Source organism: Brachypodium distachyon, chromosome 4 (assembly GCF_000005505.3).
Source record: "Brachypodium distachyon strain Bd21 chromosome 4, Brachypodium_distachyon_v3.0, whole genome shotgun sequence".
Classification (NCBI taxonomy): Eukaryota; Viridiplantae; Streptophyta; class Magnoliopsida; order Poales; family Poaceae; genus Brachypodium; species Brachypodium distachyon.
In genome coordinates this window covers 37,078,474-37,134,562 of record NC_016134.3, presented here as the reverse complement: position 1 = coordinate 37,134,562, position 56,089 = coordinate 37,078,474, and the positions used below count along the sequence as shown (strand labels likewise).

The 56,089-nt window shown below is 47.5% G+C and overlaps 4 protein-coding genes and 1 long non-coding RNA gene across 10 annotated transcripts; 1 reads left to right on the top strand and 4 right to left on the bottom strand.

The window, feature by feature from the left end:
• Positions 1 to 2,507: 2,507 nt before the first annotated feature.
• Positions 2,508 to 6,216, bottom strand: LOC100834052 (probable GTP diphosphokinase RSH3, chloroplastic). Its single transcript, XM_003578142.4, has 6 exons — positions 5,123 to 6,216; positions 4,831 to 5,016; positions 4,011 to 4,471; positions 3,630 to 3,788; positions 3,200 to 3,551; positions 2,508 to 3,105 (listed from the first exon to the last, which is right to left on the bottom strand). The coding sequence occupies exons 1-6, from the start codon at positions 5,786 to 5,788 to the stop codon at positions 2,803 to 2,805; spliced, it is 2,127 nt and encodes a 708-aa protein (XP_003578190.1). The 5' UTR covers positions 5,789 to 6,216; the 3' UTR covers positions 2,508 to 2,802.
• A 16,162-nt stretch (positions 6,217 to 22,378) lies between these two features.
• On the bottom strand, positions 22,379 to 27,362 carry LOC100845014 (protein GAMETE EXPRESSED 1). Of its 4 annotated transcripts, none has more exons than XM_010239917.3 (7): positions 26,648 to 27,362; positions 26,422 to 26,529; positions 24,429 to 25,532; positions 24,188 to 24,314; positions 23,914 to 24,100; positions 22,960 to 23,116; positions 22,379 to 22,867 (listed from the first exon to the last, which is right to left on the bottom strand). In XM_010239917.3, exons 3-7 carry the CDS (start codon positions 25,493 to 25,495, stop codon positions 22,573 to 22,575), a joined length of 1,833 nt encoding a protein of 610 aa, XP_010238219.1. In that variant the 5' UTR covers positions 25,496 to 25,532; positions 26,422 to 26,529; positions 26,648 to 27,362; the 3' UTR covers positions 22,379 to 22,572. The 4 variants fall into 4 exon arrangements, with proteins under 4 accessions (XP_010238219.1, XP_014758374.1, XP_003576576.2 ...); XM_014902888.2 differs by having other exon boundaries at positions 26,688 to 27,362; XM_003576528.4 differs by lacking the exons at positions 26,422 to 26,529; positions 26,648 to 27,362 and adding an exon at positions 25,643 to 26,218.
• Positions 27,363 to 27,519: 157 nt separating this feature from the next.
• LOC100833741 (thiol protease aleurain) lies at positions 27,520 to 31,606 on the bottom strand. Its single transcript, XM_003578141.4, has 8 exons — positions 31,319 to 31,606; positions 31,103 to 31,224; positions 30,900 to 31,018; positions 30,187 to 30,260; positions 28,502 to 28,766; positions 28,275 to 28,406; positions 27,988 to 28,123; positions 27,520 to 27,905 (listed from the first exon to the last, which is right to left on the bottom strand). Exons 1-8 carry the CDS (start codon positions 31,519 to 31,521, stop codon positions 27,865 to 27,867), a joined length of 1,092 nt encoding a protein of 363 aa, XP_003578189.1. The 5' UTR covers positions 31,522 to 31,606; the 3' UTR covers positions 27,520 to 27,864.
• Positions 31,607 to 38,421: 6,815 nt separating this feature from the next.
• On the bottom strand, positions 38,422 to 51,449 carry LOC106866856. Of its 3 annotated transcripts, XR_002960285.1 has the most exons (6): positions 45,259 to 51,449; positions 45,084 to 45,161; positions 43,166 to 43,376; positions 42,923 to 43,066; positions 38,680 to 38,762; positions 38,422 to 38,605 (listed from the first exon to the last, which is right to left on the bottom strand). It is a non-coding gene; the product is annotated as an uncharacterized LOC106866856 (long non-coding RNA). The 3 variants fall into 3 exon arrangements; XR_002960284.1 differs by having other exon boundaries at positions 38,422 to 38,762; positions 45,259 to 51,448; XR_002960286.1 differs by lacking the exon at positions 42,923 to 43,066 and having other exon boundaries at positions 38,422 to 38,762; positions 45,259 to 51,448.
• On the top strand, positions 42,191 to 44,891 carry LOC100833438 (serine/threonine-protein kinase RIPK). Its single transcript, XM_003578140.4, has 4 exons — positions 42,191 to 42,616; positions 42,703 to 42,838; positions 43,189 to 43,325; positions 43,902 to 44,891. Exons 1-4 carry the CDS (start codon positions 42,191 to 42,193, stop codon positions 44,595 to 44,597), a joined length of 1,395 nt encoding a protein of 464 aa, XP_003578188.1. The 3' UTR covers positions 44,598 to 44,891.
• Positions 51,450 to 56,089: the final 4,640 nt, after the last annotated feature.

Genomic DNA, 56,089 nt, shown 5'->3' with positions numbered 1-56,089 from the left:
GGTAGAATCCAAAAATACCCCTATCCTGCTCCCAGCCCAGTCAGTATTTTCTGGATTTATTGAGACGTGTTGGTATGCTCAAGTGCAAGCCATCGCACACGCCTATGTCCGCGACTGAACGTCTGTCCGCTGATGTTGGCGAGCTCCTTTCTTCTGAGGATGCTACTGACTACCGGAGTCTTGTTGGAGGGTTACACTATCTTACCATCACTCGACCTGATCTCTCTTATGCGGTCAATCCCGTATGCCAGTATCTTCATGCTCCTCGAGACTCCCATTGGACAGCTATCAAATGCATCTTGCGCTATGTCCGTCACACAGCTTCCTATGGACTTCATCTTCGCTCCAGCTCGCCTGATCATCTTTCCGCTTTTTCGGATGCTGACTGGGCTGGGAGTCCTAATGATCAGCGATCCACCGGGAGATATGTTGTGTTTCTTGGCACAAATTTGATTGCATGGAGTGCTCGCAAGCAAGCTACTGTTTGTCGAAGTAGCACTGAAACTGAGTATAAAGCTATTGCCAATGCTATTGCCGAACTTATTTGGGTACAATCCCTACTCAAGGAGCTAGGAATTTCTCTAGGAAGACCTCCTACATTATGGTGTGACAACATTGGTGCCACCTATTTGTCATCTAATCCCGTGTTCAATGCACGCACGAAGCATATTGAGGTTGACTATCATATTGTGAGGGAACGTGTCGCACAGAAGCTACTCCAGATCAAGTTTATCTCCTCTAAAGATCAGCTTGCAGACATCTTCTGCCTTTGCCATTATTCGAGGCTTGTCGGCGCAATCTTAACTTGCTAGACACGGTTAAGATTGAGTGAGGGTGTTAGAGTTTATATTGTAGCTATGTGTATATCTACCGTATCCTATACGGTCTCTGTATCTTGTACCCTGTACATGCCTATATATAATGCAAAGTCAGGCCACGCCCTAATGCGTTGAGCTTGCCCTCAAATCTCTCTCTAACCCTAAGCTTTACAAATATAAATATAAATCAAGTTTTTTCTGGAAAAAAAAATGACACCAACATTTTTCTGCGGCGTATTATAGATCAAAATGTAGAAAGGCACAAAATCTAAAATACATCACTAGTCCATGAACTCGGCAAAAATGAACACTTCAGTCCATGAACTCGCAAAACACACGCTTAAACCCCTAAACTAGAACTATTATGTCACTTTAGTCAAAAACGGTTCGGCGAGATTTAAACATGCCACGCTGACCGCCACGTCGGCTTCGGGCCCAGTTACATACTTTAAGACCAGGCCAGGTTACATGTCTACGTGAAGCATGTATACATATGAAAGGCCCATTTAGCCTTTACCCCGTACGCATCGTAGTGTACGTACATGTCCCCGCAATAAAACAGAGCAGTTTAATTTGTTTTCTGTTGTTAAAAAAGAAGAAGAAACCATTCCGGCACCATAATTTTTCAATGGCTCCAGGTTCTACACTGGCCTAACGTGGTTGACGAATCGTAGCTTCGCAGAAGGCTATGAGAAGAATCCCAGACTGAACAGTCTGTAGTCTACGAAGTGCAGCAACATGAATACGTACAGTTCAAACTCCGTATTGCAAGGAAGGTCAAAACTTCGTATTTGCAACACGTGCCACGGGTACGTACGTATTCGTAGATACATCCACGTAAGGGAAGTTTCTCACGATTGAATCCAAAACCTAACCCCGGATCTTTATCAGCTCCCTCCCTCCTCGATCACTTCCCTATCCACATCAGAGAGGCCAGGCCCACGTGGCCCCGACTCGACACCGCAAGTGGCAGCCCAAGTGGCACAATTGACGACCCGGACCGTCCCTATCGGCGTAAAGAAGACGTACGTAGCCAGGTCCGGAGAAGCGAAGCTAAGTTAAATTAACACGTTCACGCTTCCATCAGGCATCAACTGTAGTCGGCTACATGAGCCGACGAGTGCTTTCTTATCTTTGCTGACTAGTAGTCTAGTACTCGCCGTGTCCTACGTACCTGGTAGCTAAGAATATCGGATCTGTTCAGACTGACGAAGGTTAAATCTGCCTTCAACCTTGGCGAACGCGATTAAATTAAGCAGGAGCACTACTTGGCCAATACATACCAGTGTACGATCTAAATCCAATTTTGGTCCAGATTTAATGTACTACTCTCTTTGTAAGACGCTTTTTGGCAAGTACTCACCCAAATACACACGTTGCCTGCCGTGCCTGGAGTTTCAAGAAAACGTCAACGTGCCACCATGGCACGAAACCCCCAGTGAACCCTACAAAACACGCTCTCCCACGGCCCAAGATTCATCACCCTCGAAGAAGATTCCACGGAAACATACACTTCACCGCAAACGGACACAGCAGGACTCGTGTACACGACGAGCCACCGCCACCGCCACCGGCCGGGCCAAACAATCTGACGTCACTGCTCCTCTCAGAATTCAGGTTGCAGGTTCTCAAACCGCACACCTGGCATGGCATTCCGTCACAAGATCTTTCTCTCGGTACAATTTTACAAGAGGACAAGGGGAGTAGATGAGTAGATCCTGTCAACAGTTTCCTCCTCCCCACAGATTCGGGGAGAAGCCGAATCAAATTTGTAACGGCTTTTGTACATTGTTCTGGTAGCAACAGCTAGACAGCTAGCACACATTGCAGCCTCTGCAGCTGGGGCTGGTGTTCTTCCTACAGCTCTCATGGCTGCCAAGAATTAGACTACGTACGTATGTATATACAATGAATCGAATGGGTTGAACAACAGCATTTTACAATAGTCGTACAAACGGGTTGTTAAATTTCGTGGTGAGTACCGTCAGCGTCTTGATCCTCCACGGCTGCCCCGAGTGGCGGCAAGGGCGAAGCCACCGCAGTCGTACATGCGCTGAATCTCTTCCCGGTACTCGGTCAGCGACTTGTCAGGAAGGGCCGGTGTCAGCTCCACCACATCCCCCATGCCGAGAGGCCTTCTCAGATTGCTTATAGGCTCGTGATTGACCTTCGGTCGAAGGTCTTCTTTCATGGGCACGCTGTAGGGGCTCCATCTTGGACTGTTGGCGCCCACTCGGTCCATGAGATCCATTACAGTTGAGCCCGCTGGGAATTCTTGCACAGACATCTGGAATCAGGATGAATGCATTGTCAGGTAACTGGAACTGAAGATGGTCATTAGCTACTAATTCATGTGGGCTTAAACCAAAGACTGGTCTCACCTTGTCATGTTCGAGTAAAATAACAAATAAGGGTCCTTCGTGGTTGCATTGGCGGGTGTATGAGTAAGCGCACTCCTCAGAATGCAACGGAAATGGGCAGGGCGGCCTGATCGCATCGCTGTTTACTTGACACGACGAATGTTCCTTGTTCATTGCTTCACATTGCCACGTAAGCACCCATCTTGCCCATTCCACCATCTGAAGTACAAAGGAGTGCCGGCACGAACCTTCCTTGTACCTCCAATGTGCAGCAAATCCATACTCAGCCTGTAGATGCATCTCCTTTGTGCGGATCTGGACTTCAAAAGGGTGAACGCCTTCACTCAAGACAACAGTGTGCAATGAACGATACCTGTAGCAAGCAAATCAGCACAAAGTCTGGCAAGGGGCCGAAGATTCAATGGACATGTTGAACTTTAACTATGCATACCCATTTAACTTTGGACGTGATATGTAGTCTTTAAATCTTCCAGTAACTTGGGGCCAGAGTTTATGAACAACCTCAAGTGCTTGGTAGCAGTCTTCCTCCTTGTCAACCACAAGACGCAGGCCATGAATGTCATGGACTTCATCCATTGTTAAATTCTTCCTGATGATGTGCCAAAACCAATTAGCAAAGATACAGAAAACAATGGTTCATCATCAAACTTTGTAATCATATACTCCCCTCCGTCCCATATTAAGTGACTTTAATTTGTCCAAATATGTATGTATGCATGCCTAAAAAGTGTCCAGATACATGTAATAGAAAGTCATTTAATATGGGATGGAGGGAGTATAATTCAAACAAAAGAAAAGCTATTAAACATACTTCAGCATCTTGGAGTAAACACTGTAGAGGTTTTTGTGTCTTCCAGAAAGATTGCGATATGAGACTCCTGCCTCCCTCAAACCTTCATCTAGTGTATCCACAGCAGACGTGATTAGCGCTTCATCAAAGGTTTCTGTAAGTTTTGATGACAACTCCGTGTACTCCTCTGGATTCAAATGCTTGAAGCAAAGATTTTCTAGTTGGTCCTTCCAGCTAGCAATCCCCAATCGATTGGCCAAAGGCACAAAGATCTCCATAGTCTCCTTAGCAAATCGTTGTTGTTTGACCAAAGGCAAAGCTTCTAAAGTCTTCATGTTATGCACACGATCCGCTAGCTTTATTAGCACAGCCCGCGCATCGGCCATTGCAAGAAGCATTGTATGCAAGCGATCTGCTTCAGCAGTTCTGCTTGCTGTGTTGTTATCACGAGCAAGCTTGCTTAAGTGGCTCAACTTTGAAACCTGAACAGAATTGACAGAACTATCAGCTCCCAGGAAGCAGATGACCATAGAGGTAGCATAGATATCTAACATTAGATTGAAAGAGCGACTTCTATTATATACTAACTGATAAGAACATACAGTAGAAGTTAATTTCACAAAAATAATACTATCACAGAAGTTAAATTTTATTAAGGAACATGATGATTGACTTAAATAGAGTGAGTATGCTGCAGGCTATCATAATTGGGATCACAATAATTGTAGTTGATCAGCCAACGGCTTCATGATGCAAAAGAACATCGATGTCTGAACTACCAAACCCATTATCCGAATCCTCAAAAACAATGATCGAAATCCAAGAGAAAAGGGACACGTACCCCTTCCACGAGATCCGCCACACCAGCCCCGAACATGTGGAAGATGTGATCATAGTCCACGAATGAATCATCAATGGTGTCGTGCAGAAGCCCAGCAGAGACGACCGTCGAGTTCGCCCCGATCTTGGCCAGTAGCACGGCCGTCTCCACGCAATGTTGCAAGAATGGATCACCGCTCGCCCGCGTCTAATCACAGAACCAAAGCACAAACCAAACAACATTCAGTGACTAATGCAAAAATTACTAGTATTGAATAAGAAACTAGTAATGGTGTTGGGCCATGGGGTTTCACCTGACCGTGGTGAGCCTTCTCGGCCTCGAAGAAGGCCCTCACGACGAGTTCCTCATGAAAGATGCGGTGGCGAGCCTGGGCACCGGCGAGGAGCTCGCGGGCGTAGGGCTCGCAGGCGGGGCTCGCCTCCGGGAGGTTTTCGTCGAGCTCGAACGCGAGCTCGCCGCCACCTAGCTCAGGCCGCGGACTGGTGGCGGGGACATAGTCGATGCAGGAGCCCAGCGCGTTGCGCACAAAGCCAGAGAAAAGGCGCTCGCGCTCGCGGCCGGTGAGCCAAGAGGCCGGCGGGCTCCGGGACGCCGGAGAGGACGACGGCCCCTGGAACACCGACACGGGGCTGTGGTGGTGGTGGTGGTGAAGGTCACGCCGCTTGAGCGGCGAGGACGAGTGGGAGTAGCTGCCACCGAAGCTCAGGTCGTCGGATCCGTCGTGCCACAGCGCGCCGAGCTCGTCGTGCGCCGGGGCACGGGGCGGCGCAGCCGCTGCGGCCGGGGAGGAGAAGAGGCAGGACAGGCCGCCGGCGACGGCAGACGGGCGGTGGGAGGTTCCCGGCGGCGGGGGCGTCGCGGTGGTGCACGGCGACGAGCCACGGCAGCTCGGATCAAACTCGGAAGAGTAGACCGCGCCCGGCGGGCTGGTGTACAGGGAAATCGCCGACAAAGACATGGTCGCCAGGATCCGAGACGCCACCGACGAGCTCTAAACGCCCGAACTCACAACCTCTTCTTACCTACCGACAAAATTGGATAGCTGTTGGGAGCGGAAACCTCGAGCCGGCACCGGAGTTCGAAGGGGCGCGGCGGAACACGAATTTGATGTACGAATTTGATCTCGCGAGGTGGAGTCGACGAATTTGGGGGCCAATAAACAAATAAATTGAATAACTAAACTACTTCAGCGGTGGACACGGCTCAGATTGGGGGAAATCGAGGCTGCAGAAGAACGATTGGAAGCCAAAATTGAGGCCTATCCTTCGATGAACAAGCAAGAAGAGCGAATTGGGGAAACCGCTTTGCCGTCTCGTGTTTATTCTGGGTTGCTTCTTCTGCCGTGTTCGTGGTATGTGGATTTTAGTGCGTGAAGTGAAAGAATCCGGGGCCCTCTTTGCTAATTATAGGAAGGCGGCAGCGGCAGGCCTCTGAATGTCCAAACTGCCCCCTTGATAGGAACCTAGCATCATTTACATGTACGATAATCCAGGCTATTTTCCTGACATGCCGGGTCCACTTTTCAGGATGATACGGTAAGTGAGTCGATATCGGTTAAGTTGAGAGCGTATTTCGGTAACGTTCGTTTTCGAAAGATCGATATGGTTGACTAGAGGGGGCTGAATCGAAGACTAACAAATTTTAAATTTTTTTCTTGAAAGATAGAGACACTTAATCCTAGGGCTTTCTAGATTCTCTAAAAAATGCAACCCTAGTATAAACTGCAATAGCCGAAACACTAGCCGAAGCAAAGTACAGGCAATAAAATAAAGCAAGTAAGTAAAGGGGCAAATATGATACCGTACGGGGAGACGAAGATTTCACCGGAGTTCCAGTTATTGGATCGGTGTACGTCTCCGTTTGGAGCAGTGCTCAACCACAAAGGGAGAGATGCCACGAAAGCTCACTCTATTCTTCAACTCACTACACCACAAAGGTGGGATGAGCTCTCACAACACCACAAAGGCTAAGTGAGTTCCACTAATGGCTTCCTTAAAGGCGAATGCCGAACCTTTACAAACAAGGAGAAAGGCACGAATCCACAACTAAATTGGAAGTTCCTTACCAAATTCTCAAACACTTCTTCACAAGATTGGAGTGCTTGAAGAGACGCCTTCGGCTAGGGATCCCAAAATCTCAAGAGTAACAAAATCCACCAAGGAAAACGAGGGAAATCAACTTTTGATTTGGCAAAACTCAGATCGAGCTCTTCTCAACCTTTCCTCAAAGTATTAGCTAGGGGGAAGGATTAGGGAGAGAGATCTCGAGATTTGAAACTTTGGAGGTGAAGAACGCTTGCAGGAATGGAGTAACGAACCGTTGGGGACGAATACCCTCTTTTATAGGATCCTCGATTTCTGCCCGTTATGTGCAATTTCTGCACAGGGCGGTACTACCGCTAGCTCAAGCGGTACTACCGCTAGCTCAAGCGGTACTACCGCGAGCGGTAGTGCAGCCTCGGTACCGTGCCAGTGCCGATATATGTCAGTAGCGTTTTGCTACCTCATAGCACTGGTGTGGTACCGGGGCGGTACTACCGCGACCGGTACTACCGACCTGGATAGGAAAAATAGGCAAAACCTTTTGGTTCAAGAATAGGTTTTAGCTAATCTTCGCTGGTGGGATTGAGGCTATCTGGTGGGTGCAATTTGGTGGTTGTGTGTACGTGAAATTGATTCACCCAAGCCTTCCCAGATGGACTCCCTCTTTATAGTACGGATTTTCTTACGACTCAATATAAATAAAAAACCATAAATCCTTCTATGCTTCTTTCCTTTGAGGGCAACAAACCGCTTTACTTGATTCTATATAATTTTAGAAAACACTTAGCATACGGTTAGTCCACATATTAAGTTGTCATTAACACCAAAACTCATTAGGGATCTAAATGCCCTTTCAATCTCTCCCTTTTTGGTGCTTGATGACAACACAAAGATTTGCAAATAAAGGTATAACAATAAGGCTTAATAAAGATATGCAATTGGCTTAACACTTAGCAAATAAAATATAGGCGGGCTCCCCCTAGCTCTATGCACTATTTAGATTTTGCTTTTGGAATGCAAAGTGCATATATGCTAGGATCAACACTCCACCTAGATTTTATAAGCTAAAACTTAATTGCAAAGGATTAAAGATATTTCAAAGAGAGCTTCAAAAAGATATGTAAGGGATGATTCATACAAGATATAGAACACATCTATAAGGACTCAAATAAACAACATCTCCACACAAGATTAGTAAGAGCAAGCCACAAATATAGCAACACACAACACAAACTAGTGACTAGCAAATACCAACCATGCATAAAGGTTTACCAAGTCTCACACAAATACCACGAGGGGTATTTAACACACACATTAAGTCTCTTACAAAGTCACAAGTAGTTCAAATATGAGCAATAAAACCATGCAAATCCCCGCACCACTCTAACTCCTATAACTACTCTCCCCCTTTGGCATCAAAGACACCAAAAAGGGAAGAACGTCCCAAGGAGCACACAAAGCATGGAGCCCGGGGATCACTCGTCGCTGCTGCCCTCTTCATCTTCATCTTCATCTTCACTGGATGCTGAAGGGGTGGTCGCAAAGGTCAAGCGCTCTTCCCACTTTGCAGTGCTCTCGGAGCGCCATTCATCCTCGGGAGTAGTCCCAGCCTCACGCCCTGAGCTCGTGAAGGAAATGTCCAATTTCTCACAAATGGCCTTCTGGGTGCGGCGAATCTCCTTGCTAGTAGAGTGGAGCTCATACAACATGTGCTCATGGTCTTTATGGATGCAAAATAGCTGACCAAGCTTGCGATGAAGTGCAACCATCCAACTCTCTTTCTTGCTCTTCTTTTTCTTCTTCTTCTCGGCCATCTTGCCTTTGCCTTTGCCTTTGGCTTTGCTACGGGTCTGGACCACATAGTCCTCATCCTCGGTCTCATCATCAGCAGGCTCCTCTTCAACAATCTCATCATCATCTCCATACCGTGACTTGGCATGTTCCTTGACCAACAGCTTCCTAGCAGTATGAATGGTAAGTCTGAAAGTAGGTGGCAAGACAATCTTGGAGAGGATCAAAGCCATCACATTGGGAGCAAAGGTAGGAGTCCTTTTTTGAATAGTCACAGCAAACATCTCATGCCAAAGGAAATTCATTACGTTCAGCTTCTCATTGGAATCCTTCTTCTGATGTGTCATGATGAGCAAATCAACCATGTAGCCATGAATCTGATCCAAGTTGCCACTACGGCAAGCAATGGTGTTCCAATACACCCGGTGCATGATATCATAAGTGGGCAAGAGAGCTTTGGACTTGCCAGCCTCGGTTCTTCCCGAAATGTACAGGTGGGCCATGTCATCCTTGGTCACACAGTGCCAGTGCGAGAGACAATCCAACCACGGTTGCGGTAACCTAGAATGGCACCAAACTCATCCCAAGAGCAGTTGTAGATGCAATCATTTGACATCCAAGTGATGGTCCAATCGTCATCCTCATGAAAGTGCACGGTGGCAAAGAACTGAGCAACAAGGTATGGATCAAAGTCTTACTTGAATTGCATGATAGGAAGCAAGCCAAGGTTCTCACAAATCTGATAAGCCTCATCAAAGTATCGCTTATCTCTCATATGATCCACATCAATGTGATGTTGCACCACAAGGTTGATCTCTCCACCTTTCCTATACTTCTCATTGAAGATCTGTTGTTGAAAGTCCGTATAAAAGTTCCTTCATATCCCGATACCGGTGTTGACTTCCACATCCTCAGGATAAGGGTTCTTGTTTCTTTCCACCACAAAATCTTGAGGGTGCCATTTATCAATCCTCTTAGGGGCAAGTGGTGGTGGAGGGGTTGGATCTCTGCGAGTGTGAGGACGCTCATAATCTTCATTGATAATCTGCTGCCTTTGAGGCTTGGTAAGCCCCCTACTGGAGACTTTCTTGGTTCCTTTCCTCCCTCCGCGACTAGAACTAGCACCTATGACAGAAATAGGGTACGAGAGAACAGATAAGCATACACAAGTTCATGAAAAAAACAGTAATTAGATATGTGGTGGAAGCAATATTGAAGCGAGATTCAGTCCAGGCCGGTAGTGCCGCCTGACACAGGGCGGTAGTACCGCCAGCGGCAGTGCCGCTGCGGTACCGCCTCGTGCCCGAAGGCATGAACCTGCCTAGGGTTAGGGACTCAATCCACAGATCGGGGCAAATCTCACCCCAATAGTACATCAACGACACATCTAAAGCACAAATGCTACTCCAAAACTAGGATTCATCCACTTGACAAGATACATTCTCAACCCAACACCTAGGGATTCAAAAATTGAGCCCTAGAACGTGAGAAAACAAGAAAAGTACCGGTCATCTTGGATGAGAGGACGAAGGAGAACGAATTCCTTGAAGCAGATCTGAGAAGGACCGATACTACCGGTAGATCCAAGCTTGAGCTTCGGGAGGCCTCCAATGGGGGAACACCAGGAAGTTAGGGTTTGGGGTCGGGCGGAGTGGGGAAGAAAACTCCTCACTCGGCCGGCCCCACCCTTTTTAAGTGGCTGTGTCGGGCGGTACTGACCCGGTACCGGACCGGTAGTATCGCCACCGGTACTACCGCTCTGAGAAGAGCGGCAGTGCTGCCCTGGAACTGCAGGCACTCCTAGATATGAAATGATACTTGTGTATGGAGTAGAATAGAATGGTTCCTTAGATAAGAGACAGGTTTTAGGTTGGAGCACACACAAAGGGTGATACATTTGGATGTATATATACACTCACTCTTGAAAGATCCAAAACTAAATGCCAAGAGTTGAGTGCTCTCCAAAATAAACATATATAGAGTCATAACTAAGGACTTATAAGATTTGCAATGAATTGAAAAGACCCAATTGAAAAGAACCAACCTCACAAAAGTGAGGGCGGTGGCCTAGGCCACTATATTTAAGTATGTATGAGCTTGACACCGCGAATATAGATTCTTGGGCTCAAGACTCAAAACTCACATTGAAGCTCAATGTATGAAATTAATGTTAGCATAGTAAGGGTAGCATTGGCCCATGAATTGAGCAATGCTCCCCCTACATCCATGCGCACATCCAAATTAGACAAATGTTAACCGTGGGTATGGGTGCAAGTTCATCAAACCACAACACTAGAATTTAGGATATTTAGCTCATGCCTTAACTCCCGAAATCTTGCTTCATCAAGTGGCTTTGTGAAAATATCCGCTAGTTGCATACCGGTGGCAACATAAAAGAGATCAATATCACCACGGGCCACGTGCTCTCGAATGAAATGATGACGAATCTCAATATGTTTCGTCTTGCTATGTTGCACGGGGTTGTGGGCTATCTTAATTGCACTCTCGTTGTCACATAAAAGAGGCACACTTTCACAAGTGATTCCATAGTCCAACAATGTTTGCCTTATCCATAATAATTGTGCACAACAACTTGCGGCGGCAATATACTCGGCTTCCGTCGTGAAGAGAGACACACAATTTTGCTTCTTAGAAGACCAACTCACCAAGGACCTACCAAGAAATTGGCATGTCCCGGAAATTGACTTCCTATCCACTTTGTCTCCCGCCCAATCCGAGTCCAAATATCTCATGAGCTTGAAACTTGATCCTTTAGGATACCATAAACTAAAGTTTGGGGTATGAACCAAATATCTAAAGATTCTTTTGACCGTCACTAAGTGGTTTTCTTTTGGTGCGGATTGATATCTTGCACAAATACCCACACTTAACATAATATCCGGTCTAGATGCACAAAGGTAAAGCAAGAAACCAATCATAAAACAATATACCTTTTGATCCATATATTTACCATTAGGATCTAGATCAAGAGAGCTTGATGTAGGCATTGGGGTCTTGGCACTCTTGGCATCGTGCATTTTGAATCTCTTTAGCATGTCTTGGGTGTATTTGGCTTGATTAATAAAGATTTCTCCTCTCAATTGCTTGATTTCAAATCCAAGGAAGAACTCCAATTTACCCATCATAGACATCTCAAACTTTTCGGTCATTAGCTTAGCAAATTGATCATTGAATACACCATTAGTAGAACCAAATATGATGTTATCAACATATAGTTGGCATATAAACAAATCACCACCAACCATCTTAGTAAAAAGAGTGGGGGTCAATAACACCAATTTCAAAGCCACGATCTACTAGTAGCTCCTTTAGGTGCTCATACCAAGCTCGAAGTGCTTGTTTGAGGCCATAAAGGGCTTTATCAAGTTTGTACACGTGGTTAGGAAATTGAGGGTCTTCAAACCCCGGTGGTTGTTTGACATATACCAACTCATTTAGTGGACCATTTAGAAATGCACTTTTCACATCCATTTGTTGCAAACTAATGTTATGATGCGATGCATATGAAAGTAAGATACGAATAGATTCAAGGCGAGCAACGGGGGCGAAAGTTTCACCGTAGTCAATACTCTCGACTTGGGAGAAACCTTGAGCCACCAATCTTGCCTTGTTCCCTGTCACTTGTCCAAGTGCATCTTGTTTGTTCTTGAATATCCATTTAGTGCCAATGACATTCTTGCAATCTTTTGGTCTTTCCACCAATGACCATACTCTATTGCGCTCGAAGTTATTCAACTCTTCATGCATGGCATTAAGCCAATCCGGATCCTCGAGTGCTTCTTGTATCTTTTGGGGCTCAACACAAGAGACAAAAACATGATGTTCACAAAAGTTAGCTAATTGTCTACAAGTAGTTACCCCTTTTCTCACACTTCCTAGGACATTGTCCAAGGTATGTTCTTGACGTTGAAGACGTGAGGCAATCTTCATGGCTCGACGTTCCATAGCTTCTTGAGATAGATCTTGAGGCTCAATGGAAGCTTGAACATCTTGAAAATCGTGATCTTGAACATCATTTGGTGAAGAATCACTAATATCAACATTAGCTTGATCTTGTCCTTGATCAACTTGTTCATCAACATGAGGGACTTGTTCTTGTTCTTGACTAGCTTGTGGATCTTGTGGAGATGAGGGCTCCACTTGAGTAGAGCATTGTCCTTCTCCTTTTTCCATACGGGAATCCTCAACGGGCATAATTTGACCTATGCCCATTCTTCGTATGGCTTGGGGAGGAATTTCATCATCTACATCCACAACATCAACTTGCCCCACATGGGAGCCATTATTCTCATCAAACTCCACATTACAAGATTCTTCAACACATCCGGTGGATTTGTTGTAGACTCTATAAGTGTGAGAGTTTGATCCATAGCCAACAAATATGCCCTCATAAGTTTTAGGCTCAAATTTAGATAAACGAACACCTTTCTTAAGCACGAAACACTTACAACCGAATACCCGAAAGTACTTGAGGTTGGGCTTGCGCCCCGTGAGAATTTCATAAGGTGTCTTGTTTATCTTGCGGAGATAGAGGCGATTAGTAGCATGGCATGCGGTGTTGATTGCTTCGGCCCAAAAGTTGTATAGAGACTTGAACTCCGCCAACATTGTCCTTGCCGCATCCATGAGAGTTCTATTCTTCCTCTCCGCTACACTATTTTGTTGAGGGGTATACGCAGCGGAATATTGTCTTTTTGATACCCTCATCACTCAAAAACTCAATCAAGGTGTAATTATTGAACTCGGAGCCATTGTCACTCCTAATAGCCATAATCTTTGCATTGTATTGGCGTTGGGCTTCATTGGCAAAGTCGATGACGGTTTGTTGGGTCTCACTCTTGTGCTTGAAGAAATATACCCAAGTGTACCTAGAATAGTCATCAATAATAACCAAACAATATTTTTTACCACCAAGACTATCATATGTGGGAGGACCGAAGAGATCCATATGAAGAAGCTCCAAAGGCCTCGTTGAAGTGATAATTGTCTTGTCGTGATGTGCCTTCTCATGTAACTTCCCTTCAATACAAGCACTACACATACGGTCTTTATTAAATGAAACATTGGTTAGTCCTAGCACATGCTCACCTTTAAGGAGGCTTTGCGAAGATCTCATATTGACATGGGCTAGACGGCGATGCCATAACCAACCCACATCAACTTTAGCCATTAGACATGTTTCTTCTCTAGTGGGTTTCTTACCGAAATTTACCGCATAGAGACCATTTTCCACATATCAAACAAATGCTACTTTAAGAGTCTTGCTCCACAAAAGGGTCACACTAGTTGTGCCAAAGAAGGAATAAAAACCCATAAGTGCAAGTTAAAGTACCGAAAGCAAATTGTATGAAAGGGACTCAACAAGCATGACATTCTCAATGGATGTATCCGAAGAGATGACAACCTTGCCTAGTCCCAATACCGTTGATTGTGAAGAATCTCCAAATGTAACCTGCTTGGACCTTGATGTACTCATTTTGTCGTCCACAAGCAGTTCTTTGCTCCCGTTCATATGATTAGTGCATCCACTATCCACTATCCATGAAGATCCACCGGAAGCAACCTCCTACAAGTTTAAGCTTTGGTTTTAGGTACCCATCTTTGAATGGGTCCTTTAGCGTTAGCAACAAGGGTCTTAGGAACCCAAATAGACCAATGAACATATTCATAAGGAGAACCAACAAATTTGGCATAAACATGCCCATCATTAGTACGACAAAGAACATATGAGGGATTCAAATCCCCGGCACTATTATCATAGGTGGCTTTGCCACCTTTCTTGTTGTTTGGCTTCTCCTTGGCCACATCCCCTTCCTTCACAAAATAAGCATTAGTGTGGGGACGTGCCTTCGCCTTCTTTTTGTTGTTGCTCTTCTCATTGGGGTTGTACCCAATTCCTTCCAATCCAAAAGCCTTTCTATGATCATTCAAAAGATCATGGAGGTTCTTCTCGCCTTGAAAGCAAGTGGCTAGGCCCTTCTCGAGTTGAGCCTTCAACCTAGCATTCTACTCAATCATAGATGTATGCTTACAACAATGGTTAGTTGAAACATCTTTATCATTAGAAATTAATTCCTTAACAAGAAAATATAGAAGATGATCACAAGATTCTTTGAGAGACTTGTACTCACTTGTCAAGGACTTGTGATCCTTTCCAAGTTTTTCAAAGTCCTCAAGGAGGTTCCTAAGACCATTCTCAACTTCACATATCCTACCCAAGTACTCATTAGCAAGGGAAATAGCATTATCATAGGAATCTTTAACTTTGGCAAGTTCTTAGTAAGTGACTCCTCAATTGCTTCCCTATTTGCTTGTTCTTCCTCAAGAGCTTCATTAAGCTCCGCAATCTCATGAGCGGCAATGCACTCAATTCTTACCTTTTCATCCATGAGCTCATCATGTTCTTCAATGGTAGCTTGAGCTTCACCTAGTTTTTCTAAGAGGTCCTCAAACCTCTTTTTGGTCTCACCTTCCAAGCTTGCCATGAAGATCTCGAACTCATTCATGCTATGCTTAACAACACTACTCTCCTCCACACAATCAAATAGAGATAAACTCTTAGGAATGACATGTTTGGTGGGAGGAGTGATTACCGAAAAAGTCTTGGCCATAAGGCACTTGGGTGAGCGGTTCTTGTTCTCATTGGGAGAGTCGAAGAGAGATGGAAGTGAAGAAGCAATGGCAATGTTCGCCCTCTCCGTGGATTCTTCATCATCATCATCTTCGTCACCCGAAGTATATTCTTCTTGAACAAGAAGCATTCTTGGTTGCCTCTTCTTCGTTGGCTTCTTGTTGAAGGAGGGCTTGGCTTCCCTTTGAGGATGAGACGACCACCATTCTCCTCCCTCCTCTCATAGATACAATCTGCAATGAAATGGTCATTATTACCACAATTATAACATTTACGAGATTTTTGACCTTTGGGCTTGGAGCTTGAAGCTCCCTTGTTGTAGTAGTTGTTAGGGTTGAAGGAGTTTGACTTGACAAACTTCTTGTTCTTCCAAAAAGCTTGAGCCGCAAGAGCCGTGTGATCATTGAACTCATGGTTGCAATTTTCTTCCGTGACTTCAACTTCTTCTTGTAGGGGTGCTTCACATGGAGTTGAGGTGGGAGTCACGTTGGCCTTCAATGCAAAGCTTGAGCTTTGTGAGAGAAACTTAGCTCGAATGAGGTTGTCCTCGGATGTCTTCTTGAGAATATCCATAGCTACAAACTCTCCCATCACTTGACTTGGAGTCAAGCTATAGTAGTCCGTTCTTTGCCTAATCATTGCGGCATGAACCTCTCGGTGTGGGGAGATGGCTTCTATGAAGAGACGCTCGAACCATTCATCATTGATGTCATGACTCCCATGGTCCTTCATCTTGGCTCCAAGAGTGATGACTCTCCTATATAGCTCATCCGGAACCTCTCCATCTTTCATGAAGAAATTTTTGCATTCGTTGATGACCACTTTGAATTTTGACTTCCTAACACTCTCATTGTTGTCAAAGTGGTCACCAATAATATTCCAAGCATCTCTAGCAGAATCAACACCACGGACAAAAGTTCTATACTCCAAGGGTAAAGCCTTTAGGAGTATTCCAATGGCATACTCATTGAGGTTATTGTCCACATACTCTCTTACCAACAAGTTTTTTGGATCATGAACAAAGTAACCTTTTTCAACAATTCTCCACAACTCCGTTGATCTGCTCTTGAAGTGAGTCCTCATGGAATGGAACCAATCAACGTAATTAGTAGAGGTTAGTATGGGGGGTTCACCTTGATTATACATAGGTGGCAAATTATGGTGGCGATGATTATATTGAGGTGGTGGAGCCACCTCACTATACAACCCATAGCCACCCCTACCTTGGGATTTGGTAGCACTCTCTTTGATAGCCTTAGCCTTGTTACGGGCTTCGGCATCCGAATCTTCCTTAGTCAAATCCACCGCACTTGGTAGCTTGGCATAGAAAGGCTCGGTAGAAGATGAATAGGCTTTGTTAGATAGGTGCTCACTAATATTTTTGTCCACACTATCTAGAATAACCTTTTGCATGCTATCCAAAAGCAATTTGATGGATTTAAAGGTTAGTGGAGCATTATCATCTATCACCTCGGTTTCTTGGGGTTTCACGGTGGGTTCCCCATCATCGCCGGCCATACTCTTAAGAGCGGTAAAGCCCTAATTAAGAGACCTTGCTCTGATACCAATTGAAAGATCGGTATGGTCGACTAGAGGGAGGGTGAATAGGAGACTAACAAATTTTAACTTTTCTTTTTCTTGAAAGATACAAACACTTAATCCTAGGGCTTTCTAGATTCTCTAAAGTGAATGCAACCCTAGTATGAAGTGCATTAGCCGAAGCACTAGCCGAAACAAAATATATGCAATGAAGTAAAGCAAGTAAGTAAAGGGGCAAGTATGATACCACACGGGAAGACGAAGATTTCATCAGAGTTCCACCTATTGGGATCGGTGTACATCTCCGTTTGGAGGAGTGCTCTATCACAAAGGGAGAGACACCATGAAGACTCACTCTATTCTCCAACTCACCACACCACAAAGGTGGGATGAGCTATCACAACACCATAAAGGCGAACTGAGTTGCACTAATGGCTTCCTTGAAGGCGAATGCCGAACCTTTACAAATAAGGAGAAGGGCACGAATCCACAACTAAATTGGAGGGTCCTTCCCAAATCCTCAAACACCTCCTCACAAGATTGGAGTGCTTTAAGAGACACCTTCCGGTTAGGGATCCAAAATTCCAAGAGTAACAAAATCCACAAGGAAAACGAGGGGAATCAACTTTTGATTTGGTGAAACACTAGATCGAGCTCTTCTCAACCTTTCCTCAAAGTATTAGCTAGGGGAAAGCACTAGGGAGAGAGATCTCGAGATTTGAAGCTTTGAAGGTGAAAAACGCTTGCAGGAATGGAGTAACGAACTGTTGGAGACGAAGACCCTCTTTTATAGGATCCTCGATTTCTGCCCGTTATGTGCAATTTCTGCACAGGGCGGTACTACCGCTAGCTCAAGCGGTACTACCGCGAGCGGTAGTGCAGCCCCGGTACCTTGCCAATGCCGCTATGTGTCAGTAGCGTTTTGCTACCTCATAGCACTGGTGCGGTACCGGGGCGGTACTACCGCGACCGGTACTACCGGCCTGGGATGACCGGTACTGCCGCCCTGGATAGGAAAAACAGGCAGAACCCTTTGGTTCAAGAATAGGTTTTAGCTAATCTTCACCGGTGGCATTGAGTCTATCTGGTGGGTGCAATTTGGTCGTTGTGTGTACGTGAAATTGATTCACCCAAGCCTTCCCAGACGGACTCCCTCTTTATACTACGGATTTTCCTATGACTCAATATAAATAAAAAGCTGTAAATCCTTCTACGCTTCTTTCCTTTGAGGGCAACAAACCGCTTTGCTTGATTCTATATAATTTCTGAAAACACTTAGCATACGGTTAGTCCACATATTAAGTTGTCATTAACACCAAAACTCATTAGGGATCGAAATGCCCTTTCAGTTTTCTCTATACCTGGGCATGGGTGGCCCGGCCCGAAGCCCGACATCTCGGGCCGGGCTCGGGCCTCAGTTTCCAGTCCCAAGCCCCGCCCGAAAGCCCGAAAAAGGCCCAAAATGAACAAGAAGGGTAATTTTTAGGAAAATTAGGTATAAAAAATCATTTATTTATTCCGAAAATAATTATTTTAATGCTTAAATGGCCTATTTTTAGGGTTTCAGGACGAGCTCGGGCTTCAGGTTTGACCGTCGGGCTTTTATGGAGCCCGGCCCGAACCCGGCCCGGCCTGAGGTTTGCCCAGGTATAGTTTTCTCCTAGCGCGAACCCGTCTTCTAGTGTTGTAAACACACCTTATATCCCATGAAACGTTTGGGCTCACATTGATGAACAGGCCGAGTCGAAACACAGAGGCAAGAGCCTTCCCTTCCATGGAAGCAAGCTCGCCGCCACCAAATCCCGAACTTCTGACTGATATGACAGAGTGGATTGATGGAATCAAGAGTTCAAGGATAAGCTAGTTAGTAATGGGTCGAGGTTGTGAATCGGGAAAGTGTGGTACGGAGAAGAGAGAAAGTGGCATAACAAAATACGTTTTCAACGTGGTTGGCTCTGACTTCCCACGTCACCCCAAAAAGGAGACCGGACATGTCAGAAATCATTCTTAATTAGTTAAATGGGGTAAAACCAATCACACACTTTTAAAAATTGAGCCGACACAATTACAGCATTGGAGTTCCAGTGTGGCATGATTTTAAAGGGGAGTAAACGATGTCGTAAAATGTGGCACAAATTTCAAGAGATTGGAGGTTTTACCCTTCATCTAATCATTTTATTTGAGACCCAATGACTAGAATTGGAAGGTTTCAAGTTTTAACCGAATAATGGTTTTCGCCTAATACGTGTTAGGCTGATCCCTCCACACATGGAGGTGGTGAGCTGCGGCCCAATAAAGTCCAAAAGCGCAGCTCACGTGAACCGTTGATCTCAGTCCAATCCAACGGCTGAGATGCCTCCTTGAGAGAAAGGAGAAGAAGAACAAAACCCTAGCCCTTGCCTCCTCAGCTCATTGAGTCTTTTGGTGGCTGCTGAGATTGAGAGAGCAAGGGAGAGAGCAGCACACACCTACAACCAAAGAGAGGAGAGAAAAGAGGAAGAGAAAATCTGTCCAGATTCGAGCTCCGTGTTGATCTTCACCAAGCTTGTTCGTCGGAAGCTCAAACGTGGTTGGATCAGCTCCAAACTTGGTGGGTTCGTTCCACACTCAGAGCACTCCGATTTGGTCCGTTGATTTGAGAATTAAGTGGTCAGAGAGCCGGATTAGTGAGTGGTTTCGTCAGATCTGTTTGCTAGAACTTCAGAGATGCGCAGTGTTGGGATATTGTCAGTTTGAGGGGTCAAACGATGTTGGATTGACATGAAAGTTTGACAACATGTTGAGGACTCATAGAAATACATATCTGCCAAGTTTCACGCATTTTGGTCCAGCCATGTAAGAACAGTAATCTGATAACCGAAGAGGACAGAAACTGCATTTCTCTATTTAGCTGAATTTGAGCCATATTCTTCTGTTCCTATTAAGAGTGGTTGTTGTTGATGGTGATAGCAAGTTTGTAACTCATAATGGTGCTGTTGTGATTCTCTAAAAGTTTTAGATAAGACTCCGTTATATCCTTTTGCTAATAGTGAAAGTTGGAGTGGACCGGTGGTTTTTTACTCTTCATGTTGAGGAAGTTTTTCACGTAAATCAGTGTGTCACATGCGATTGTGTTTATTCCGCTGCCTACTTATTGGTTGAAGCTATACTTAAAGTTCATTACATGTTGAGAGGGTTTAGGTTTGCTTAATTATTGTCCATAATTTGTTCTCACTTTCAAAATGGGAAACACTATTACAAATTGCCAAACATGAAGTAAAGAATGAATTCACTTGTGGGTATCGTTTTTTGCTTTTCTTTTGTTGTTTCGTTTTATTTTACCTCATCCTAAAACATCGCCTTCTTAACATATGTTTTTCTTATAGATTTTTACAAAGTTTTCGCTTTACGTTGATGTGTCTCTGGATACTTCCTCTTTCGCTACAATCTAGTAGTGGAGTGCAGAAACACGATAAACACTTTAACAACTACTCTACCACTGTAAAAAAAAGAAAAAAAAGAAGAAAAGGAGAGACGGATATGTTGTCGCCCATGGTTGCAATGCTACCGCTGGGGTCACTGTAATAACTACTTTATGCCTAAAGTCCAGGGGCACAGATATGTCTTTGGTTGCTTAAAAGTTTGCGCTATCCAAAACATTCAGCTCCACTGAAGCGGCTGATGTGATGCCATTTCCCTACGAGTTGATACAACGGGTGGCAGTGCAGATATCTCATATCAGGAATGATTCGTCTCTACAAAGTTCTGCTCCACTGACGCAAGGGTGGAGTGATCGTCATTTTCTAATCCGTAATACTCTCGCACTTCTGGTTTTTGAAACAAATACTCCGCACCTAGAAAACACTTTCTTCTTTCACTCGAAGGCATATATCACTTGCGCAATCATTGGAGCTTCGTATGACAAAATCCCCCATCAAGGATTTTAGGTGGTTACTTGATGTCAACATCCAGGATTAATTGCGAACGAAGAAGAAAAGAAAAGAGGATGAGCAAAGCGAGCTTAGTCTGTTTTGTCATACTAGTCTAGTACACGTACCCCGTATACGAAACGCGCTGTAATGATTATGCAGAATCACAGTAATGCATTATTGAAGCGCCCTAAAACGAAACAGTCGAAACTTCCCACAAGAATTTTAACCCGGAGGAAAAACTAAAAAGCTTCAGAAGAAAAAATGAGAAGAGCTGAGATTCGACGTGGGCGCGCGCAGGCGGCCTTCCTCCGCGGCTCCTGCTCCTGGCGGCCGGGGCACGCGTCTCACCGCACGCGCGCTAGCTGGAAGCCGCCGGGGACCGGGGACGGCGGGCTAGCTCACGTACGTGGCGGACGGCTGTTCCAAGTGGCGCGGGGTGCCACGTGCGGTGTACCTTTCCGTGCCGGGAACTCTCAGTCTCAGACGTGTACGTATTGCTTCGCGGCAATGTGTGCATGAAAACGTGCGGGAGACCCCATGTGGTTGGTGCTTGCGATAGAAGAATACAGGTCAGAGTAGGGAGAGTGTGTGATAGCCCGGTGCTTTGTTGTATCTGCGGTTCTGCATGCGTGCCCGTTTCTCAGGTCTACGCTCTTCAAGCTTTGTTTTAGGTCAGCTTTGTTGACTAAGTTAGAGCAGAAGCTAACACAAGATTTCTCTATGGGCCGAGACTGTTGTTTGTATGAGTTTTGTTTCCGGTCCTTTGCTATAAGGATGTGCTGATGAAATGGATCCCTCCCTCAATCCGACGAATGTTTTGCACTTTTGGGCCAGGCACCGGACGTTGACAGTTGTTCATCGGGTTTGAAGAAAGTCAATGCTTCAACCTAAGGATTGGCCATCTGGCTATAAACACTCATTTATTTATTTTCAACAGAATTTGAAATAATAAGTATAATTGGATAAACAAAGAAATAGAAGAAAGGAAAAGGAAAATAAAAGTGAAAAAAAAGACGCTGCCCACAAATTGGGCCAGCCCAAGTGAGCGTGGGCTCCAGGACCCATGCACAATGACCTTTATCCCCTAAATCAAATGTATTATGATCTTATCTTAGAAATGCCATGTATGATAATCCATGATTCAGAGGGCAGAAAAATGAAAAGAATATGCTTTTCTCCTCTTAATTAAAAATGGGTGATCTCTTCGTGAGAAAGTTAACACTTTTCTTGCATTTAGTAGATTTAATATTTTCTTTATAATTTTATACTCATAAATTTTATATTCATGCAACGTTAAGTGCAAGACATGGTACTAAGAGTTAGTTGATTCTGTGAAATTCTTTATTCTGTGGCATGGAACACATAAAAAAACAGTCTTCTTTACCACTGTTCTTTTAAAAAAAAAGTTCTCTACCACTGTTCTGACAAAGCTATTACTATCATCTAACACCCTATGCAATTTTATCCTCTCATGTCGATTAGCATATACGTACAAACATATATAGATTACCATAGCACATACGTAGTATTTTAAATAGACTTGAAATTTCAAATAATTTTTATGCTTGATAATGGAGACGTGCGTTGTTTTACTAGTTCAACAAAAGGAATAATTTCAGAAAAATCCGGTTTAATATGGTGTAAATTTCGTCAACATCGTGTGAATCAATACAATCCCATCATCTCTTTTTTTTAAGCTTACAATACCATCATCTCAAATGGGGTCAAAACCAAACAATTGGCGCGTATATATCAAAACAGCATATAACACCCTGCCTTTCCGCGAGGGATCGAAAGCGTTCACCGATCAATGCCTGCTCCGTGGCCGAAGATTGTACCTCCGGCTCGACGTGGTGATGGAGTTCTCGCCGACCTCTTCAGGCAAGGCGGCGTACCTCCGGCGAGCAGGCTCCGGCAAGGCGTAGTTCGGATCGCCTTTGCTGTCAGCCTCATCCGCCAACTCGTCGAACACCCACGAGTAATTCCTCAGGCTCTCGTCGCTCCCGCTGTACGAGAGCATCCTCTCACCTGCGTTTTCCTCCAGCGTTCGCACTTTCTCGACCAGCGTCTGGAGCAGCCGATGGTTCAGCAACTCGTAATCTCTGGAAAAGAAAACACGCTCAACAGGTTAGTAAATTGACTCGAGAATTTAGATGTATTGTTATCTGAAAGTTCATTGTCGTTTCGTACCCACCTGAATGTGAAAATGGAATGCAAAATCTGAATCGTGGCAGCAGCAAGGAATAGTGATCTCACTAAGAACACCTTCGACAAGACCCAGAATTGATTGTCAAAGTTGCCGGCTCCGATCCTGATCAGGCCCATTTCCAGCAGAAGTGTGATGCAAAGACCTGCCAAATTAAACTTCAGAAATAGAACAAGATGCAACATTTGATGCAGTGGGCAGCACAGACTACCGATCAATCTTTTTTTCAGTTTTAGTTTTGCTGTTTTAGCAGATTTTGGTGCTGTTACTGTAGAATTTCAGGCTGTTGTCGGTAGGCTCTGTAGTTCAGGTTGCCAGGGCGCTGGTAATATTCTTAAGAGCTGTCTTTTATTCTTGCTGTTTGGATTGAGGATGCTGGTTGTTTACTACTCCCTCCGTTTCATAATTCTTGTCTCAAATTTGCCCAAAATTGGATGTATCTATTTATAAAAGACGTCTAGATACATGTAATATTTCGACGAGAATTATGGAACGGAGGTAGTAGTTTTGACTGGGGACTAGTTCTGGTCAAGCTGAGGTAGGATTGTAGGAACTTTGCTTCTTCTTTTTTCCCATTCCAGTAATTACGTAAACAGATTCCGGGCTACTAACCGCATTCATTCAAGCATCCAACAGGAAGTGCCAAAAAAAGCAACACGGCAGCATGCTTGCCCCCAAAATGTAGAACTCAAAGAGACTAAATACATTCACTCAAGTACTCTAAGGAATTCTTGACTCCCAAAATATGAATAGATATATATCAAGTTCACCTAATGTATGATAATTGTATCTGTAGATCTGTTTGTTTTCTTTTGATCATGCAGACTGTACCGAAATTGGTAGATGTCTTGTGCTTGGAAATAAGAATGCTTCATTTAATAAAATGGAGCCGGTGATGGTTCCCTATTCTAAAAAATACCAAGGATCAATCTGAATTCTTACCGAAGTAAAGTTGACCCCTGATTCTGAACGTTTGCTTCGCGCTTGTGAGCATGTAGATGAGGAACACGATACAGCAATAGAAGAAGAAGGCCTTGATGAAGCGGGACTCGGCCAGAATGGCGTTGTGGAGGATGTAAAGCTTGTCCAGCGCAGCGAAAATGTTGGCCTGCTTCGCTCTGAACTCTTCCTGCAGATAAAATATTCAGTTAGTATACAAGAGTGAGTACAGTCTGTAATCACCTGACAAAAGTAATTTATATGAGAAAATATTAACCTGAGCTTCCAGTATGGAGTGTGAATTTTGGATGAGATGCTCATGAGCTTGCCGGATTTGCTCTTGCTTGGATAGCAACTCTTCCTGCTGGCGTTGGCCAAACTGTGCAAGTTTCTGCATGGTTTCTCTGCAAATTGTTCAGACAAATCAGCATCTTTTCGGTCAATTCCAAACTAGTACTGTACAATATTTTGCAAAGTGGACTAATAAGTACTATAGCTAATTGATAGAGATGCCATACCTGCTTTCCTCAAGAGCCTTTGACTGAAAGTTATAGAGGCTATTCAGCCCATCCATGGCCTTACCCTGTCCAGCCAACAGCTGCATCTGATTCTCCAACGATATGCCGGCCACGCTCCCAATCTCATCCGCAGTGCCCTGCAAATCCTGCATCTTGGAAGACATGGACTCACCAACACTTTTTATCTCCTTCTGAATATCCACGGTCTCCTCTTTCAGTTTATCCATCCCATTCCCAAGCTTCTCATACGATTCATGGATACGCTCCATGCCGGCATCGATCTTCTCCCTCATCTCGGCCTGCCCTTCCTTGAGCTCCGTCTGCGACGCCACGATCTCCCTGGACTGATCAAAGATCGTCCTGGAGTGCACCAGCACGTCGTCGATCTGGTCCTCCACGTTCTTGGACGTCTCCGCGAGGCGCTCCGCCTGCGTCTCGATGGAGGTGAGCGTGTCCTGCACTTTTCGGGACTCCCTGATGATCTGCTCTGATCTGTCTTCGATCACCTCTAGCTTCTCCTCGGCCGACTTGGACGACCTGGACAGCTCGTTGACGAGCCTCTCGGTGTTGTGCTTGAAGGCCTCGGCCTGTAGCTGGTGGCACAGCGTGTTGGTCTCAAGGAAGAACTCGAGGAACACCTTGTTCTCGGAGTCGCCGAGCCGCTTCCGGCAGTGCACCATCTTGGACGCCTCGCCGCATGACGGGAAGGCGGGCCGGCCGGAGTCCACCTGGAAACAGCTGCTGAGGTGCCAAGCGAGGCGCGACTGAAGCTCTTTGTCCGCCATGATTGCGCCGCAGCTGGCGAAGAGCTTCGTGTAGGCCTCATGCCAGCAGTTCTTGGGACCCACCAGCTTGTTCTGCGCGTTCTCCAGCAGCTTCACCCCTCGAGGGTTGTTGTTGCCGTCCATGGAGAAGTCGGCCACCGCGCCGTCGAGCTCCAGCATCGGGGTTGCCGACGCCGAGGAGGAAGACGAGAAGATGTTCCATGAGAGGCCGCTGCTATGGCCAGGGCACAGCCAAAGGCACGCTAGAATCAACAGGACAAGCGACGCGCTTCGTCTTCCCATTGCGCAGCTGGTAAATTCGTCACCAGAAAGAGGCGATCTGCAGGGTTTGAATCAAAACTTTTACAGGTTAATTAATTGCCTGCCAAGACGAATCAAGAGGGCAATAATTAAACGTATTATTCACTGGATACAGATCGTTCCACTCACAATTTCATGTTATACTCTGAATTAATTACCAAATTAAAGAGGCGAAAATTGCAAGTTCTTGATTCCCCAATTGCTCAGACTAAAATCCAATTATGGAGATCCAATTCGGCTGCGACCAACGAGATTCGCCTCTCCAACAAAGATGCAAAGAGGAAGGCAGAGCGCAGCGAAAGGATCCCTGATAAATAGTGCTCGGGTTTCTTAGCCGGCAAGGTCGCAAAGAGGGAAACAAAAAAAGTGAAGTAAGTCGGTTTTGGACTTTTGACACCCCGGGCGAAAGGGACTGACTCGCAGGCACAAAACTACACTGGACCAGACAAGATCTCACGGCCGGGAGTAATTAATTTGCGGTTTCGGCTCTTTCGTTTGGAATTTCCTAGTTAATCTACTGTGGGATGCCAAATTGAGAAGGTGGTAGATCTCTTGCCATTCTATGTTCCGTTCCCAGCAAGGAAGCTTTGCTAATTAACCAGTTGATCCCAACTAATCAAGTCGGCACCGCGCCAGGCTTGCAACGCAAGATTCACAGGCGCCAGATCCAGCGGCCCACCATGTCAGCGGACTCCCAAGTCTCTAGTCTACCCACATGCATGAACACTATTAAAGTCTCTACTCTAAAATGTACTGTAACCAAACTTTCCACACGAAAAATGACGGACTCTCAGTTGATCCATTGGCCATTGCGATGCATTCTGCATGCACCGGTGAAATTCACGCACTTAAAACAAGGAAATCATCCTGCGACGGAGTGAAGTACGACAAAGGGAACTGAAACTCACCGGCGGCGCGCTGCGGCGGACCAGCCCGTTCGTTTGTCCCGGCGATGTTGGGGATGCAGCGCAGCCGGACGAAGGCAAGGGGCATGAACGAAACCGCAGGAGGAATCACTGAACAAAACGGAACTGTAAACGAAACGGTGGTAGAAAAAAAGAACTACCGTCCAGTGCAAAATCAGTAGGAACACAACGAAATTTCAGAGGAAATTAAACGAGATGGTGGTATTACCTACTACAGCTTTCGGAGGAATTGTATCTCACTCACAAACCTGGGATTCAAAAATACTTGTTCAGTGGAAATCTGCAGCGCACAGCCTGGTGTAAACTCCGCGTCAGGCGTTGCGCCTCCTAACCAGCCGCGTCCGCCGTCGAAGAGCCGGCTCCTCGCCAGGGCGCGTACAAGAGGAGGAGGAGCCAACAGGCGACGAATCGATCAGAGGGGACGAGCAGCCGACTTAAAAGTTAAAACTCTCTTCTTTTCTTATTTTAGAGGGAAGCAACCGACGTAACTCTTCATATCCTTCCTTTTCTTTTGCTCGAGGGCAATTAGGCCATTTCTTCATGAAGGATCTACGTGTGAAATGAAATGCTACCTCTGTTCCCATATGGGAGACGCCCGGGTACAATGGGAACGGAGGTGTAATATATTTTTTCTTACAAGATGGTCCTTGTGAGTATATAATCAAGGAAGGACCAACTTAACATAAATAATCACAAGCCATCAACAGAGTACTACCGAGTACCGACCGTTCATACTGGCCAAATTAACAGTACTCCGTACTCACTCCGGCCGCAAATAATTGTATATCTAGTTTTGTCCTAAGTCAAAAAATTTAACTTTGACAAATTTTGTTGAAAAAAATAGCAACACATATGAAATCAAATCGGTATATTATGAAACTACATTTCAAAACGGACCTGATGATGCTAATTTGGGATCATAATTGTTGCTATGTTTTCCAATAAAATTGGTCAAATCTTGATTCTTTGACTTAAGACAAACCTAGAAATACACTTATTAGTACTACGGAGTACCAGTTTTGGGAAATGCAGAAGGGAGTTTTGTTTCAGTGGTTCACAACTCCATGAACTGCACTCAACTTCACATAGGACATAGCCAAATATATGCATACAGAAGTCTGCAAGTTGAACGTAATTTTCCGTTGAGATGCACAGGTGCCCTATGAAAGGGCCATTTTATTTTGTCCCGGAAATAAAAACGTTCTTTGACGTGCAAAACCCCAGTTGCTGGATTACATAAACCATACAACCATACAAAAGAAGAATACATGCACGGGTTTCATATTGAGTACTAGTCATCAAGATTTATATATTCACAACAAAGTTTCTGTCCCTGTATAAACCCCATCTTCCGATCTTCCCCGGGCTGAAAACGCATTATTGATGCAGATCAAGTTCACACTGAACTTGCCAGCAATTGGCGCTTCATGCTGCCACAATAGGGTAAGACGCGCAAGTAGCAACAGCTGCAACATTTAAGATCAAGTCAATATTGCGACACCGAGCACACTAGGTCTTCATAGAGGCATATGGAGATCGAATACTCACCACACATGTTCTTGCCCCTTTCCATCTTAAAGTAGCCCTTGTCACCCCAGGACTCACCCCATGAGTTCTTGATGAGCCAATAGGGGGTGCCATTTTCCACACCGTAACCAACAGCCAGAACAGCGTGGTTCACATCCTAGTAATGCCGAGAGAACTCTGATTTTAGAACAGATATAGCGACAAGAATCTAACTGCAGTATGCTCTTCCAACAAGGCACGTAAACGATACTAAAACAACTCAAAAATTATAATTACTATTTTGATGACCAAGGGTCCAGCACACTCACATCGGGAGTAGTACCACAATGATCACTGGTGTAAACTCCGCTTTTGTACTGCCTGAAACCGTTGATCACTTCAAAGGCAACACTGACTGGGCGAACCAACCCGACAGCATTCTGCAGTTCGTCCTCAGCATTCTAACCACAGCAACCAAAATTAGCATAAACTAAAAATTAGATTATTTGAATCAAAGTAATATCAATTAAAATTATAATGGATTCATTTTCCTTACCAGTGTGATGTTAACTGAGTCCAAAACCTGAACTGCAGCATTTTCAGGCTTGTAATGGCAGACGCCATTGACACCCTTGTAAGGGTAAGACTCCTCGGTGTCAAGGCCACCATTGTATTTGATGTACTCAAATGCCTGGGATGGAAGGCCTCCGTTGCAACCAAAATTATTGTATGCACCGGCACAGTCCACCAGCTGTTGCTCAGAAAGGGAGATGTTCTTTCCAGTGGCCTGAGTATATGCTGCCTCAAGTGCACCAGTAGTGCTGCAAGAATAACCGTGCAAAGAATTCAATTGATAACCCCTTTTTCTTTCACTTTTTAGAAAACATTTTATGAAGTGAGCTATCTTCTCGATACATAAAGATAAAGGAGTGCAATGGTGGGAAAATATTCCTGGGGGGACATTTTTCACGATGTAGAACCTAAACATGGCATGAACAAGATTTCAATATAGGTTTGCCACTTTCTTTCTGAAGCATATCTGGTATTTTACTTGTAGGCTTCTTCAGAATTAGTTAGCAGATGCCAATGAGAATACTTTTATATAGAAAATGGACAGAAAGTCATTGTGCAAGTTTATAAAATGCTTAAATCACACCCAATAATGCCAATTCAGACCACATGTTAACTTACAAATCTAACTTTATGTTCTCTGTCAGTCTAGGCCTTCAGTAAATTATTGTGCACATGAATTGGTGTGAGTGAAGGCGGAACTAATGAAGTAACTACTGAATTCACCACGCTCTGGCAACTAAGAATATTAGCCATGGACAAGAATTTGTTCATGCGATTGAGGTAAGCAACCTTAATTAAGATTGTGATCCTTATCATAGATCTTATCTGTAATACCACTTGACGAAATAATTTACAGCCTTTCGCTGCAACTAACTTTTCTGGGATGTTAAATTGATTTTGCACACGTCATGTAGCAAAAAACTTCCACTGATGCGTACATTAGTAGCTTCATATGGCAATGTAATTTATGTGCATATATAATTCACATCTGGCACGCAATATTCAAAGAATATTATTTCTATTTAAATGAGGAATTAGTGAACAGGAGACAGAAAGGTCCCACAAGATAGCTATTGGTCACCAAACACTAAAGAAACCAACTGAAATAGATCATTGAATCATTAGCAGATAGACAAAATGTCAGTTGCTAGGTTACTTATTTATTTGTTTGCATGAAACACGAGCGCAATATTTTAACCCCCATGCCGAATAGTTTCAAATGATTTGAGATGGTGTCTGTGATGAAAGATCTCAAGTTCTCAACTCTCAACCACTACTGCTTCTTTTGAGAGCCAGCAATTTTCGACATCACCAATGGATTGATCTGTCAGCCCCCATCCTGGTCATACCAGAAGCAGTTTTAAATTCTTTACTAGAGGCAACACAATTTCAAGCCTTGGAGGTGCATCCAAACTCAGGCACAGTCCACAGTGATTACTTTCAGACCATGATTGAATTAAAAGGTTATGGGGTCCGTAGCCCAGAACAGTTTCTACTTGCTGTCAGTTATCATAGGAAGATTTCATCCGTAAGTTGGAAAGCACCAGATATTAGCATATTTCACCATCCGCAGGTAGAGCATTGGTACTTTAATTATTTGTTAACAGATAAATTACTAATACAACCTCCATGCAAAAAAAAGTACCACCACAGAAATTCAGTACTTACCTGAAGGTCCAGCAGGAGCCGCAGTGGCTCTGGTCTTTTACGGGGCTAACGATCCCATCCTCCCTCCAGTCTTTCTGCAGCAATGACAACATCACTTAGTCCAAAATACACAGTGACTAACATTAGTGGAAACGATTGGTACATACAACAACACTATTATTGGATCTAGCGTCACAATAGCGAGCAAAACTGCAAGGACCACAGCCAGATGTATGTGCTATACAGTCTTTGCACAACCATGTTTACATATATAGCCAGAAATGTTGTACCACAATCCTTAGAAACAGGTAATCAGCGAGAAGGTCCAATGGCCGAATGCATGAAGTAACTTTAACTACATCATGTGCTGAGATCATGGAAGAAACACAGCAATAAGTCTTTGCTTGCCAGGGGACATAAAAGTCCTGACGATATAATTAACACACGTTGCCCTTCTGAGCAAATATAGTGACGAGCAGATCCGGCAGCATCTCAGGCGAAGCTGAAAGCTTGAGCGCTGGTTTGAAACACAAATCAAGTCGAAATATACCTGCTTTTCTAACGTAGTCTGATATCGGAAACTGTCTTAACCATGGCACCGTACCCGTTCTCAGCAACTGTTGCTACTAACGTTACAACCGTACGACGAACAGTTCAGACTTATGCGATCTTCTGCGATGACAGTAAACTAACTTGGCACTTACAGCGAGTAAAAAAAAAAACTTGGCACTTACAGTCTCTGGGAGCGCGTTGGCGTCCTGCATCCGGTGGTTGCCGCGGAGCGTCGCCGAGCAGGTCTGCGCCGCGCCGAGCCGGCTCGCCTGGAACTCCTCCCAGCTCATGTCGGAGTAGCCTGCAAACAACAAGCCGACGAACGTGAGGGCCCCAGGGACCCCGGAAGCGGACGGTCCAGATTACAAGATGTTCAGGAACCTACGGTTGATGCCGAGGCGGTAGGAGAGGCCCTTCTGGTTGGTGGAGCGGACCTCCTCGAGGCTCTCGGAGAAGATCCGGAACCGCCTCTGGACCTCCGCCGCGCTCTCGTAGCTCTTGCCGTACCTGCGTGGGGGGAATCGAGCCGGGGACTGTCAGGGGAGAGGGCGGCGGAGCGAACGGTGAGCCGACGGATGAAGCGGGGGTTAGGGGCTCTCACCTAACGGCGAAGCGCGCGAAGCGGAGCGCGTGGCGGCTGCGGCCGAGCGCGGCGACGATGGTGGACTCGAGCGCGGTGGCGGCGCGCTCGGTGACGGGCCGGATCAGGTTCGAGTCGGTGAAGGAGGATGAGGAGGACGCGACGGCGACGGCGGCCGTGGCGAGGACGGCGAGCGCCACGAGGAGGACGTGGCGGTGGGCCATCTTCGCCGGCGAGTGGGCAGACAGTATTTTACTGGGTCGGGCAGGGGAGCGAGGCGAGACGCTACTACTGGTAGGCACGAGCTCGCCTCCAGTGCCGGGGTTTTAATACTGAGGTTCGGGCCACGCATAACCACTTGTTTCTTTAGCTTGATCATTGAGATGCGTGATATTTTTTCGAGTCGAAGCAGTAGCATCAGAGAGAACTACTTTGTCTAAATATATTATCAGGTGTGGAACACATGCTATAGGTCCTCACACACTTGCGTCGAGTCCTAGCGAATCAACATGGAATTTTTTTTAAAAGTCAACTTCTAACCCAAATCCTAAAGCGTGTAGAGCGCAACGATGATGATCCAACCTTGTTAAATGAATTTTAGTGTCCTGGATTCTCGTGTTTTGATATCAGAGGAACTGCGTGCTACCTCAATTTGATTTGTTAGTTTGTTCGACGGTTTAGCAGGTGACAATCCAAATACTCTCTCCGTCCCAATTAACTAACGTGAATTCGTATAGATTCTTATATAAATCTGCGTCCGTTAATTCGGCACGGATAAAAACTTTCTCTCATTTTCAAAACAAAGAGGAGATAGTACTACATGTCAATGACATGACGCCACGCATGACGATGGAATGAACGAGTGAACTCGGGAAGCTGAGGTGATTGGCCAGTGGAAGCATGGAAGAGAGACAAAAATGGCGCGGCAGTTTCTCTCCGCAAGGACATGGGAGACGATATTTTGTTGGGGGCGTGCGATTGGTTGGGTGATGCCGTTTAGAATCTCAGAGTTGGACACGGCAGCAACGTCAGGACGAAAGAGCTCCGTCTCCAACACTACTACAAGTATCGTAGCTCCTCCTATTGGCCGTGAGATCCAGACATGAGATGCCGCACGTCATCCAAACAACAGTCAGCCAGTCAGAACTCAAAAGCGATTCATCGACGACACATAATGAGTTCCCGTTTGTTGCAAATGGAGCCTGGATACTGTAGCCCCCAGACTCCGTTTGATACGGACGTAGGGCAGTCTGCTGTTGTTGCCGTGTGACGGTATCTTTGTACAGACTAGATGACGGGAAGAGAGATTCTTATTTTTTTTATTCTTTGAGCCTACGGGAAGAGAGATTCTTTTATTGAATATTCGCTTGAGATTTGTTTTTGTTTTTGTTTTCCAGCAGATACGTGCAAGAGATTGTGGACCGTGTGATCTGATCCGGATCGAATGGGGCTTGTGGATGGCTGTCAGAAATTACACGTAGCCGCCGGCTAGTAAAATATACTCGACTGTCAACACGACAACACCCCATTACTTCGTGACAACGAATTGCAACAACAGGGGATGGACGAGACGGCGAGGCTTCCACGGCAATGTCACCCACATCACCGCACGCGTCAGCGTCGATCAATTAAATCTTTTCTCTTCAGAAGAAAAAGAAAGTGGACGTCCCTTTCATGAGATGCAGAAACACTTAAATATCATTGGCGGGCCAGAGCATAAAGTTTTTTCTGATTGCGCAAGATATACAATAGTAATTGTGCAGTCCAAAAAATGTACTCCCTCCGTCTCATAATAAGTGACTTTCTATTACATGTATCTAGACGCTTTTTAGACATAAATACATCCATATTTTGACAAATTTGAGTCACTTAATATGGTACGGAAGAAGTACATCCATAGCGACACCGACATGTACGGTTGGAAGCAATTTTACCTAAAGAGTGATCCTTTTTCAAAGCACGCTTGCTCTAGTCAGTTTTTTCACCACCTTTTATGTTTTGCTCTAGTCGGGTTTTTTTTCACCACATATTCTTCTCATCTGCATGATACCAAGTACCAGTGGACGTGTTAAGGAGTTCGGGCATCACGGGTGGATCACCATAGCCCCTGGTGTGGGCTTGGGGATGGACAGTGTGTTAGGATTGTTCGACGAAGCTATGCGCGGCTCCGACGATTTTTGTGAACGACAATTGACGAGCTGGAATAATAGAACATATATGGCTAATGGATGAGTAGGCCGAAACCGCGAGGACAGTGAACGTTGGTGGTTAGTGCGCTGGGTCCGGCGAAAACAACTGACGGAGAAGGAAGAGGAGGTGTCGTCGATGAAATCGCAAGCACCATGACTGAATCAAGAGAGACTAGTGGTGTTTTAAACACCCAATTAAGTTTTTCCTATTTTTAGACTCACTTAATGTCTCTAAAGATATTTTGTGTTAGAAAGGAGGCCTCCTTCACGTGACAAAAAGTTGTGCGCTAGGAGTGCCTGCAGAGAAGCCTACCAGGGGTGGATTTAGGCTTTTTCTACCCTCCGTCCAACAAAAGATGTTTCAAGTTTATCAAAATTTGAATGTATTTAGACATGACTTAGTATATAAATGCATTTAAATTTGGTCAAAGTTGAGACATCCTTTGTTGGACGGAGGGAGTAATATATTACGCAATAGTTTTTGGTCTCGGTATCTATGATTTTCATCCATGATTTTCTCGCAACGAGAGCTCCAAAACTAGACCTGACGTTGGTACGTTTTGGTGGAAAAACAATTAATAGACCAGTTCTTTTTAGCTTCCTGAACTGGCTTCTCCAAGAAGCTGCCCTACCCCAGCTTCCTGAAGAATCTGCCATCTAAATTTGATTACGTTACCAAACTAGATTGGCCTAAACTAGTTTGGATGCCTAGCTAAATCTGAGATGCGGCTTCTGTAGGAAGCTAGGAGAGGGCAGCTTATAGGAGAAGCCGGTTCTAGAAGCCGAAAAGAACGCAGCCAATATCACTTTTTTTTTAGATCTTTATATCTCACAGTTGACCTGTCCATTTTGGACATTCTTTATATCTCACAGTCTCATAGTTGTCCGCCATTTGTGCCCCTTGAATGTCTGGTCTTGTGTCTTATGGTTATCCTAACTTGTCTCACGGTTGTTATGTTTTTTTACTGCATGTTTGCATACTGATTGTCAATGTCTCGTAATTGTTCAGCCTTGTGTCTCATGGCTGTCTTAACTTGTGTGTTTGTACCATGTTGTATCCTGTAGTTTTATTCTTGTATTGCGTCATATAGTTGTCATATCTTACATCTCACCGTTGTCATGCATTATGTGTCACGGGTTCTTCTGGCTTGTGTCTTTGTACTGTCTAAAAGCTTACACCTAAATGTGTAATATCCGGCCACCGAAGTTGTGTAACAATGACAAGCAGTATTAAGCCAGTAGAAACGATGAAACAAAGTTCAATGAAACATATCAACTTGAGATCTGGTAATCGAGTTCTTGTCGTAGTCAAGTGAATTGTGGTGCCAACTTTTTGGACAATATCAACACGGGAGATGGCTGGAGCTCCAATGTCACAGATCAGAATGAAACTGTTTATTGCAGCTAGTGCAGGACGAATTGAGCATGCTAATGAAGCTACAATACTCCTAGCGGCTCTAAAGCAAAGTTTTGTGCACTGAGCAAGTCTGGATGCTTTTGCAACTTATACATTTTGTTTTTTAGAAACTTGCAACTTGTACGTAGGTTTTTTTTTTTGAGCGAACCAACTTATACATAGGTTTTTTTTTTTTTGAGAAACACTTATACATAGGTGGTGAAACAAAGCTATCGCATCAGAGACACATGACCAGGCGTAGCTGGCCCCAGGGCCCAGGCAACCCAAGTCAAAGCCCATGACAAAGGTTTTTTTTTTACATATACTGTACGTACAAAGTTATTCGATTCGGCCTGGGATACAGCCCATGGCAACCTTCTGGCTGCAGCAAGTTAGCCCACTAGCCCAGCTATCCAGGCCTAGCAATAGCGAAGCAAATGAGAGAAAAGGACGCATGCAAGTAGCAGTCGAGCGGGACTTCGGAACGTACTGTAGGGAGCGGCCCACAGACGAAAACTAACCCTCAACAACCGTAGCTGACCGCCGCCCGCCGGCGTTCTTCCAGGAGATTGATGTGGTGCTTCCGGTCACCGTCCAGGCGTTCACCCCCGCCCCTCCGCACGCATCACGCGGCTCCGCCTCTCCCTGGTGCTAGGTCTCCGTCTCGTCGCCTCGGCGATTCCCCCAATCCCCAGTCCACGGGCCTTGAAATTCCTTTTCAAATAGCTGGGCCGAAAGGCCTCTTTTCCAAACAAAAAAAAGTCCCCCTCTCAAAAACAAATCACTGTCAAATTTCAATGCTTCCTTCGTTTCAAGCTAGTCCCCTTATTCAGTTTAGTGCAACGTTGTGATGACTCGATGATTCCCCTTTCTATAGTTTAGAGTTGATTGATTGGTTCAGTAAAAATCAATCTGGTCATTTTTTTTTCAATTTCATTTTACTGGTGGACAATATTAGTAGGAGAAAAACGACACATTTACTAAATAATTTTCTTGTCGGTTCACTGATTTGCATTTTAAATTTCATCACTGAATGTGACTCTTGATAGTCATGGGAGGCTTGAATCAACCAATCCTTTGATTTGTAACTATCTTTTGTACGTATCATCTGTATCATGCCATGCATTATGTTTTGCTATGTCTTGTCTTATTAGTTGAACCATTGAATATTGTGTTCAGATTCTTAAATTACTAATTGCTCATATGCTTTCAACTTGGGGTAATTTTTGACCCGTACACTTTTTTGGCCTGGGGCGTCGGCAATTCCTAGCTACGCACACCACCACCATCACGTATAGGAGAACACCAAATCGCATCCCAAAGCTCCTTCTGAACCGATCAATCATCCTGCTCTCAGACTAAGCTATCGCGTGCCAATCAAGAGTGACATACCAGTCGATGGAAGCATGATACATATGCATCACGCAGGTCGTCGTCCTGACCGGCATTGTCCGTCGCGTAAATAGGCCGTGCCAAACGTGAGAAGAATTGACGAGACCCCGACGTAACCCGTTTCATTTTGGAGCTAGAAGATCTATGTCTGACTCTATCTCGAGAGAATAATTGCGGAGAAGACTGTAGAATCGATGACCTGAAGCCTGAACGCTAAATATCTCAAGAAAAAAGACGGCGGCATGGAATTCAATTCACCAATCACCATAACTGGGGTCAAGGTCGGCTTGTGCACGTCAGCGGAGCTGGCGGAAAATATCTCTAACACGATTAATATAGTCAAAGGTAATGCGCAGTTGGTCTGGTACATAGACGGCCTTGACAGTTGACAGACTAAACTACCAATTGGTGAAGTATCAGAAACAATCCAATTCAGAACTGCAGGGCCGAGCGGGTGACAAGAACATTGTTCCCTTATCCAATCCAGATATTTAGGAATTGGCTCGACCTGATATCCTGTACTAGCTAGAAGAACTCAGATTGGTTCTATGAGTTCAATGTAGAGAACAGAAGTTTGTAGTCAGCACTGTCAGCTCCTCTAGAAAGAGAGGATGGTTTTTGGTGAGCTTTATCAGCGTACAAAGTTACGAGCCATACCTGTGAATCTGTGATGCATTCACTTATTAACATAGTTTCAAAAGAAGCTGACAAATATGGCCTCCGCAGGCAAGTTAGAAGTGACGATAAGTTTCTGACAAATATGTTGCGACTGCATGATGTGTGCCATCGTTCGCGCAGTCCTCCCCGTCAGCTCCTTTTCACCCATGATGCCATCGTTTCGCATACTTTGACATACGTTGCTTATCCCCGAGAACTTACGAAACCTGGACCTCCTTTGTTTATTACCGAAAACTGAAGAGCCTGAATTTCACGCCATGAAAAAGAGACTTCCCGTGTCCATTTGGTCCAGAGATATTTTTCCTGCACTCAACTCTGATGCGACGACGACGGGGACACACGTGCGTATGGTTGGTCGGAACACAGGCGTGCTGCGAGAAAATCTGGACGTTGCGGGCTGTGCTGAATACTGTATGTACTGCTCTGGGAAATTTCCTAGGCGCTGAGACTGGTAATATAAATGTGCATTTTCAGGCTCGACTGTGTAGTCTGGAACACGCACAGCGGCCCCCGGAGAAGAATCAATCCTCGCAGTTCAGCCGACTGTATATGCAAGCCAAGCAAATTTTCCGTGGCTTCCTCCGGGCGACAACGACTACACCGTAGGGACGGCGTGGAAAAACGGCCGCGGCCGCGGACGGGAGCCGCGCCCCAGGAGGCCAGGACCCCCAATGGCCCTTAAAAAGGAGAAAACGTCAGGTGCGCGTGAGGCGGCACGTCCAGCTCGAGTCCAACCCATGGCGATGCGCCGGGTCGGGATGCCTGGAAATTTCGTCCGGCCCGACACGTGGTACAAGCGCCCAGCCGCCACACAGAGCCGGTACCGGCGCTCGACACCATGTAAGTTAAAGGCCTAGCCTGGCAGCGACGGGCTAACCGCCGACCGCGTACGCGCGTACGCTTCCCCGAGGAGCGGCCCGGAGAGGCTGGCATATTGGTGGGGTTGACTCGGCGGTGTCGCCGGGTTGTTCCGCCGCGTGCGTGGTTGCGACGACGCCGTCAGACCGGCCGGCTCGTGGTGCGCCGCTCGGTGGTTGCTTTGCTTTGCATGCGACCCTGAGGCGCGTGGTGGCGTGGCGGCCGCGTGCTGGCCGGAATGCCGGATTAGATTTCCTCCGGGACAGTTTCCTCCCTTTGCTGGCACGTAGCGGACACCGTACATACAGTATTATAATTTTCCGGATTTCGTATGGCCTGGTTGGATACTGGATAGAAAGGCTCTAGTACGACTTTGGACATGGGCTGATGCGTTCCGAATTGTCGCTGTCGGGCACTCAGCTGACTAACGAGTGCTTTGTTTGTTTTGGCCGGTGCGTCCATCGCAATACTTTTTTACGAAACGGATCGGTGCATCCATGATTTCCTGGACAAAAGGTCGCACAAGCACCGGCCATCGTCCCTCGGACGTTTCTGTTGCAAAATCCAGCCGACGGGACTGTGGACGTGTGACCTGACACATGGTAATCGAGTTTTCACCGTCGCTGCGACCGTCGTAACCTCTTTCGAACAGACATAAAAGAAGGATCTAGAACATGTTTTTAGACAATAGAGAGAGAAAATACATGGAAGAATCTAGAACTAGATGCAGTGTATTGTCGATCCATCCCCTCGGATCGAACATCTGTACCTCAAGCTAGCAGTAATCGTTTTTTCCTGTTTGATTAGCGGACACGTGAGTCGTGCAAAGAGGGGATTGAAACAGCACGGTGGAACGTTTCTTTCATCACCTGGGCACGGAAAAGACCGCCCTGATCTGTACCTGTCCTGCCATTTTCGCGGAAGAAGCTTCAGGAATGGACCGATTAATCCCCTGAAGGAAGAAGAATATAGCACGTATTAGAATAGCCTAGCCTAATTGGCATGCTGCATTTGCAAACGTGCAGGGCTGTGTTTATATATATGTATATAGTTTTTTAATGAAAAATAGTCGTATGAGGATCTTCGAAAACTATTTGAACTCAACCCGTAGGCTGGCAGAACAGCTAAAGCAACCTCACATTGACTTCTTCAGGTTTGTTTAGCAGACAGGGCGGTCAGCATGATTCACTTGTCTTTGTTGCAATGGACAAGATGTTCTCTACCTTCCACGTCCTATGATTGGGGAAAGATTTTGTGTGTCATAGTGGTTCAGATATGGGACATGGCATGGACAACATGCAGCTAAATCCAATGCATTGTGGATAAATGAACATTTTTCAGCCTTAATTTCAAAAGCAGATAATGATCCTACAAGCAACCAAAAGCACTTGGTTGTACTCCGTACAAACGCTACACAACAGAAATATTGAGCACGTCAACTTTGCACGGACGCCACTGCTAGTAATCTTTCATTCCTTCTGGCTCAAGCCCGCGGGAAGGAGCTAAATATCTGTAAGAATCGAATTCCTTCACCTTAATCAAGCTTCAAACAGGCTGATTCCCCCCCTAAAAGTTACCTAGCTAGGTTCTATATCATAATATCAATTGGGCCACTTGATAATTTGAGAGCAAGGGTGAATGAATTAGGCAGCAAACTAAAAAAACTCTAGGTTCTGTCAGCTGGACCACTGGTTTACGGAACAAGTGGAATAGAAAAACAGCCCCTTGCGTTGCTCTCCAGAGCGACCCTAGGGGAGAAAACCCATCGCGCTGCCAGGTCCCTGACGGCAGACCCTCTCCGTCGCTACCACCGGCGTTGGCCACGGTGGGGCGAGCCCGGCGTCGAAGAGCCACGCCATGGGGACGCGGCGGTTCCCGGGGTTGGCTGGGGTGGTTCTCGTGGTGATGTGTTGCGCGACGGCACGCGGAGTCGCAGGGGGTCCCTTCTCCATGGCAGGCGGCAGCTGCTTGTCCAGCGATGGATGGTGGCGATGGACGTGGATCTGACTCCCGACCAGATCCGTCGATGACATGACACATGGCCGGTCGGCGCCACGTTGAGGGGCCAATGAGGGGCTGTTGGAGCCCCGTCGGTGTTCCGACTCTCATTGCGTGGCTCTGCTCGGATCCAGTTAGCTTCAGGTTTGGTTCGGGATGGCGCGATTGTCGATGAAAACCGAGTAGACCTCAGTCGAAGGCATCGGTTTTGAAGCTCTCGCCCCTTGCTCAGCCTGCTCTAGGGGGGACCCCGATTTGGGTCTCCCCAGATCGAATAATGACGACGCTCGACGCCATTCTCCCTCTTGAGAGCATCGTCTTGGAGCAGGTGTTGGATGGGAGGGTCAAGTGGTGGAGCAGCGTGATCGTGTCAACGCCAGCAGGTCTCCACGATGTCGTGCATCGAGGTCTCGGTGGCGGATGCGTGTTAATGATGCGTGCAGGGAGGTGGCGTTGTCCGGCTTCGTCGCAACATCAATGGCAGGCTGACAAGGTCAATGCTTCGATTCTTTTCTGGAAGATGGGTCGGTGAAAGACGGCAGCGACTTCTGAGATGTGCGCATACAAAGCGCGCTAAGAATCTGCTGGACCGGTTGTGCCCTCGTGTGCCCTTTGATTGTAACGATGTGTGTTGGTATGTGGTCAAGGCAGACGACCCTGATCATGGTCACCCACTTCAGATTTAAATGACGTGCGCTAGTGTGGGGTCAAGGAAGACGGCCCTAATAATGCCCCCTTCATCAAGCTTGTACAGGTTGCCACGACTGTTGTAGTCAGATAGGTGGGTTTGGATTGAATGATGTGTTTTTTTCCGGAAGGTAGAATGATGTATTAGTTTTGTATGGTTTGTTGAATAATACAATCAAAAAGGTTGTGTGCATCATTTTGATGCAGAGACCGGGGATTTCTTGTAAATCTAATCTGATAGTTTTGAGAGCATATATAAACTTTTTTTTTCACAACACAGACGCAGACGCTCACAAGTACGCACGCACGCTCACCCTACCCGCCGGTTAGGTCCTGGAATAAATCCAAGAAAATGCGAGCACCCATGTCCCGGGTGGGCTGGTTCCACCACAAGGAACCAACCACCTGAGCTACGCTCAGTTCACCATAAACTATATTTAGGTAACAAACTAGTTCCAAAATTGCCACCCCAAGCAATTACACTGGTTTTAGCAAAGAGGCAACCTTCTAACCTGTGAACAAGAACCATTGAGATTACTTGTAAATCTACTCTGATGTTAACGGCCCAATTTGACACCTCATGGCAGTAAGTATTCCGGTGAAAGAGGTTCTCCGGTCCGGTGTCCTAACTTCGTTGCAAGCCACCTCGGTTATTCTACCTACTACGGTACTACCAACGGTCCAACTTGCACAACGACACTTGCGATGATTATGCACACCAAGTGACGCATGCAAGGGATGATTAACCATAATCAAGCACCGGTTTGCACAGTAGGTCCAAGTTAGAACCAAGGCAAGTGGGCTAACAGAAAAAAGGGTAATGGCACCTCTAGGCTAGAGGCTCTAGCATAAACCTATCAAATCCACGGCGAGTGTGGCACAAAACCACGTCTATTAAAAAAACAAAAACAATCCAAGTAGCTTAATCATCGCCTAGCCTTCGTCCGTCATCAGTCCACCGGCAGCTCGCCAATAACTTCTAGATCAGCACAAACTGTTATCCGCGGTTGATACTATTACTTCTATACAAAACCGCGGGTGACATGCCTGGAGCAGTTTTCATGGACATTCCCTAGGATATTAAACTACAGACGAGCTCCAGCGTAGTCTTCCAAATCTCCAATCCTACCAATGCGACTTCTGTTCCTTTCCCTCAAAAAAAAACTTCTGTTCCCACAAATGTTTCAGTCCACTTCATCAAACATAAACAATGTTCCAACAATCTATACGTCTAACCAGTAGAAAGTCCGATTGGAGCGGTGAGCTGAGCTGTGCGCGCCACCAACCACCATACTGCTCTCCAGACTCCATCACCGGAATAATGCTACGCCCGCCAGTTATATGCCTTGGATCCCCTGTTTGTTCCCATCACATCACCCGTTGTTTTGTCCTACGGCAGAGTCGAGGCGCGGACAACAAGCCCATCCGTGTGGCAGCCAACTAGCCAGGGTTGGTTGATTGGCGCCAAAACGCCACCGGTTCCCACCCCCCAGCACTTATATAAAGACCCAGCTTAGCCACGGCATCCTCACCACAAATCAGTCCGCTTTCCCTTCAACTTGCCCTGAGCTTCCCCCCGCATAACCGCATTCACGGCTCTCCCGGGAGGCGGGAACCTTAATTTTCTTGATCGGTAACCTTCGACCTGGTCGATAAACCACCCGGCACCCGCCTTTTGGTTCTTGTCTTCTTGCCATGGCAGCGCGATCCTGGAACCCTTTCTCGTGCTGCGTCACGGGCGGCACGGCGATGGACGACGATGACGAATACTGTGTGTCGCAGCGGCGGATCATGTGCAGGGGGAAGAAGGGCGGCAGCCCGAGGTCATCGTCGTCCTCCTCATCGAGGATGTCGTTCACGAGCCTGAGCTCGTCCGGGACTCTGTCGCCGGAGGACCTCTCGCTGACGCTGTCCGGCTCCAACCTCCATGCCTTCACCTACGCCGAGCTCCGCACCGCCACGGCGAACTTCTCACGCGCCAACTACCTCGGCTGCGGCGGGTTCGGCCCGGTCTACAAGGGCGCCGTCGAAGACAAGCTCCGCCCCGGGCTCACCGCACAGGCCGTGGCCGTGAAGTACCTCGACCTCGACTGCGGCACGCAGGGCCACAAGGAGTGGCTGGTGAGTGATCATTCCTCACAATGCGATGCTCGCGAGATCAATTCGCATTCCAATTGATGTATGGTGGAATTGGGATGTTCTTGTAGGCCGAGGTTTTCTTCCTGGGGCAACTAAGGCACAAGAACCTGGTGAAACTGATCGGGTACTGCTACGAGGACGAGCACCGGATGCTGGTGTACGAGTTCATGAGTGCCGGGAGCCTGGAGAACCACCTCTTCAAAAGTGAGTTATTCTCTACTTTCTGCTGTCAATATTGATTCCAGCACGATAACGAAAAAATGTTATTTTGGAAATTTGAGCACGTACGTGTGTCATCTGGTCCACGAGCGATGAGCTGTTCTTGTCCCCTGCTTTTATTCTCTGTTTCTTTTCTGTAAGTCAATAGGATAGCTGAGCTGCATTCTGCCTTCCAAAGGAACATTTCTCTTTCTCCTTTTTAATTATATATGACTGTACATAGTGGATTATTAGATATTTTGATTTAAAAAATTATTTATCCTACCAACTTCTTGGAGCTTACAACTGTTGGTCAGCGTGGAGGAAACTGACCTGAAACACCCTATTTTCTTCAGGTATTAATGGCTCTCTCCCGTGGATGACAAGGATGAAGATCGCCGTCGGTGCGGCCAAGGGCCTCGCCTTCCTCCACGACGCCGACCCGCCAGTGATCTACCGCGATTTCAAGGCCTCCAACATCTTGGTTGACTCGGTAAGTCATCCATAATCTACAAACTTTCAGTTCCGATGAACAGCAGCTCCTCTGCTAAGAAAATATCGTGGTTTTGAAATGTCTCACTAACTTATGAACTGTAGTAGCAGTGACAAACAAACATGGTATGGTCGAATAGTACTTCTAGTGCACCTCTGATATTGTAAAATTACTACAAAACGAAAAAAAAGGGGGTTTGTTTCCGAAACTTAATTCAAAACTTTTGGCTTTGGACAATTTGAATCATCTAAGCTACAATGTATTATATCCTGTTTGCGCCACATGTTTTTGAACTTAGCTAGCCCATTTGTTTACCTGACTAAAGCTCGGAAGGTTCTTGGATGGATACCAAACTTGAGAATTCTCCTAGCATCACCATCCACTTAATCAAGATATATAACTAGCCGTCATTGTCAAGCTTGCAGAAATAACGACAGATTAGTAATAATTCACGAACAGTAGTACTTATATCTTGACCAATGATCTTGTTTCAGAAAGTTTTCACCTCGTATCTCATTGCACCTCACTTCAGAATCACATTGCCTAACTACCAAATTTCAATTTGTGCTATTTCAGGATTACAACACCAAGTTGTCTGACTTTGGGTTGGCCAAGGATGGGCCCCAGGGCGACGCGACGCACGTGACGACACGTGTCATGGGGACACATGGGTATGCAGCGCCGGAGTACATCATGACTGGACACTTGACCGCCAAGAGCGACGTCTATAGCTTCGGTGTAGTGCTCCTGGAGCTCCTGTCTGGGCGGCGATCAGTGGACCGCTCGCGGAGACCGAGAGAGCAATGCCTGGTGGACTGGGCCAGGCCATACCTCAAGCACTCTGACAGGCTGTACAGGGTGATGGACCCAGCTCTTGAGTGCCAGTACTCATGCAAAGGCGCTGAGGTAGCGGCACTGGTGGCATACAAGTGTCTCAGCCAGAACCCGAAGTCCAGGCCCACCATGAAGGAGGTGGTTAAGGCCCTCGAGCCTGTGCTGGGCATGGAAGACTTTTTCCCTGTGGGCCCTTTTGTGTTCACAGTTATTGTAGAGGAGGACAAGGTGGTGGACATGAAGGTGGAGATTGAGGAGAAGCACCGGCACCGACAGCATCACCGGAACCATCAGGACAGGCACCGCCAGAAGTACCCTGACTCGGCGATCAACACCGGTATTGTGTTGCATGCCCGCGATGGGCTTCTTGCCGGATACACCGGTGCACTGCGGCGGCAGCCAAGGTCGTCGAGCTACCACCGAGAGAAGGTGGCCTAGGACTAGGGTAGGGAAGTGAGTAGGACAAAATGGTATGCATATGTCCATACTATGGAGATGTGATCCAATGTCACATCGGTTTGTTTCAGATTTGAGGATGCGTTTCTTTTGTTCTTGATAGTGACAGTGGACAGTGGGTGTTAGATAAAATAGGGATGCAACGTAGTACGGCGGAAAAGTCCAGTTTTAGTTTTGGCAAGGATTGTTGTGCAAAAATGTTGTGTACAAATGAATGGTCTAGGTAAAAGGATGTCCGATGCTTCTTTAATTCTACACTTCCAAATTTTTACTGCAGTAATATTAAGTGTTGGCAAGTGAGAATCTGAAAAAAAAGACATGGAAACCTTTTGCAGTTCTTAAAATATCCAACTGAAACCGATGCTATCACAAGCTGAATTGATAACGTCAGCTCAACTAGCAAGCTGGACTGAACATATTGTGTATCAGTAATAAGGAATGCGGGGCACAGGGGCAAGCAGACGTCACCTGGCAAATTGATGGTTGACGCAAAAGGATCAAGGCATGTCAATAGCAGCTTTGCAATAATAAGCTTCACCTGCAAACCTGTTCACAAAAGAAACTTTCTGAAGTTTGATAAACAGCCTAGAGCTACAGGACAGGAGATTAACCGCAATGTATGTTTGTGTAAATTGTGTCTCACCATTCAACTGAGACATGAGATGGCCCTATAAAAGAATGCAACCACCAGAATTGAAGATTTGTTATGCAACGCATCTGTGTGGAAGATACACAAAAATTGTCAATGCAATGTCTTCTGGGAGTACATTCTGCAGATCTATCAATCTTAATTTCTGGGAGTACATTCTGGGAGTACAATTTGGGAGTACATAAGCTGGATAAGCATAGGACTTAGAGAAAAGTTTCTGCAAATAAAAATTCAAGAGCTTCTTGAGAGCACCAACATCAAAGTGTCTAGAAACCAAGACCAAGGCAAGGAGTAATCTAAATGTGCTCATACAACATAATGATTTATCAAAACTCTTGTTTCTGCTGTAACCAGAAACGTCCAGAGGAAACTGGGGATGGAAAACTACCTGAGTTGTGCATGATCCTGGTGTGCAGATATGAGGCTAACCTCAATTTGTTTGGCAATTTTCTTCTTCTTCAGATAGCACATAAAACATAACATATAACATAAAGAAATGAAACTTACAAACTGTACCCAGTTATCATGAAACCGTGGTGTCATCAGGTGCACAATCAAGTAATAATCTAACACATATGCAAATGAATAGGAATCAAACAGCAGGATAATTGCACAAAAAAGATTCCACAGATTGAAAATGGATGTTCCAATGTTGTGATCACAAAGCCATGAACAATTTTGCTTGGCTTTTGTTAAAAGGGCAACTTATGAGGTTAGGCAGACTCATGTGTCAGGACTGTGTCACTAAAGTAGAGGAACAGAATGCGTTCCAAGTATACAATCGGCTCGTCCATTAAATCATGACCATTATGTGGGACTTGACTTGCAACTGCATCAAACTTAGAGTTCTTCGTGTTTTAAAAAGAACAGATGTGGTATTCTTATCTGGCGATATAGCATAACCTGAGAAACTGCTGACACAGAAGGGGCAGTTCAATCTTTCAATACTCACTCTAGCACTTCTTTAAAATAATATATGATGTGTATCTAAGCCAGAGCTCATGATTAGGTGCTTCACTATTATTTTAATTGACTTCTGATAGCAGTGTAAATGTAATAAATAGTGAAGAACAAAACAGTGTACATGTTTGTTTTGTTTAAACTGATGTTAGGGGCAAGATCACACAGAGAGCGTCACAGCTTGGATCACTCATATATGATCTATATGACTAAACCAGAGCTTATGACTAGGTGCTTCGCTATTATTTACAGATACACATTGACTTATGATAACAGTGTAAATGTAATAAACAGTGAAGCACAAAGCAGTTGTACATGTTTATTTTGTTTGAACTCACATATTAGGGGCGAGATCAAACAGAGAGCATCACACCTGCTCAACCCTCACTGCCCACTTGGCTTAACGGGTTAGGATCCCGGGGTGTCACGCTAGATGCAAAAATGAACCCAAATAGAAGAAATCGGTAGCATGAGCTATCCTGAATAATCTGGAGCATCGTGATCAGACGAAATCTCCTCCCATCATCCGCACCTGATGCGCAACTCGCCGTTGCGAGACAGAAAAAAAGGGAGAGGCAACGGGAGCCGGTAGGGAGAAGAACCGATAGTGTAACCAAATCATGTGAGGTCGGTCCTTACCAGATGCCATGCCAGTTCTAATCCCGGTCTTTGGTGGTGTTTCATCGATAGTGGTGTACTCATGGCCACATCATCACTAATCAGGCGGTTTAAGTGAGCCACCAGCTGTTTTATTTACGATGGCTTTTTCTTTCTGCAATATTGAGCAATGGTACAAAGTTTGATGGCACTCCTTTCTTCCCAACAGAGCGCTTTCTTCCCAACAGAGCGCTCTACTGCTTCTCTTGAGTGATAAAATTATGGCCATTTGACATACTAGTGCCAGCAAATTCTTCAACGAAGTTGAGTATGTCAGGATTTATAGAATTAACAGTATAATCTTAAATAGAGCAGATACCTTGATATTATTAAGTGAGAATGTACACATAAGTCAATTCAAGTCCCTGGATAAGGAAATGCCTTTTTTTTAATATGTTTTGATAATACTCTACTTGCCTGTTATTACTCAATGTCCATTACCATGCTAATAATTAATGAGCTCACATTGCCACCTGCCCAACTTACATTGTACTATTATACCTCGAAGGCAAACTTCAAACAGACCCAGAATATTTACTACATGAGTTTAAACCTTCGTCAGTTCGGTAAGTTAATTTCTAAAACATCAAGTACTAAATGATGCCAGTATGTCACACTGCACAATAAAGATCTCAGAGATGAGTAAGGAACTGGTATAAAATAACAAGCTAAGTCGTCTCTCAGTATCCTGTAGTACAAATCTGAACTAAGTGGCCTGTCTTTAATTATTGTAGTATTAATATGGAATTCGGACACAAATGTTTAATATCTAATGTCTGAAACAGAAATGAACTAAAAAACAAAAATACGAGAAATTAGCATCACAACTCACATACAAATTCGTTGCCTCTACAATTACACTTTTTGAAATTGAATTCTTTGCTGATTCTGTTGCTAAAAATTCTTTCGTGTCCAATGTGCAGAGATAACCTTGACTCGCATAAGGGGTAATTCATTTCGATCAAACAATGTACCAAGGTGTAGTTAACAACAACCAAATACTATCAGATACCTGAACATATTTGGGGGGTCCAACACGCTTTTGCCCTTGGTAACAACACACTCATAAGCAGACAAATCCAAATATTAAACACTGCAAAGGGGGGCCTTCTATCACCAATTTTTCTGTATATTTCCTTTTAGTACAATTTTTATACCAGTGTACTCCACGAATTACGCAAAACGAGAACGTTAAGGGGGAAAGATAGACATGCCAGAAATCGGCGGCTACCTTTTAATCAGCCATCCTTGGCCGATGAGAATTACATCTTGCAGCAGCAAGTACTTTGAAGAACAAAACAAAAAAAAAAGTAGAAAAATACAGGGATTGCATATGAGAGCTCTATCGAAAAGTGACACCAAGACCAGCAACCAAGGATAGCCACCATGAAGCATCGAACCAAGAGTTGCACTTTCGCCACATTCACGTTTCCAAGTACTCACCACCGGAAGGACGGCATACTCCCGGGGAATTGAGGGAGCATCCGAAGAACATAAGGAAGACTCAAGCTTGTCAATCATGCACGAGTGGAACACAAAAACTCCACCAAAAGGACGATCGTTTACCAAGGAAGATGGGGAGAAGAAGGCACACAAATGCATGATATCAAAGGGTATCACTAGAGATATTATCTCACAGAGGGATGGTTTTAGGCCCTTGATGAGTGTAGATGAAGGATACCATACAAACCTAGTTGATGGAGGCAGCAGCTAACTGAAAGCAGCAAGATCCGGCCGGGGGCGCCTCGGTCTAGCCGGGAGAGGCTTGGGGAGGGTGGGGAAGAGTTGAGCGTGGGGTGGAGGAGCTTGGAGGCGCACGGGAGGAGGACGGCCCAGCAATGGCGACCGACAACACCGCACGAGGCCGACGGCATGCCGGGAGCCCGAAGACGCACGGATCCGGCGCCGCAGTCGCCGGATCTGGAGGACCTGGCCGTCGGACGCACAGATGACGAGGGCCGTCAGATTGGCGAGGCGCTGGAGAACAACTGCGAAAAACGCCCCGCCGCCACCTTCATCGACGCCGATCCGGGCTTGCCGGCGGCTCACTCCGGCAGAGCGAGGGAAGTGAGGTGGTGGGAGGGCGGCGGAGGCGGTTTTGAGGGTTCGACCCGAGTCGCCAGAGAGAGGGCGACGGCGGGGGGATACCGACTACTATAGCAGACAACCGTACTCCACGAATCATCTGCACATCAGAAACAACATACAAGAAGGCAAACCTCACTCAGCTATAGTCCGATTTGTACTCGTGGCCTCGTGGGGACCTCAACAGCCGCCGCGAAGACACAACGCGACCCCAACCCCGACGGCTACGGCAATCGTCGCGGCAACTTTCGCCGCAACGGCAGCGGAGGCAGAGGCGGGCGTGGGGCAGGGCGCGGGGCGCGGTGAAGGAGTGGACGAGGTGGATCATAGCGTGGAAGCAGGCTGTGAGGAGTAGGAGAGCGGCGGCGACGGCTGACGGGGGCAGGCGGCGGAACTCCGCGACGGCCACGAAGGGCTCCACGAACCACGCGGCCGCCATGGACACGACGAGGCAGAGGAATGCGAGGTGGAGGAGGAGCGGTCTCCCTCCGGCTGGTAGAGTCGGCTGCGGCTGTGGTGTCGAGGGCTGGGTGCCGGCGGTGGCGGAGAGGAGCTAAGTGAGCGCGGCCTGGTAACGCATCGTCGCAGGGCAGAGGGCAACGGCGGGTTTTGCTTTGGGCTCGCACTGGAAAGTGGGTCGTTTATTCCTGCGATTGGATTGCAAACCCGGTTTATGTGTTTCCCGTATCACGTCGGCGTCGTCACAGTAGTCGTCGCAGAGGCCGGTCACGAAACCAGCGACAGTGGATAGAAGGACGCACTTCTCCGTAACTTGACTGACCCGTGGGCCTGGACTGAGCACGGGCCCAATTGTTAGTGAATAAGTCTGCACGAGTGAGCGACTCGCTTCGAGTTCCATCAGGGGGCGGCCGGTGCGGGGAGCAGAGAACACCGCGAAGCCCTTCCGCTCTTGACCGAGTCAAGAAACACTGGAAAATCTGAAGAACAGAAGAAGTTTCTATGTTTCCGTCATCCATGGCATACCATTAGGGATAACGAAGGCCGTATGACTAATTAAACTGGATGAACCACAGTTTGAAGTAAACGCGTTAACGGATGACAGCAGATGGGAAGCTCCTTTTATCAAGGATCCTTGGCATTAGCACGCAAGGAAATAGACATTTTGTCGTACTAGGGTCCCACCGATACGGAACGCGTGGGTCGTCAGTAACGAAACCCCGTCGGGAAGGCCTCCCGGGAAGCGATGAGTCTGGTAAGTCTGCCTCCAGGAGACGGCCCTTGGTGAAGTAAGGGCTCGCACATAAGAAGCCCTGGAACCCCGGTCTCGGGAAGCTGAAGAAACGCCTCCCGGCTGCTAGCCGGGTGCGCTAGCCGGGAAGAGGCACCCCAGCAACCCACGCACTGGCATGCAGGCGGGGCCCGCGGAAACAGTGAAGACAGCACAAGACGACGGGTGCAGTGCATTTCATGCATCAACAGGAGTCTTATCAGCAGGCCTAGTCTTGCTTAGCACGCTAGGGCGGCTACCCTACGAACCATTTTTTTCTACCGTGTACAGTGGACCGGACGCTGCATGGCGTCCAGCATGGATGAGCAGAAATGTATTTCATGTCGGTGTGACACGTGTCTAGGAAACGTGTCATACTGCATGCACTGGCACCTGTGGTATCTCCTTATCTATAAAAGGAGGACTGGTGCCACCGGTCAAAGGGTTCCGATCAGTCCTAATTCGAGCCCTAGTTAGAGACATCGCCAAGTAGCTTCTTGAGAACTCCTCAGGACACCTTGTAAGCAACATATACAATCTTGAATACAATAACAAGCAGGACGTAGGGTGTTACACCTCCGGGTGGCCCGAACTTGGGTAAATCCACATGTCCACACTTCGTGTCTATCGCCACGCCGGCGATCGCAGGAGCGATCACCTCGCCCTCCACCGAACCAAAAAAGGGGGTGCTCGGCATCCCCGGTGCCGGAGACCTGTGCTCCGTCATCTGGCGTGCCAGGTAGGGGGGCGTGCAGAGAACTTCGGGTGACCGCCGTCATCATCGTCTTCAACACCGGCTTCGTCGTCTACGACATCTTCGACGACTAGCTCGCCATGCCGCCCAAGAAGGCGGACGAGCCCCGGGTCGGCTTGCGTGACACCCTCGCCATGCGCACTCGATCCCATGATGCCGCGCGCGCGTCTCAAGCACAAGGGGACCAGGGGTCCCCTCCACGGTAGCAGCGGCAGTCGTAGCTGCCACCTCCGCCTCCTTGGCCATCGGCGGACAACCGGCTGAGTGGGCCTGCGGCGCCTACCGATGGAGCCAGCTGCGCGAGCGACCACAACGTCGCGCGTGCCAGCCAGTGAGTCCACTTGCGGGCTGAAGACGTGCAGCGATAGCTGCGCCATGACCACGGTGCGTCGCGTGCGACGCTAGCGGAGTGTTGCCCCACACATCCGAGGGCACCGGGTGACAGGGCGGAGGGCAGCCGGTCGGAGAACCGGCAGCCTCCCGCCCAGACCCCGGCGGAAGCTATCATTGTCGCGCATGTCATGGTGCGCTATGAGCCACCGCAAGGCACGCCGGCGCATGACGCGTGGAGCGCGGAGCTGGACGCGCTCCTTGCCCCGCCGCCGCAAGGCGAGGGCGGCCCGGCTGGTTCAGGCCGGGGACAGACCCGGGACGCGGAGACGCTCCCCGCGTCTCGGGGCACAGAGAACACCCTCCCCCGTCGGGAGGGCAAGGAGGCGAGGATCCCGTGGGGTCCTGGGACTCGTCACTGACCGTTACACGGGGTGACGCGCGAGGCGTCCTGAACGCCCGCCAGCAGGAAGACCTTCGCCAGCGCTTGGAGCGTCGGCGTGATGCAGAACGCCAGCGCCCAGAGGAGCAGGAAGATGCACCCATGGGCGCTGATGACGGCTGTGCCGCGTTCACTCGCGAGCTGCGCCGGGTGACATGGCCTCGCAAGTTCCGATCGCCGACGCTCGGGACGTGCGACGGGACTGTGAACCCCAAGGATTTCCTCCTGACCTACACGTTGGGCATGCACACTATCGGTGCCGACGACAAGGTCAGAGCCAACTGGTTCCCGATGGTCCTCAAAGGATCAGCGATGACTTGGTTGCTCAACCTGCCTGCTGGGTCCATAGCCTCTTGGGCTGACCTGCGCGAGCAGTTCGTGAACGCGTTCCAGGGCGGCTACAAGCGCCCAGGAACCATGGCGGAACTGCACACGGTAGTGCAGAAACCGAGGGAGACGTTGCGGGACTTCACCAACAGGTTCTCCAACCTCTCCTACTCCATCCCTGAGGCGGAAGCGGCCGCCATCATCAACACGTAGGCCATCAACGTCTGCGACCCGAAGATGCGTGAGAAGCTGAACAAGCACCAGATCCGGACCACAAGGGATCTCTACGCTCTCGCGCACCAGTGCGCGATGGCCGAGGAAGGACGCTTGGCGCCCGAGCTTGCCGCCAAAGCAGCGGCAAACCCACCCAAGGGCTCCGGGAAGAAGGGCTCCCGGAAACGCGGCGGGAAGCAAGTGCTCGCCACGGAGCCGGGGCTCCCCAGAGGTCCACCAAGAAGGCGGCGTCGGCGGGAGCATCGGGTACAAAGTCGGCAGCGGCCGCGCGTTGCCCCATCCACACCAACGCCACCCACGACGCGCAGGACTGCCGCACTCTCCAGACCATCAAGGAGAAGCGCGAGCAGCGCCACGAGGAGCGCTGCATTGCCGGGGCTTGCTTCAACTGCGGGGACATCGGGCACCTCTCCCGGGACTGCCCGAACAACCCCCACGGCGGAGCAGGCCGGGGCGCAGCCGGCGACGACAAAGGAGAACCCGCGAGGGGTCGCGGTCAAGCCCGTGGCGGCAACGACCGGCCTCCCCGGGGACGCGACAAGCCTCGCGCCGAACAGCGCGAGGATGACTGCAGCGACGACGCCGACGAGCCCGGCTTCCAGGAGCCTCACGACGTCGCCTGCATTTACGAGGGAGCGTACGCTCTCACGCTGACATGAAGCGGCTTACGCGTGAGGTCTGCGCCCTCCTCCCTAGCATGGAGGTGCAGCAGCCGTTGAGGTGGTCGCATGTGCCGATCACCTTCAACTCGGACGATCATCTGATCCGTCCCTTGGGGTCAGGGGTACTCCCCCTTGTGGTGTCGCCGATCACAAACAATGTGACGGTGACCAAGGTACTGGTGGACAGCGCGGCAAGCCTCAACCTACTGTCCGCTAAGCTGGTGGAGAAGATTCAGCTGCCCCTAGAGCAGATGAAGCCCACCAACCCGTTCTGGGGGATCAACCCCGGAGTGGTGCGGCCCATGGGGCGAATCACGCTCCCGATGACCTTCGGTTCCCGGGAAGCGTTCCGGACTGAGCACATCGTTTTCGATGTAGCTCACACCCCGTTGCCGTACAACGGGATCATTGGTCGGCCGGCGCTGATCAAGTTCATGGCGGCAACCCATTGCGTCTATGGCGTGATGAAGATGCCGTCAACATACGGCGTACTCTCCATCAAGTGCGACCTGAAGGACGCTCCTTGGTGCGTGGGCGAGGTCGTGAAGACCTCTGCAGTGGCGGACCCCGGCGACTACGACGTTGTCGGGGACGAGGATCCACTTGCGGGTGAGCAACCCACATAGAAGAAGGCGCGAGCCGCTCCCGGACAGGACACCGGGGCAGCTCCACCTCCAGCCCGCGCGTTAGCAAGGGCGCGATGCTGAAGGAGGAGGGCACCAAGGTCAAGAAGGTGCCCCTGCCTGCCGGCAACGAGGCACGCACCGTCTCCATTGGTGCGAGCCACGGCGACAAATAGAAAAGCGTCCTCGTCGCCTTCCTCCGGGAGAACTCTAACGTGTTCGCTTGGGAGCCATCAGATCTTCCCGGAGTCCGCAGGGAGGTGATCGAGCATCGGCTGGCGGTGCGGCCAGACGCGCAGCCCGTCAAGCAGAAGGTTCACCGGCAAGCACAAGAACGCAAAGACTTCATCCAGCAGGAAGTGGAGAAGCTCAAGAATGCCGGGGCGATCAGGAAAGTGTTGTACCCCACTTGGTTAGCAAACCCTGTTGTAGTCCCTAAGGCTGGAAATAAATTGCACATGTGCGTAGATTTTACTGATCTTAATCGTGCATGTCCAAAGGACCCCTTCCCTGTCCCCCGAATCGATCAAATAGTAGATTCTACAGTAGCTTGTGAGTCTTTGTGCTTTCTGCATGCCTTCTCTGGCTACCATCAGATTAAGATGGCAGTTATACGTGCATGCCTTTCGGGCTGAAGAACGCTAGCTCGACATTTCAGCGTGCCTTGTGCGTGTATGGGACCCCAGCTAGGCCGGAATATCAAGGCGTACATGGACGATATCGTCGTCAAGTCGCGGCGTAGGGACTCGCTCGTCGGCGACCTGCAGGAGACGTTCAACAACCTCCGCAGGATCAAGCTCAAGCTTAACCCCGAGAAGTGCACATTTGGTGTGGACTCGGGGAACTTGCTGGGCTTCCTGGTCTCTCACGGGGGAATCGAAGGCAACCCACAGAAGATCGAAGCGATCGAGAAGATGGAGGCACCCCGCAAGGTTAGAGACGTTCAACGCCTCAACGGGTGCGTTGCGGCGCTTGGGCGTTTGATCTCAAGGCTGGGCGAGCGAGTCCTGCCTTTCTTTAAGGTGATGAAGAAGAAGGGTCCAATCAATTGGACTCCCGAGGCGGAAGCGGCGTTCCAGGACTTGAAGCGATACCTGAAATCGCCGCTGGTCCTCGTCGCCCCCAAGCCAGGCGAGCCGTTTCTACTATGCCTGGCAGCAACGGACCAGGTAGTGAGCTCTGTGCTCGTTGCCGAGAGGAAAGAGCAAGTCTCAAGGGCTGAGACGGAAGGACCGGGGGCTCCCGGCGAGCTAAAGGAACCCCCGGCTACCACCTCTGCCCTTGGATCCGAGGGATAGCCCATGCAGGCTGCCCCCCGCAAGCGGCTAGTGCAGCATCCCGTGTACTTCGTTAGCACGGTGCTGCACGATGCCCGGGTACGGTACCCACAGGTCCAGAAGCTTCTGCTTGGGATCCTGCTCGCTTCAAGGAAGCTGCGCCATTACTTTCAGGCGCACAGCATCACGGTGGTGTCAGGGTTCTGCCTAGAGAGGGCCCTCACCAACCGTGAAGCCACCGAGAGGGTGGCCGAGTGGAGGATGGAGCTGGCGGAGTTCAGGCTACGTTTCGCAAACAACAAGAGTATCAAGAGCACCGTCTCGCTGACTTCGTCGCGGAGTGGACATTGACGGGCATAGATGAAGAAGAGCCGGAAGCAAGCCTTCCCGGCAGATTGGACGAAGGGTGCTGGGTCATGTACTTCGACGGTGCCTTCTGCTTGCAGGGCGCCGGTGCCGGAGTGGTGATCGATTCGCCCACTGCAGATCAGCTCAAGTTTGTAATACAGCTTGACTTCGCCAACTCCACCAACAACACGGTAGAGTACAAGGGGCTGCTTGCCGGGCTGCGCGCGGCGATCGCCCTCGACATCAAACGCTTGGTTGTTCGCGGGGACTACCAACTCATGATCAACCAGGTAAATAAGAACTACGACTGCCCCCAGATGGCAGCGTACATGGAGGAGGTGCGAAAATTAGAGTCCAGGTTCAAGGGACTTCGATTTGAGCACGTGAAGCGCAAGGGCAACTTTGTTGCGGATGAACTGTCCAAATGGGCAGCGGAACATAGCAAGGTGCCTCCTGGGGTGTTCGTGCAGAGGCAGTCAAAGCCCTCTGTCGACCCCAAGAAAGTTGCCGGGGAAGCTCCTCCGGCAACTCAAGGTAACCCTGCAGCTGCGGGGGGTCATGCCGCCAAGTTGGTGGCATACACTAGCCGGGAGCCACCACCCTGGGGGATGGATATTATTCATTACCTCAGGGACGGGACCCTCCCGGAGGAAGACGTTACCGCGGAGCAAGTAGCCCGGCAAACTAAGATGTACGCCCTGGTGGACAGGGAACTGTACCGGAGACGTCCTAATGGAGTCATACTCCTCTGCGTGCCCTAGGAAGAAGGGCGCACGTTGCTGGAGGATATACATCGAGGCACATGCTCGCACCATGTGGCCTCCAGGGCACTAGCTAGGAAAGCGTTCCGGCACGGCTTTTACTGGCCGACAGCACTAGCCGATGTCGAACAATTAGT

Excerpts from the sequence above, each read along its gene's own strand:
- LOC100834052 (XM_003578142.4), bottom strand. The coding sequence starts at position 5,788 with ATGTCTTTGTCGGCGATTTCCCTGTACACCAGCCCGCCGGGCGCGGTC. Across the intron at positions 5,017-5,122 it reads AGAAGGCTCACCACGGTCAG|ACGCGGGCGAGCGGTGATCC; the intron begins GTGAAACCCCAT and ends TTCTGTGATTAG. Across the intron at positions 3,789-4,010 it reads GTTTACTCCAAGATGCTGAA|GAAGAATTTAACAATGGATG; the intron begins GTATGTTTAATA and ends GCACATCATCAG.
- LOC100845014 (XM_003576528.4), bottom strand. Across the intron at positions 23,117-23,913 it reads CAGGGGTCAACTTTACTTCG|GTCTTTGCATCACACTTCTG; the intron begins GTAAGAATTCAG and ends TTAATTTGGCAG. Across the intron at positions 22,868-22,959 it reads CATTCCATTTTCACATTCAG|AGATTACGAGTTGCTGAACC; the intron begins GTGGGTACGAAA and ends TTTCTTTTCCAG.
- LOC100833741 (XM_003578141.4), bottom strand. The coding sequence starts at position 31,521 with ATGGCCCACCGCCACGTCCTCCTCGTGGCGCTCGCCGTCCTCGCCACG. Across the intron at positions 31,225-31,318 it reads TTCGCGCGCTTCGCCGTTAG|GTACGGCAAGAGCTACGAGA; the intron begins GTGAGAGCCCCT and ends CCCCCCACGCAG. Across the intron at positions 31,019-31,102 it reads CTACCGCCTCGGCATCAACC|GCTACTCCGACATGAGCTGG; the intron begins GTAGGTTCCTGA and ends TGTTGTTTGCAG.
- LOC100833438 (XM_003578140.4), top strand. The coding sequence starts at position 42,191 with ATGGCAGCGCGATCCTGGAACCCTTTCTCGTGCTGCGTCACGGGCGGC. Across the intron at positions 42,617-42,702 it reads AGGGCCACAAGGAGTGGCTG|GCCGAGGTTTTCTTCCTGGG; the intron begins GTGAGTGATCAT and ends ATGTTCTTGTAG. Across the intron at positions 42,839-43,188 it reads GGAGAACCACCTCTTCAAAA|GTATTAATGGCTCTCTCCCG; the intron begins GTGAGTTATTCT and ends TATTTTCTTCAG.